Source organism: Musca autumnalis, unplaced genomic scaffold, assembly GCF_047663935.1.
Source record: "Musca autumnalis isolate F117 unplaced genomic scaffold, ASM4766393v1 scaffold_1, whole genome shotgun sequence".
NCBI lineage: Eukaryota > Metazoa > Arthropoda > Insecta > Diptera > Muscidae > Musca > Musca autumnalis.
In genome coordinates this window covers 3,874,653-3,926,734 of record NW_027411644.1, presented here as the reverse complement: position 1 = coordinate 3,926,734, position 52,082 = coordinate 3,874,653, and the positions used below count along the sequence as shown (strand labels likewise).

Sequence of the window (52,082 nt, the reverse complement as noted above, 5' to 3'; positions counted from 1 at the left end):
CACTTGTCGCTGATTGTGGGTCGAATGGTATGAGTAACAGGCGTTTTGTTTTGTGCCACGGAGACGAAAACTTCCCGCATATAAAAAGCCCAAATACTGAAATTTTAAATGTTCAATACATTGCTAAAGATTTGAAAACATTTTTATAATTCGTAGTTGGAGTCTTGCTTCCTTAAAATGATATGAAATACATGAAACGTTTAATATAAATAGATTAGTTCCCACGAACTCATACACTCATATCAATGAGTGTATCTCTATTCCATTTTAGCCGTTTCCGTATAGAGCGCCTGTGGTCAAGGATTGAGCCACATACCTCCTGTGCGAGGTAAATATGCTTATCCCTGTGCCACAGCAGCTTAATTACACTATTGTTATCATGTAACGGTCAATAAAATGTAAAAGGATGTTTGGACGAAATGTGTTTCAGACAACTTGGAGTTGATTTAGCAATGTCCGTCCGTCTGTCTGTCTGGCTGGTGCGCACAATAACTCTCCAATGGATCAACCGATTCGGTACAAAATTTGGCTTTCGTAATATTTTGCCCAAATTTAGTTTAAGTTCGAAGATGGGTTATATCGGTCCACTCCTTCCGGTACCTCCTCCACAAAAGTTCGAAAATGTTCGGAAAATTTGTGCGCACGATAACTCTTGAAGGGAGTAACCAATTTGGACCATACTTTGTACATCGTGAAATTTCTACCAGACTTAAATGAGGTTCCAATATTGGCTCAATCGGTCCACTCCTTCGGGTACCTCCCACACAAAATTTCGGAAAAGTTCAGTTTAGGACCTGCTCTCGAATCGCTTTGATTTTTGTTGTAACCACTTGTATTCACTGTCCGCCATACGACGGCACAAGTTTCATCAGGGGCAAGTCCATACTTCCTGAGCAAATAGCCTGAAAGGTGAAAAAAACCCCTATGACACCGAACGGATCTGTCAATTCGGTCCAAAATTTGGCCTTCGTAATAATTTGTCCAAACATAGTTTAAGTTCGAAGATAAACCATATCGGTCCACTCCTTCAGGTACCTCCCTCAAAAAAGTTCAAAAATGTTCGGAAAAATTGTGCGCACGATAACTCTTGAAGGGAGTGACCGATGTAATCTATACTCTGCACATCCTATTATATCTACCAGACATAGATCAGGTTCAAATATGGACTATATTTGTCTATTCCCTCTGGTACCTCCCACACAAAATTTCGGATAAGTTCACTTTAAGACCTGCCCTCGAATCACTTTGATTTTTGTTGAAGCGATTTGCATTCGCTACCTCCATTACTACGCTAAAAGTTATTTCAGGGGCAAGTCCATATTTCTTGGGAAAGCAACCCGAAAGGTGTAAAAAACCCTATGCTACGATAACTTTCAAACTGTTCAACCGATTTGATCCAACATTTGGTCTTCGTCATATTTTATCCAAACTTAGTTTCATGGGGCAATACCGGACCACAACATCCGGTACTTCTCCCCCAATAAAATGTCACTAAAATGCTAGAACGATATCACTTGAATTGGTCAATCAATTTGGTCCAAACTTTGGTTCTCCTAATAATAATTGTCCCACAAACATCCCATAAGGGACAAGGGAGACTTCTCTCATATCAATGAGTGCACCCCGATTCATATTAGCTCAATGATATGAGACCTAGAGACACCACTTTTGTAGAGAAGTTTTACATGGCTGTAATACTCAGGAAATGTCGCCAACATTACTGAGGGGTATTTTGCCATCGTTGAAAAGTGTTTTGATGTTGCCTGGCCGGGGCATCGAACCGACGACCTTATGTGTGCAGGTCACTGGTGTGCGCACTGTGCACCACTGTGGCACCCTAATATTTTATCAAAATTTAGTTTAACTTCTAAAATGACCCATAACGGTCCTCCCTAAGGGTACCTTCCAACAAAAGTTCAACATTTGTACCTAAGTGCAGGTAATTCCTAATCCACATTTTGTCAGCAAGTTCAAATGTTCAAAAAGGACCACACAATTCTGAAAAGACTCTAAATACATTCGATCTGCCCGTAGATGAAAGTTTCACTTCACATTGGCTGAGGGTATACGAGTATCTCTGTCGGCAAAGCCGACTGACACTTTTTTTACTTGTTTTTCGTTGTTTTTGTGTTTTCAGAACTGCAATTAACCAAACCAATGTGTGCTTTGAAAAAATTTCGTTATTTTAAAATAAAACGATGTTAAAAACGAAGTTGCTTATAAGCAACGTTGTGACCGAATGGGTTTGGGGGGTTTCAGAATATTGGGCATATGAAATTGCCAACAAGGATATGGATTAGGATAAAATCTCAATAGTTCTACGAGGGAGGAACCTAAAGGAATGGACCGACATAGTCCATTTTGGAAGTGTGTCTTATTTTGGGAGTCATTTCTCTCGATAGGACCATTATATCAGGAAACATGGACATGCCCACGAAAAACATCATATCGCTGTAAACAGGCCCCCTAGGTTTACCTTCGGGAAAATTTCCATAGGATCCTCCAACAGACCCTTAACCGAACTTAAACAAACATTTTGAACATTTTTGTGGGTCAAACTTTTGTGGGGGAGGTACCGGAAGGAGTGGACCCATAAACACCATCTTCGAATTTTATATAATATTCGAAGAAATATTACGATATGCAAACTGAGGACCAACGCTGTATTCAAACTTCACATGCTGGCCATGGTATTTTTTACAGCTTTCGCGTCTCAAGAAGTATGGACTTGCAACTGAAAAACGTGTACCATCGTAATAGAGGCCTTTAGTGCAATCTTATGGTTCAAACCTGCACTTTTACGAAATTTTGTGTTGGAGGTATCTGAAGAAGTTGACATACAGTTATGTGAAAAATAATAAGGACAATGACGTTCAGTACCTTTGATCGCTCCTAAAATGTGTAAAATGGAAGAATTGGCGGTGGAAATTTATTTTTGAAAATGTACATGTATTGCAATAAGAAAATCCGTTACGATTTTGGTTTCTTTCTGTTTCGTTTTTATACAAAACAAATATTTTTCGTAAAATACGCGATTTCTGTTGTGAAAAATAATAAGGACAGTTTTTCGTTTTATGAAAATAAATTGATATTATTTTTTGTGATACCTTCCTGTAAGTACAAGTTTAAAATGAATTAATTTCTATTCATTAAATGTTAAGTCTACCGATATAATCGATGTGTATTTATGATATCTTGATTTCGATAGTGCGACTGCAATTATTTTAGCTCTGGTATAAAAGCCAGAGTGGCGAATAACTTGAGTATAACCCTAAAATAAATGTTGATCCATGAAAAACTTATAGGGGTATCACACAGTCATTACATTTGCATTATGAGATATCTTCAAAAGTTTTAATTACGTTTCTATAAAACAAATAAATGTAGCTATGTAAGTGAATGGTAGTGTACGGCCATATAAAGTTGCTTTCATTGTATGCCTTGCTTATATCCGCGAATTTGACGTGTGAAGTGTTTGAATAAAAAGCTTTTGGTTGCTGCATGAAATACATAAAACAACTTTGAAAAGTCGATAACAAATAATCATAGCTTTGGGACATTAAAAAGCTACAGCATTGCAACGTCAACCCAATGTTTTGTAAACAAACAATTGGAATGTCATACATACATTAACAAGTTCGCGGACGCAAAAAAACTCAGAGAGGTGCAAAAAATGACACCCAATTTTTTTCGAAATTAGTTTTTTTTGCATTTATTAATTAATTATTAATATTATTATAATTTTTTATTTATTATATTATGGATATTGATGAAATTGGTCGTATTATGTACATTAATCACAAAAACATACGATTGTATACAAGTAAATGACTAAAAACTGGGGCCTAATTATGTGATTCGATTCGATCGAGAATTTACTCGTGAATAAGTTTTCGACACGAGAAAAAAACGGCATGATAAGACTCGATCGAAATCACTGATCGAATGTTTCGAGAGTAACCGGTAATCGAACTACGTGTTCTTTGGGGAAAGTTATGAAGGTAGACGTCAAAAAATGTGTTTATTTCAAATCAAAAACTAAAAAACAAAATTATGAATGAAAAAATGTAAATATTTGTGGAATTTTTTGAACAATACATTGAATAATAATTTCGGAATGAAATTGTGCTAAGAAAATATGAAAATTAGTAATGTTTGCAAAATTGTTTTGTCATTCTTGTTACAGATTGCTAATACATCTACCTTAATAATTCTCTCTCAAAATAAATGAGAGAATTTGGTGGGTGTTTTGCATTAGCCTCTCTGAGAGAGTATTTCCTTTGGTAAACAACGGGGGATGAATTATTTAAAATGCACTTTATTAAAAGTTGTTCACCTTTAAAATAAAGCCTATTAATATTAAACAATTTTTTGTTTTGCAGAAATGCTTATTTTTTCAACTTATATTTTAACGACTGCAAACACTAATTTTTTGTTAATGATAGCATGCATATGTATTTATTTTAATTATAATTTTATCACAATTTCTTAAAACGACTGAAAAGGACTTTTCCCAATTTCTCTTATTTTGTGTAAAAAATGCTCACAATTATTTACTAATATCATTTTTCCTCTATAAACCGTCAATAAACAACAATTTTTTACATTTTAAACACAAATACAATAAGAAATCTTTCATTTTGTTTGTTTACGATAGGCCATTTGGCTACGAGAAATTACTCGCAAATTTATGCTCAATTTCTCGATAATTTTACTCGATAACGAATGTTGTCATCCCAACTTTGAGTACTCGGGTCGAAACAACTCGATGTCGAATCACGTAATTAGGCCCCTGACTTTGCATATGAATGCTATAGCATTCACGTCATCCTACGTCACCATGAAAATGAATGCTATAGCATTCACGTCCGCGAACGTGTTAATTTTGTACATCTCCTCATTGTATGTGTGTATATAACATATTTCAGTGTTTCAATTTAAAAAAATTAAAATAAAAAAGAAATAATTAAAAAAAAAACTAAGTTACAGCGCTTTATTTATAAATGCACCAAAAACAAGAAAATAATTCTGTTGTCTGTCTGCCTGGCTACCCAAAAGTTTTTAACAAGTTTTGCAAATTGTTACAGAATGTTATCTATTAACCATGGCACAATCATAGAGTCCAGCTGATGTATTGCGAGTTGTCAAAAAAGTAGTTGTAATTGAATAACACAAAATTAAAGAACAAATCTTTAAATGAAAAACTGTGAAATTTTGATGGATTTTTGTAATAAAGCGTTTATAAATTAATAACTGCCTAATTAAAATTTGTTGACAAATTGTGTGAATCGCTTTATTTTTGGAAAACATTTTAAAAATTTCACAATACTTAACTGGTTTTTGTTGTAGTTGTTGGCTGATGCATCTACCTTGGTAAATATGCCTTATTATTAGACATCGGATTTTGAATATTTGCATATTTTTTATTAATAAAGATACGAAAATTCTGATTGGACCAAAATTCGTTTTGAAGAAAACTGAATGCAATGACAGGCTCATAGTTTTTATTTTTTTTGCATATTTTGCATATGCACGAAATATGCAAAATATGCAACTAATTTTTTTGACGAAAATCGTCAAATTAAATTTGGAAAGTCATCAAAAAGTGTTCTAAATTATGTTTATTGTCGTTAAACGTCGATTTCTTAGCAGATTATTATGTTATAAATTATAATTCCGCCACAGCAATAAATCTGGACTAAAAGACTTAGAAAATTTCCTATAATCCAGCACAACAACAACATAAGTTGCTTTCTAATACAAATTTGTTCAAAAACTCAATCAGAAATGTCAAAATGAACGTATCCAAATATGTTGATAGTTTCTGCTCCGCCAAAATTGTCTGACAGAATAACAAATGAGCTAGAAATTAAGACTAAGAAAATATTGAATATAACATAAAATCTTTCATATTTTACTAAAAACATATAACATATAAAAATATATACAGGGCAATCGTGAATATTTCCCTCTGAATTTTCCGCACGGAAGATAATTTTAGAAAGTAAAATTCTTTTAAAATCAATATTTGTTTAAGTTGAATGCTACTAGATTCGCTTCATGATGACATATTCTAGACGAATCGACAAAAATATTCCCTTTTTGGGCATAAATGTGGAAATAACAAGTGGGAAAAGCGTTAAGTTCGGTCGGGCCGAACTTTTTATACCCTCCACCATAAATTTCAGCCATTTCGGTGAATTAATGTGGCCACAACCTTCAAAATACCGAAAATCGGAAGTTACCGTTCTATGGGGGCTATATGATGGCATGGACCTATACCTACAAATTTCTGGGGGAAAGTTTTATACCCCCAACGAACACTAAATACCAAATTTCAGCCATCTAGGTGTGATAATGAGGCCAAAACCTTCAAAATACCGAAAATCTGGAGATATCGTCCTATGGGGGCTATATCAAAACGTGGACCTATATAAACATTTTATGGTAGACATGTTTCTTATCCTTTGGAAACACAAAATACAAATTTGCAACCGATTCTGTTGTCAAATGGGGCTAATACACTCAAAATATATTAAAATGACGCGTACTTTATGTGGAGCGTTATATGGGGGCTATGCCAAAACGTGGACCTATATAAACCAACTTTGGTATCAATTTTTTTTGGCCTCTGGAGACACAAAATACCAAATTACAACCAATTCGGTGGTAAAATGGGCCAAATATCTTAAAAATTCCTTAAAACGACGACGCGTCACGCGTCATTTTGTATGGGGGCTATACGAAAGCGTGGACCTACATAGCCCGCTTTCAATACCAAAAGTCCTACGTACAAATAATAGATTTTCCCAAAATTTCATCCACCTACGTCAATCCGTTTGGACGCTAGAGTGATTTCCACAGACGGACAGACGGACAGACAGACAGACAGACAGACGGACGGACATGGCTATATCAATGTAGAATTGAACGCTGATCAAGAATATATATAGTTTGTGGGGTCTACAATGATTATTTCGAGTAGTTACAAACGTAGTGACAAACTTAATATACCCCCATCCTATGGTGGAGGGTATAAAAATTGTGAAATTGGGGAAGGGAAACAAATTCCCCACGGAATTTTTATTCATGATTACACTGATAACTATATTTTAATACCCCAAGGGTATTATGTCTTAGTGAATGATTCCTTTTGATGATCTGCATAGATTTGCACTTATCCGTCTGGCCAGGTCTTTTTGAAAACAAAGTACAGGTCACATTTATAGACCAATTCGCATAAAATTGGAGAATTTTTAGCCCTAGGGCGATCCCTGTTTATTTTTGTAAGAATCGATATAGATTTGGATATTACCCCCATATATACAGTATAATCTCGATAATCCCTACACCTCAGGTTTCGGCGGTGTCCGAATTATCAATTTATCCGGATTAACGAATAGTAAAGAAAATAAATTATTTTCTATGATTAAATCACTCGTGGTAGTTATATAATAATACTTTTTTAAATTCTAATTGCTAATACCGAAATTTTAAATGAAATAAAAAAGTAAAAGGTGCTCTACGTGTTAAAAATAGTGAGATTTTTCTTTACGACCATCCGGACACTTTTAATGGCATTGCCCGTATTTGTTCCTTTCTTTACTTTTTACCAATTTACCATGCAACAAGACTCACTTTTCTCAAATTACAGAAAAAGCTAATCAGATTGTGAAAGCAGAGCTAGAAATATGACGTTTTTAAAGTTTACATCAGGATGTAAGCAAAACAAGGGACAGGTGCGAAATTTCATTTTATTGGAAAATTAAGATTCCATGAAATCTTTGCCTTTGAGGTGTATAGTGTCTTTGGCAACTTTAATGGCAGTATTGCGGCGAATATTTTTCTTAATATATTTATTTATATCCTAGACAACAAGACTAATGTGTTATAAAAGGTGTTATATCCTTGTACTCGCTAATTTTTTCTAAATGTTGCTGAAACAGTTTTTACAGCAACTCCTTTATACAACTGTCCAAATTCGAAACATTTGTAATAATTAGTACGAATTATCGAGTGTACGGTCAGGTATAAGTTAATTAATTGTTTATACAAAAAGGTTCCGACTTTTCGGCTGCGTTATCAAAATTGTTTTCCTGTAGCAGGAATGAAAGAACTATATTTTTTTTAGCATTCCAAATGCTTTTCTAGCAGAAATATGAGTGTGGTTTTGCCATGTTAAAGATAATTCCAAGGTTTTGACTTATTTTACCACTACCACGCTATTGAGTGGTTTTTCTGAGTGACGTCATTTTGCACTAATCATTGGCGTTCTTCATTTTGCTTATTATTCATCGTGGATGGGTATAACAATAATGAATTACTTTTCGCCGAGGAGTGAACATTTCCCAATTCTGCATTAAGCGGTTGTATGCATACAATATACAAATAAAATTATGTATTTTTAGTGCATTAAACTAATACCATGTCATCAATATTAAAGCGGCAGTTAGAACTTTTTTCCAAAGAATCTTTTTGACCACAAATATTGGACTAAACACTATAAAATATATTCAAACCTAATATGTGGATATTCAAAACGTGTACTTCTAATTATAGTTATATTCCAGAACCTGGAATCGTAAATGGTACTCTAGTACTTTTTCCCATTTTGCGCTAAAAAACGAAACATTTTTCCAAAAACTAGGGAAAAAAATCCGCTTTTATCTAAATAAAAATTGTGATGATTAATTCTAGCTCCTTTGTTTTTCTGCTAGACAGTTTTGGCCGAGTAGAAACTATCACCATATTTGGACACGTTGATTTTGACATTTCTGATTGAGTTTTTGAAATTTTTCCATTACCTACATTTATATAGGAAGCAACTTATGTTGTAATAGGAATGCTGGGTTATTTGACATTTTCTTACCTTGTGAAAACTGATTTAATTCTTATTAGTCCAGATTTATTGCTGCGGCGGAATATCTGGAGAGTCTCAATAACATAATAATCTGCAAAAAACTATGTTAAACGGCAAAAAACTTAATTTAGAACGCTTTTTTGATGATTTTCCAAATTTAATTGACAATTTTCGTCAATAAAACACTTGCATATTTAGCATATTTTGCATAATTTTTGCATATTTTTCGCATATATTTTGCATATTTTTTGCATGTTTTTGATATGACCCCAAATATCAAAAAATTTACCCTCAAAACGCCTAGATCCAAAATTTGAGTCCAATCGGATAAGAAATAAAAAACATGCTAAAATCCGATGTCTACTTATTATTAACTCAATTTGTGGCCTGTTCCCCTACTTTATAAAGTGGTAAAAGCCGTAAAAGTTGTAAAAGTCGTAAACGATTTTCATATAAATTGTGGGTACGGGAACGCAAAATGTGTAAAAGTGGTAAAAATTGTAAAAACTTTTTAGTTCTGGAACAGAGCTTTGTTTACAGTTCTTCGGTGAGAACTTGCAAGTTCTTTGTGGAGAAATTTCTTCTATTTTTATTTTATTGTTGACCTTTGGACTGTTTAAACTGTTGCTTTTTGTTTGGCTTTAGGTCAGAATGAATAAAAAACAGTGGGTTTGTTTTTTATTTAATTTTTATTGTACCAATATTTCGACTTTCTTTGAAAGTCATCATCAGGGATTTTCACTTTATAAAAGAAAAAACAAATAACAAAATTTGTATAAATATATAAACACCAAAACATAAATTATTAAACGATAATTACATTTACTTTTATCTTTCTGCACAACAAGCTGTCCTACACATCTTCTTTCTGACTTGAGTATTTTCCAACTAAAGTTTTTTATTGTATTTTTCTATTGTATTTCTGTAAATTTGTGCACAGTGTTCTGTGTCCATCTTGTAATTTATTCTCTTCTCTACTGGCACGTTGATGATATGGAGCATTTCAAGCATGTATCTGCGTTTATAATTTTGTTCTTGTGTTAAAATTTGTACATCCTTGAAATTTGGAGTATGCCCCGTAGTTGCACAATGTGCTGCAAGAGCAGTTTTCTGTTCCAAAGGTTTGTGTTTCGCTTTTTGGTCAGACTTATGACCACTCATCCTAGTTTTTAGCTTCGTCTTAGTTGTGCCAACATATACCTTGGGGCATAGGTTGGTCGAGTCACCATTACATTTGATTTTGTATACAACGTTTGATCTGTCTTCGATTGGAACTTTCGTTTTTGTGCGGCTAAAGAAATTGTTGTTGGTATTGTTGCTTTTTGTGGCCAGTCGGTATTGTTGATGATTGTAAAGATTTGAATGAGAAAATCATTCGGAGAATCCTGGAACGTATGTACATCTTTTATAAACTTTTTCGACTTTTTGGTCCGAGTTATTAACTTTTGGGGTGGTTGCATGTTTGATCATCTCGTTAATTGTTCTGTTGGGAAAATCATTCATTTTCAGTATTTCCCTGATTTTCTTCTTGTTTCTTGTATGAAATTGCTTATCACTGATATTTAAGACCCTTTTGATGAAATTTGTCGCGGTGTTTATTTTAATACTTCGTGGATGTTTCGAGTAATAATTTATTAGTCTACCCGACGCTGTTGGTTTTTGATACCAATCCAGAAAAAGTACGTTCCCCTGTCTATATATAATGGAGTCTAGGTAAGGTAAGCAGTTATTAATTTCACGCTCCATCGTGAACTGTATTTGTTTATTGAATCCATTCAAACACTTTAGTGTTTTGTCTACGTGGTCTTTGCTTACTATACAGAAAATGTCGTCGACATATTTTGTTAGTAACCTTGGTTTTACCATCAATTCATCCATGGTTACGTCCAACAGTTTTTCCATAACGATGTCCGAAATGATGGGAGATATTGGTGAACCCATCGGCATTCCTTTTTGTTGTTCAAATATCTTTCCTTCATAGAGAAAGTATCTTGAATCCTTAATACATAAGGTGAGCATGTCTATAAAAAGGTTTTGGGGTATTTTGGTATGCGCTTCAACCACTACACACGGTGTCACAGGGTTTTTGTGCACCTTTCAGGTTATTTTCTCAGGAAGTATGGAACTTGAACCGTCGTATAGGGGCAGCAAGTACATGTTGTTACAACAAAAACTAAAGCGATTCGAGAGCTGTTCCTAAACTGAACTTATCCGAAATGTTGTGTGGAAGGTACCCGAAGGAGTGGAGCGATTGAGTCCATATTGAGTCCATAAGTCTGGTAGAAATTTCACGATGTGCAAAGTATGGACCAAATCGGTTACTCCCTTCAAGAGTTAGGGGGGAGGTACCGGAAGGAGTGGACCGATATAGCCCATCTTCGAACTACAACTAAGTTTGGGTAAAATATTACGAAAGCCAACATTTAAACCGAATCGGTTTATCCGTTCGAGAGTTATCGTGCGCTCCAGCCAGCCAGACAGACAGACGGACGGACATTGCTCAATCGACTGCAAATTGTCTGTAACACATTCGTCCAAACATACTTGGGGTCTCAAACCATTATTTCGATGAGGCACATTTTGCCCGTATGAAAGTGTATATACCCTCGTTAGCATAAATGCTGAGGGAATAAAAAGTGTGTTTTATTTATAAATGCACTTAAAACTAGAAAATAATTTTTCATTATGGAATCTCTCAAATAAAACGCTTGTCGTTTAATATTGTCACAATTTTTAATGCAAGCGTTTTATTTGAGAGAATCCATCATGAGAAATAATTATCTAGTTTTAAGAGCATTTATAAATAAAACACTGTAACTTAATTTTTTAATTATTTTTTTATTTTTAACTATTCAGTAATTAAATTGTTTGGCCACTGAGAACCTCATAACAAAATTATAGCCATTTTAGACCGAAAATGTAAATAAACATTTTAAAATGCCTGAAATCGTGTGGTACCGTTTTATAAGGGCTATACCAAAACCTGGACTTATGTCCATAATTTTTGGTAGGGAAGTTTCTGTGCCATTGGGAACTCCAAACGGCAAGTTTCAGCCAATTCGGTTTGAAAATGAAGATAAAATCCTTAATCCTTAGCGCTATATGAAGGCTATACCAAAACCTTGATCTATGTCCAACATTTTTTATGACGAAGTTTCTGTACCATTGGGAACCCCAAATGCCAAATTATAGCGAATTCGGCCTAAAATACTTAAAATACTTTAAATCGGTTGGTACCGCTATATGGGGGCTATAAGAAAAAATGGACCCCACATTGGTTTTGGTTTCATATTCATGTATTGTCATCCAAAGCTGAAAAGTGTGCAAAGTTTTAGTTTCGATTGGTCAAGTGCAACTGTGTTAAAAATTAGTTACTCGATTTGAACTAAACAGACACCAAAGCAAATTACTTAATGTGGCATATTTTTCTAAATGACGGAGAAATAATGCTACAGTGTTACCATGGAATAACATGGAATCCAAAAAACTTAGTGAAGTCGCCAAATTGGCTGAAAATATTTAAAATCGGATGTCCATTACAAAATCATTATAAACTGGCAATATCTTACATATGCATTTCGAAGCAATTTTTGTACTTTTTTGTCATATTTTGGTTTGTTTAAGGGAAGGACATTCCCTTAAAACAATTTTAGTTAAATATGGAACCTTCATTACATTTTTAAAACATTTATTTGACACCTTGCATTACATGTTAATTATTCTTGTTGGCTATTACTGTTGAACTACTTCGGTTAATTATTTATTTATACACTCAATCTGGTCTTAAACAAGTCGACCAATTATTCTTTGCAAAAAAACCCGACATTTTTATCACAACAATGTGTCATTTTTCACTAATTAATACATGAAAAGTTTTCGTTTTCATAGTGTGAAAACAATTACTTAACAAACTGTATATAACTGAAAACAAGGTTTAGAGCCATACGACATAACCACAATAACATAACCTTTAATTGATGTTTAATTACATTTGTTTTTTTTTTATTTAATGTGCACGTTATTAAATAATAATAAATTACAGAATTACAGTTCTATTCCGTAGCCTAATACCAAATTTGTTTACCCCTTAGTACTTTTCGCACACTTAAAGTATAATTCCAGCATCATATTATTACTATACCCAATTACATTATGTACCATTTACAGCCTGTTTCGGTATGTCGAAAAGAAAATGTGTGCGAATGAAAAACGTCCAAACTCGAGTGTGTTTTTCAAATTTGTTTTTTGTTTTGAAGCAAAAGCAAAGGTAAAAATATTTCGAAAACTAAAGTTTGGGCGTGTTTCATTCGCACACATTTTTGTTTCGACATACAGAAACAGTCTGTTAGTAATTTTCGTAGTATTATATCTTTACGTTTACAGCTGTTCCCCTAAACCAATTATAGCACTATTTAGTACTTTCCGTATTCATAAGTACGAATTTTCTAAAGTTACTCCTTACCTCCAATCTAATTTCCTATAACTCCTCCTTAAAAATTCCAGCTCTACCTCTTTACAAAATAAAAACTTGTACCAAAGTGTGTACCATGGTATGTATTTCCACAACCACATACATACATATCCCAACCCTATATACCAACAGCCAGTATCAAATTTAGTGCTATTTTGTACTTTTCTACACATCAACTGTGATTATCATACCAACATTCAGAATTCTAGTTCCATATTTTAGTATAGTTCTAAAACCAAATTTAGTACCATTTAGAACACATAATTACGAATTTCCAAAAACCCAGTCTTATCTGACACCTTCGGCCCAAGAGTGGCCCTCACCCAAAATTTCAAGATTCTAGCTTCAGCCTTTTAGCCTGAGCGTTGATCTTCAATCAATCAGTCAGTCATCATTACTCAACTCTTTTATAAGTATAGATTAATTTTACAATCATATTATTACTGGACAGCGGAATCCTATGCAAATGCATATATGGAATCTCGTTTTATCACAAAATAAAACGAATTAGGCCCAGAAATGTTTGCTTATTTTGCATATCGTCCATATTTTGACATAATTTTACATATTTGCATAAAATGAGCATATGCAAAAATATATACAAGGATTTGTGGTCTAAAAATCCTACCGAAGTGGCTAAATGTGGTATTAAGACTTGGTTAAGGGTTTGAAACTTTACACCTGAAATTTCATATAGCCCCCATAGAACGGTACCTCCCGATTTCCGATATTTTGAAGGTTGTGGCCTCACCATCACACTTAAATGGCTGACATTTTGTATAAAGTCTTCCTTGGGGTATAAAACATTCCACCTGAAATTTCTGGATATGGGTCCACGTCTTCATATAGCCCCCGGTATCTCCGGATTTCTGGTATTTTGAAGGTTATGGCCTCAATATCCCTCCAAAATGGCTGACATTTTGTATTAAGTCTTCCTTGGGGGTAAACAACTTTCCACCTAAAATTTGTCGGTTTAGGTTCAGGCCTTCATATAGCCCCCATAGAACGGTACCTCCCCATTTTATGTATTTTGAAGGTTGAGGCTGTGGTTATACTTTTCTCTATTTTATTGACTTGTCTCAAAAGAATTTTAAACAGAACCAGTAAGGAAAGGATCAAAGTCGGGCGGAGCCGACTATATGATACCCTACACCACTGTGATTATGAAAAATATATATGGGAGCTATAAGAAGTCTTAATTTATTTCGATATAATTTGGCACATTTATTTTTAGGACGAATTCAGTCGCACATTCCAAATTTCATCAGAATTTGACAGATATAAGGTGTTTGGTGCAGCAAATACGTGTAATCGGCCGAAAATATATATGGGAGCTATATCCAAATCTGAACCGGGTTTGATATAATTTGGCACACTTTTTCTAGACCGAATTCAGTCTCACATTCCAAATTTCATCGAAATTGGACAGATATAGGGTGTTTCGTGCTGCAAATACGTGAAATCGGCCGAAAATATATATGGAAGCTATATCCAAATCTGAACCGATTTCGATATAATTTAGCACATATATTTTTAGGCCGAATTCAGTCACACATTCAAAATTTCATCAAAATCGGATGTATATTGCGCTTTTGGTGCAGCAAATACGTCAAATCGGCCGAAAATATATATGGGAGCTGTTTCCAAATCTGAACCGATTTTCACCAAAAGCAATAGCATTCTTCCTATGACTAAACAAATTTTAGTCCCCAATTTTCAGCTGAATCGGACAAAAAATGCAACCTGTACGTTGCGAACAAAAATACATGGACAGACGGACGGATGGACATGCATAAATCGACTCAGAAAGTGATTATATGTATATCCCCAAAAGGAACTATGGGTCTATTTCGTTTCCTATTGTATGTTACATACAAATGCGCAAAGGATAATACCTCTTACCACAGTGTGGTGTAGGGTATAAAAATTTTACAAAAAAACATTTTTGTACCCATTATTGAAATATTTGTTGCGTAAGAAAATATGTAAAATGCATAAATTTTGCATATGCTAAAAATTAATGCATTTTGCATAATTTTGCATATGTCATATGTTTCGATTTCAATTTAATCAGAAGCCAAAAATAGGCCCAGTCCCAAAATTTGACATGAATCGGACCAAAAATAGGGGTCTCATAAAATTCCGCTGTCTAATTATTAAAAGTATATAATTTCATATCATATATAATTTTATTTCATTTTATATGAATTCAACTAAAAGTGGTTTGTGCCTGACCTTTTTCAATCTTTTAATGAAATAAAAATTATTTTAGTCATTAATGGCAAAAGTTCATTTATGGAATCATGCAAATGAGATCATTTTTTGAGAAAAAAGTTCAAAAAGTCGTAAAACTGTAGGTAGAATTGGTACTTCATAAGAGCCAATGTCACAGCATCTTCTAATATATTTATTTATATATTAAATAATACAAAAAAGTTAAATAATACAAATTATCAGGATTTATTTTATTTTTAAACAAATAAATTTATCTTTGATTAGAGGAAATATGTATCTTCCCCAAACAAAGTCATATACGATTTGTTTAGATATGTGCAATAACAAAATTCAATTTTTTTTTAAATTTTACACTGTAAATGTCATCGAAATAAGTTTTGTTTTTGATAGATGAAAAGTTGATCGATCTAAATCACCTGGTTTTTAATGTAGCAACTTAACTTATTTAACAACAATTTGACATTTTTAATAGATGTGTTGATAGCCTCCCCCTTTAATACTTAATAACATTATTTCCATATATAAAATTAGCGAAAGACACATATAGATCTTCCATCTTCTACATAGTATGAATTTTGAGGTACCCCCGACCCTATGTAATTAAAATCTAAAATGTTGTTGGATACGATGGGTTAACAAAGAAAATTGGGATATACAACATAAGTATGTAAAGTAGGATATTTTAGTGGTAGCACTTTCGTTTAAGATTAAATTTGTAAACGAAAGAGTTCGAAGCCAATCGGCACATAAAAGTGGTAATCGCCTGGTGAGATAGGTCATCCAATCAATATTCAAATCACTTCAAGCTAAATTTTCTTTTTCATAAAAATGAATACTCTTGCGAAATTGGATTCAATTTCGATTGAACAATACACCGATTTGTTATAACTTTTTCTGTGTCGCAGACGACAAACCCTTTTTTATCACAGATGGTTGATGATTAGTTTTAAACGTTTACATAAAAACACACACACACATCGAGGCAAGTAGGTGGCAACATCACGGATGAACATCTCTCATCATTGCCAATGCAATTGCTCCAATAATACCACAAACACCCATTATACTCATCGGCAACAGAGGGTCTATGTGTTCCTGCACAATGAAAAGGCGAAACCACAAACACAAGTCAACTGAATGAAATTCTGAATTTGATTTGAATTTATCTTACCAAAAGCCACATATATGGTACCAGTATCAGTGCGACACCAGCAGCCAAATTACCCATGCCAACACCAAAGTTACGCACAACTGTTGGATACTGCATGGCCGTGTAGGTGGGAATAATGGCATTGTTTGCCCCAATAATACATTTAGCTGTTGGAAAAATTCAATAGAGAAACGTTTTAATATTAAATGTTACATTTTTTGTGTATGGGAAAAAAGATGAAACACTTACCAATCATAGCCAATGCTATCACATAAATAAGATTCTCATCTCCTTTGGGTATAATATTGACAGCCAAACAACAGAGGCCCGGTATCAGCATGTAGGTTATTAAATTCAAGCGAATACCCAATTTGAGTACCACAAATACGCTGAGACATATTGAAACAGCTTCCACAGCGCCAGCAATTGCCTATTTAAAAAGGATATAAAAGATAGGGAGGGAACATACGAATGAATGAATGTTTGTGTTGGATGCCAAAATATATCAATTCATAATTCACAGAAAGCCCATGTATGTATCTGTATGTACCTGTATATGCCTGATCTGATATACAAGTTCGTTCAAGCGAAATAACTTTGACATGAAGAGCGAAATAAGAAAACTTTTGGAGTACATACACATAATGCTATTATTGAACTGAGAGTATTTATGTACTCATTAAGTGCTTTCTTATTCAGAAGGAGTTTTTCAGAATTAAAAATAATTTGGCAATCAACACCATAAAAGACAAATGGGCAATAATCCAAGAAATTACACGTATACCTTTAAACTTATTTATTGATATTTTAACCACGTGCATTAAAGACTCTCGATACTTCTTGTATAAAGACAAGATGTATGAGCAACAGAAGGGAATGCCTATGGGGTCACCAATCTCACCAGTGATTGCCGACATAGTCATGGAAAACTTACTTGACGAAGCAACAAAAAATTTGACTATAAAACCCAGACTATTGACAAAATATGTTGATGACATATTTTGCATCATAAAAAAGGACGAAATTAACAACACGCTTAAAGCACTGAACGCTTACAACAATCAACTGCGATTCACAATGGAAAGTGAAACGAATAATCTTCTATCGTATCTTGATTCCAAGGTAATTAGAAAAGATAACAAAATTCTAATAGATTGGTATCAGAAGCCCACTGCTTCCGGGCGATTAATTAACTACCACTCAAAACATCCTCGAAGGATAAAAATAAACACAGCGACGAACTTTATACGAAGAGTTTTCAAGATAAGCGATAGCGAATTCCATTCCAAGAACGAAAATGACGTCAGAAGAATCCTGAAGATGAACGATTTCCCCAATAAAACCATAACAGAACTCATAAAACATGTAAAGTCCGAGAAAGTTAAAAATAATGAGCCAAGGGCAGAAAAAGTATACAAAAGATCAACATACGTACCCGGTTTCTCAGAACGGTTATCCAAATCAAATCTATACAACAAAGATGAATTTCAATTAGCCTTGAAGAGCAACAACACTAATAAAAAATTTTTTAGTCGAACAAAATCCAAAATACCACTTGAAGACAAATCTAACGTTGTTTACAAAATAAGCTGCAATGGTGACAAGTCCAACATATGCCAAAAGGTATATGTTGGCACTACAAAAACTAAACTTAAAACTAGGATAAGTGGTCATAAATCGGATCAAAAAGCAAGAAACAAGCCCATTGAACAAAAAACAGCCCTAGCAGCTCACTGTTCCTTAACAGGACATACCCCCAATTTTGAAAAAGTCGATATTTTAACACAGGAGAACAACTATAAACGAAGATATATGTTAGAAATGTTACATATAATTAATATCCCTGCAGAAAAGCGCATGAACTATAAAACTGACACAGAACACTGTGCACAAATATACAGAAACCTTATTAAAAAGCACGGAAAAATTTAGTTGAAAACCTAACTCAAACGAGAACAGAACATCAAATGTGGTGATAAAAAAGAAAAACAACAAATAAATGTAATAAATTTTTAAAATTTGTTTAAGTTTTTGCTAATATAATAATGTAAAAATTCTTGTCATTGTTTCTTTTTTAAGTCAACTCCCTGATGATGATCATAGAATATGATCGAAATATCGGAACAATAAAAATCAAATAAAAAACAATTCTTTGTTTTTATTTTCATCTGACCTCGAGCCAAAACAATTCTTATGAAAAAAAGGAATTAAAAATATATTTAAATATCAATAAGTAAAACATGTGGAAATGCCAAAAGGAATCGAGAAGTCATTTGATATCCCAATGCTGAGAAGATTAAGAATTTTTTAATGAAAATGCTAAATTTTCTTGCTATTCCTTTTTCCACGAACATGTCAGCAGTTCAAATGTAAAGAAACATGGACTAAGAAAACAACCATTTTCAAATTATCCCACTCGTATATCTGCGTTAATGGTAGTGTGGTGATAATAAAGTGATCATTAAATTAAAACAAGTAAAAAAGTGTCAGTCGGCTTTGCCGACAGAGGTATACCCTCAGCCAATGTGAATTGAAACTTTCATCTACGGACAGATAGAATGTATTTAGCGTCTCTTCCGAATTTTGTGGCCCTTTTTCAACATCTGAACTTGCCGACAAAAATGTGGATTAGGAATTAACACTAATATTGAACTTTTGTGGGGGAGGTACCCGTAGGGAGGACCGATATGGGCCATTTAGAAGTTAAACTAAATTTTGACAAAATATTAGGAGATCCAAAGTTTGGACCAAATTGGTTGCACCATTCAAGTGATATCGTCCTAAGATTTTAGTGACATTTTTTAAATATTAGGGAGAAGTACCGGAAGTTGGGGACCGGTATTGCCCCATGAAACTAAGTTTGGATAAAATATGACGAAGACCAAATGTTGAACAAACCGGTAGAACAGTTTGAGAGCCACATATGGTGACATAGGGCTTTTTACACCTTTCGGGATGTTTTCCCATGAAATGTGGACCTGCTCCTGAAAAAACTTTTACCGTCGTAATGGAGGTAGCGAATGCAAATCGCATCAACAAAAATCAAAGTGATTCGAGAGCAGGTATTAAAGTGAACTTATCCGAAATTTTGTGTGGGAGGTAACCAAAGGAGTGCACAAATATAGTCCATATTCGAACCTGATCTATATCTGGTAGATATATTAGGATGTGCAGAGTATGGATTACATCAGTCACTCCCTTCAAGAGTTATCGTGTGTATATTTTTTCCGAAGATTTTTGAATTTTTGTGAGGGAGGTACCTGAAGGAGTGGACCGACATGGTTTATCTTCGAACTTAAACTATGTTTGGACAAAATATTACTAAGGCCAAATTTTGGACCCAATCGCAGATCCGTTCTAGAGTTATCTTGCGCTCCAACCACCTCACACGGTGTCATAGGGGTTTTGTGTAACATTCAGGCTATTTTCTCAGGAAGTATGGACTTGCGCCTGATGAAACTTGTACCGTCGTATGAAAGGCAGTGAATACAAGTCCTAAACTGAACTTATCTGAAATTTTGTGTGGAGGTACCCGAAGGAGTGTACCGATTGAGTCCATATTGGAACCTCATCTAAGTCTGGTAGACATTTCACGATTTGCAAGGTATGGACCAAATCGACAACCAGAAATTTTTCAAAAATGTTTGCTTCCGATTGATTGGCTGATTTGTTGATTTTTATATTTCTTCCAGATTTTTGCGTTTTTATGTGAAACACATCTAGCTTTATCATTAAAAAAGTATTGGAACAGACATAATAATGACCCATAGTCGTTTTCAAGAAATTTTACAAAAATGCCAACGGGTTTTTATGCCCTACACCACACTGTGGTAAGGAGTATTATGTCTTTGTGCATTTGTATGTAACATACAAAAGGAAACGAAATAGACCCATAGTTCCTTTTGGGGATATACATATAATCACTTTCTGAGTCGATTTATGCATGTCCGTCCGTCTGTCCATGTATTTCTGTTCGCAACGTACAGGTCGCATTTTTTGTCCGATTCAGCTGAAAATTGCGGACTAAAATTTTTTTAGCCATAGGAAGGACGCTATTGCTTTTGGTGAAAATCGGTTCAGATTTGCATATAGCTCCCATATATATTTTCGCCCGATTTCACGTATTTGCTGCACCAAACACGCTATATCCGTCCAATTTTGATGAAATTTTGAATGTGTGACTGAATTCGGTCTAAAAATATATGTGCTAAATTATATCGAAATCGGTTCAGATTAGGATATAGCTTCCATATATAATTTCGGCCGATTTCACGTATTTGTTGCACCAAACACGCTATATACGTCCGATTTTGATGAAATTTTGAATGTTTCACTGAATTCGGTCTAGAAATAAGTGTCCCAAATTATATCGAAATTGGTTCAGATTTGGATATAACTCCCATATATATTTTCGGCCGATTTCACGTATTTTCTGTACCAAACACGCTATATAAGTCCGATTTCAATGATATTTGGAATGTGTGACTGAATTCGGTTTAGAAATAAATGTGCCAAATTATATCGAAATCAGTTCAGATTTGGATATAGCTCCCATATATATTTTCGGCCAATTTCGCGTATTTGCTGCACCAAACACGCTATATAAGTCAGATTTCAATGATATTTGGAATGTGTGACTGAATTCGGTCTGGAAATAAATGTGCCAAATTATATCGAAATCGGTTAAGATCTGGATATAGCTCCGATTTATATTTTACATATTCACAGTGGTGTAGGGTATCATACAGTCGGCCCTGCCCGACTTTGATCCTTTCCTTACTGGTTTAGATCTAATTAAGGTGCTCATTAAGCGAAAGTCATCTTCTAATTCTTCTATTCCTGTTTTAATTATTTAAAAGAGAAATGTGTTTTCCAATAGTAGATCCTAAAAGAGGTATAAAATGTTTTCTTTTTAAAAAATGGTTTTACAACTCCGAATTCCTTAAGGGGTGACCCCCACATGTAAAGCCCAAAAAAGGCAATTTTTTGGTAATTTTTTAGCAGAAAGAACACATCTTAATTCAGTGTCTGAATGTTTTTCGATGAAAAATATTACGTGGTTTTGTGGCAAATTGCCTTCCACGAAACCCCCTTTTTTGTAAAAGCGTTTTGTGGTGCCAGCTCTAGCTCAAAAACTAGATCACCGATCGTCATATATTTTTGTAGGCTTATTTAGAACATAAAGGCCTAGTCCTTCATCGATCGATTTAAAAACATAGAACATAAAGGATTAGTCCTTCATCGATCGATTTAAAAAATAATAATATTAGATTTTACTGAAATGGTGGACCAAAAAAGCCAAAATTTAAATTTTTGGCTTAAAAAACTGACGTATTCTGGTAAAAACGGGCAAAATTTTTTTTAAATGAAATGGATAGATGAATTACTCGATTTTGATGTCCTTGAAAATCCCCACAAAATTTTATGACAATCGGATCATTAGTTTTCGAGCTAGAGTTGGCACCGCTTTCAAAATGTCATTTCGAGAAAAACGCGTTTTTAGTTTCCATGTTACACACAAAACACAATAAATTGTTACCTACCAGCGCTCATATCTCAGACAATGTTATGTTCGATCGACTTGAACATTTTACCACATAAAATAAGCCAATAAAAATTTAGGATTTTCTGAAATGTACAAGTAGGGGTCACCCCTTAAACAATCAGCATTCATTGTAAAGAAGAGAAACCCCATTTCATTTATCAAAACCTTTGTTAAAACACCTACATACATACATATGTACATCACTTACTAAAATTCAACATTCACACGAATATTTCCCTACCACTTACATATGTATATTTCAATATATGTATGTATGGCTCTGTGTGTGGTATTGAAAATGTCAATAGGTTTCATCTTCTTTGCATTAATGAAAATAAACACAACCACATTCAATTCACAAAACTTATCAGGGATACCCAGATAAGTTCTATAAATGCCAATAACGAATCATCCTCCCCGGAAGGTAAAGTGACCGATGAGGGTTAGGGGTTAGCTTTTACACTTACCGTATTCACATAAATGTTGCCACCAAGGTTACTGAGATGCAAAGTCAGGCCGAAATAAATGATTATCAAAGTCAACCAGACAACCAATGTCAAACAGGTGGTACGCAAATATGTTCGACTGAAAACAACAACCAAAGGACTTGCATTGGCATCCAGCTCCGGCGCTTTCGTATTTGCATTATTCATAGATTGACAATCATTGCCATCAGCTGCGCCATTGACAGATGTTACATGTTGGCCAGTATTCGAGGATGGCGGCACTGCGGCCTCCAAAGATTTTTTGTAGTTTACCGGCAAGATAGTGCCATTTAATCGAGCCGCCCTCTCAACAATAACATACAGCTCCTCTAAGCGACCCCTGGCCAACAACCATCTAGGCGATTCGGGGACACAGTACCTGTACGAGGTGAGAAGAGGGTAAATTTAATTAGACCACCATAGACAATGCAATGTTTCGGAAAATGCCACCATCAAATGTTACCTACCAAATGCATAATATGGCGAACCATGGTAACGAAATAACCAGCTGCAGTGTGCGCCAATCTCGTATAAAGTAGGATATACCTGCTGTTATAACATAAGTTACCGCAACCGGCAAAATGTTCAAAATACCAATCACAGTGCGCCACTTGCCGGAGACCAATTCTACCACCAACACGAAACTAACAACGGCAACAGTCATCGAGGCGAATCCAATTATCACACGTAAAGCCATGTACATGGCCAAGGATGATGAGAAGGCCAATATAGTACCTGATGTGTGTGTGTGATTGTGATTAAAGTGTGTTGCAATAAGTTTTATTAAATTACAAATGTTTCTGAAAAACTTACCAAATGTTGTCTGCAATAAAGCAAAGCCCATTAGAGTATGTTTCCGTCCAAATTTGTCAGAAATCCAACCACTTGAGACACTGCCCACCGCAGCTCCAGCTAAGAAACACATTTCGACCACACTAAGCAACTGACGTTTCGAACAAACCAAACCGAATTCTTGCACTAATGTCATTGAACTGTTACCATCGAATTCGAACTGTGTGCACTGGGTGTAATTTGGTGGACTTTCAGATGTTGCCATATAATTGAATACAGATTGTATGGAATCCATAGAATTGAAATCGATATTCCAAATGGAACAGGAGTCAGAAGTTTGTGTTAAATTTTTCCATTCACTTGCATTCATATCCATCATATTTTGTGGTCGAGCACACCAGAAATCTTTGTCGGCTGTCTGAAATAAATATAGGAAAAAAATATGAAATGAAATTGGAAAAAATTAGAAACGGCTCGAGTCATCTACGATAAAAATAAATTGTTGTTGTTCAAATACATATTTGAGATTATGGTTTTCGTTTGCCAATTAGATTTCAATACCATTATTAGAATTATTTCTTAAATTATATAAAAAAAACTGGACATCACAACATAGAAATTTGTATAATTCTAAAAATAATTACTAAAAATATAAAAATATTAAAGCAAAAAATTCTTAATCAATATCCGTACTTTTTTAAATAATCGCAACTGAATTTTTTTATTATTATTATTTTTTTCTTAAATATAACTCATGTTAATAAATTAACCCAATAGTCCACATTCTGTTCTCCATAAAATATTATAAGTCTTAACGAAAAGCGCATAAGCAATTGTTCATAATACTTATTACAGCAATGAAGCACACTTTCGGGGGTGTCAGCTCTCACAATTAGAATGGAACATTTTCAACTTTTACCCACTAATAAATAAAAAAGGAAATAATAATTGTTTTAATAAAATATTAAAACAAAGACTCTGGGATTTGGGGATCTGGAAAAATAGTAGTCGTCATCCCAAATCAAAAACAGAAACTCTCTACAATATACGAGGGAAATTTAAAACTAACGACATAATGGAAACATTAAAGAACTCATCGTTGAAAGATTCATTTAATTATATCGGCCTAGCAAATATTTAGAAGGAAAGATAAACGAACATTGTATCTGTGTCGGAACTATTTGGAACTAGATTAGTCCAACTCTAATTAACAGAGCCAATAACTAACTGCATTAGGGAAGTTCGGTAAACATAAGTTCCAGCTCAATGTAGATCAAATATGTTTGTAGCTAAAAACCGCAATCGATATTGTTTAAATAACAGCAGCTATGGGAAGTTTTAAAATTGAAATTGTCAATAATATCCAAATGACAGCAAACATGTCCGCCAACTAACAACGCTGACACCAATGACATGAGAGCATGGAACAGGTGACATACATATTTGTATGTTTAAACAATTGTATCAGATGTAAATTTACATAACGATCGAAAACGTGACCAAATAGATCAACTCCTTGGTATTGAGAGACAAGAATGTTTGTCGACTTTACTTTGAATTTCCACAAGTCAAATACCAAAGGTTTGTTTGTTGCATGTGGCAGGAAAATGCCATTAAACAATGATGTCGATATTAAACTACAGACATCATTGAAATCTTTAATTACCTTCACAGCTTTTGAGGTATTCAATTGACACCTGAATAATTATTTGTTGTATGAATTCGATTTACCACAGACAGGCAAAAAGTCTTGGCCAAATATGGACACTCTTGCTAACAATTCATATTTATTTTTGTTTGCATAGCTATGTATAGGTATTTGCACACATGAACTTGATCGTATTTTACAGAGCTTAATCACGAATAATGGATTGAATATTATTCGATTAATACCAGAAATGTTACAACTAGTATGACCTATTAGTAAGTTCAGATTCAGAAAATGTTTTTACTATTCCATATCAATCAATATCAATTAAAGCCTAAAGTGAAGTATTATCTATTCCTTGAAATCTTTTGTTTTGTGTTACGCATTTTATCACTGTAATTTTCACTCATTGTATTCGTACCTTCAATATTTAATGTCATAAATTGTTGGGACATTCAACTCGGGTGCATAAAATTTCGTTATGTAAACACACGTTTCCATGTGGTTTTTATCAATAATTTATTGACAGTTATTCTGCAAAACCTCTCACATGGATTGTTGCTTTTGCGTGAGCAGTAACAATGAATGAAACAACACATTTACCTATATTCTCTTCTTAATTTCACCAATATCCAAATTCATAACAATAATAATTACATACACACATGTGTATGCAGAATATTAACCACGAACTAATCGTCGTACAAAACAAACAAGAATAAAAAACAAAATAGAAAATATCTGTATAGAATTTTAAATGATCTCGATTAGTAGGTTAAGACACGTTCATTCGAAAATATGTTTGGATATTACTAGCAAACCTACGTATGCAAACCTACATATATGTACATTAAGGCTATAACCGCGGCAATATCACTAAAAGTCAATGCTGATGGAAGCTACGTACTATTCTGTCCATATTCGTCAAATCTGATGGAATCCCTATACGTTAAAATGCAGAGGCATCCTAAAACATTTCTTTAAAAACGGTTAAAGCAGTGGATATTCCAAAACGTTGACACCTTTTAAAAAGCTTTTGCAATCTGATTTTCCACCAAGCCAGACACAAAATGGCATCCCACCTTGAAGAACTGGTCGATGTGATTTGTATACCGGAGATGCAAGTCCATTTCCTCCACATCCAGTGAAGTTGACAAAAATTATCTCCATGTCCAAAAACCTTGGTCCAGACGACAAATCCATGGCAATGTTAAATAAATTGGGAACTGTAGTTTTGAGCTACTTGCATAAGCCTTACAACTATATATTTCCCAAATTGGTAATTCGGACACATGGAAGGTGGCTCGAATAATTTCCATTCTAAAGCTAGGCAAATCCGCTACCAAATGAGAATATTATCGTCCACCCGAACGAAACTCATTTTTTGAGTTACCGACAAGAATCGGTAAAATAAAAAAGTTTATAATTTCGGTAATTAACGATATTATTTGGTAAGTTAGCGATCAATAAAAAGTAGTCGTAAAATTCTACCAATAGCAACAGTGTTGTCAACTTTTATTTCAACTTTTCATTCATAATTTTGGGTTTTAAAGTTACCAATTTTTGTTGGTAACTCAAAAAGTGAGTTAGAGAATCGCACTACTGGGCAAAGATAAGTAGACATTGATAGCAACATATAAGGCCATTGGTTGATCTACCTTCAATTATGTTGCCCGGTCTTGAATTTCTATCTGAGCGACATACAATGGAGAATCCTGCAAAAGTCCCCAAATAATGTTCTCCGAATTGCTACGGGTTGCGTGCAGAAGACAAATATGGATCATCTGCACGAGGAGCTCAGTAATGCGATTCTTTAACTAGGTAACGACAGAATTACCGACAAACCAGTTTAAGTTCGAAGATGGGCAATATGGGCCCACTCCCTCGGTTACCTTCCCCACAAAAGTTCAAATTTGTTCGCAAAAATTATGCACACGATAACTCTGGAAGGGACTAACCGATTTGGTCCATATTTTGCACATCGTAATATTTCTACCAGGCATAGATAAAGTTCGAATATGGATCAAATCGGTTCACTTCTTCGGGCAGTTTAAGACCTCCTCTCGAACCTTTTTTGATTTTTGTTGTAACAACTTGTATTCGCTCCCCCATTATGACGGTGTAAGTTTTTTCAGAGGCCATACTTCCATACTTCCTGAGAAAATAGCCTGAACGTTGCAAAAACCCCCAATGACACCGTGTGTAGTGGTTGGAGCAAAACATAACTCTAGAACGAATCTGTGGATTCGGTCCAAAATTTGGCTTTCGAAATATTTTGTCCAAACTTACTTTATGTTCGAAGATAAGCCATATCGGTCCATACCTTTAGATACCTCCCCCACAAAAGTTCGAAAATGTTCGGAAAAATTGTGCGCACGATAACTCTTGAAGCGTGTAACCGCTTTGCACATCGTGAAATTTCCCTCAGACATAGGTGAGGTTTCAATATGGACTCAATTTGGGAAAAGTTCAGTTGAGGACCTGCTCTCGTATCGCTTTGATTTTTGTTGTAACAACTTGTATTCACTGCCCTCATTACAACGGAACAAATTTTATCAGGGACAAGTCCATACTTCCTGAGAAAATAATCCGAAAGTTTTAAAAAACCATTATGGCAGCATGTGTAGTGGTTGGAGCGCTCAGTCCAAAATTTGTACTTCGAATCCCTTTGGTTTTTGTTGTAACAACTTGTATTTGCTATCCCCATTACGATGGTACATGTTTTTCAGGGGCAAGTGCTTACTTCTTAAGATAATGGCCCAAAAGCTCCAAAAAAGCCTGACGGCACCAACTAAACTCGGTAGCACCTAAAATTACCCTCGAAGGGAGAAACCGATTTGGTCCAAACTTTGTACATCGTATTATATAGACGTCAGAAGTATTGTATGTTACTTCTTTTCTTTAGGTCCGAGGCTGAGGGTATATTTCTGTCGGCCAAGCCGACTGATACTTTTTTACTTGTTTTAGTTAAAATCGAAATTTTGGCTTTTACAGTTCACAACTTTTTTTTTTAAATTTATGTTTTTTAATTTCACATCGCTTAAGTACAAGATTTTTAGGTTCTTAATGATCGCACAAAAACATATGCTGATCGGTTTATTAGTTTTCGAGCTGCAGTGGGCACCGGAAACTGCTTTAGTAAAACAGTGTTTCGTACGCGGCCATATGTCAGAATGTCAAGGTGCGATCTGACAGATGAAGACATCTTCTAAAAAATTTTGGTGATTTCTTGTAAAAAATGTAATTTTTCGTTCTCAATAAGTGCCCATAACCCCTTAATCAAGTATTTCTGCTTCAATATTTCTAAAAGACTGGATGGAAGAACTAGTTAACCCATTAGTGCATAGCGTCCGTTTAAACGGACGTTTTTATTTCTTACGCCAATTTTTATTTCGTTGATGTATTGCATAAAATTGTTTGGGATGATTGACAACATATCACAATTTATAATTATGAAGTGATTCCCTCCAAACTTTAAGTTTATAGTGCTTGTTTATTGCAAAAAATGAGATAAATATTTTAAAAATCGAACCAATTAGTTGGCAGTTTAGTAAAAGTGAATTAAATTTTATAAAAGTCATTACATTTTTGTTTTGCGCACGTTTTTATTTCGTATCCTCTCCAAGTAAAAGATTTCTGCCTTTGTTTGATATTTAATTTGTATTAATAGAGAAAAAATGAATAATTTTTAAAGCGTCCGATAAAACGGACGTTATGCAGCCAGGTTACTCAATCTATGATTTAACTTTTATATTGACCGTATCAACATTATTATACGATCTTGCATAGAATGGTAATATAAACGCTACCAATATTTTTGTCGTTCCTCGCATTGAGGGGAATGAAAATATCGCAGATTCCGATGCCAGTGAATATGAACATGAAACCACTTCTCTACTGGACACAGATATAGAAGTAGAATATAAAGATGATATGTTGTAAATAAATGACAGTGAACCGGCTTCAAAACGTTTCCGGAATAATAAAGTGGATACTCAAAGTCGAAGAGAAAAAATTTGGCGTATAGTAGATCCATATTGCCGAATTGAAAGGGGATGGATATAGGTCCCACCCAGTAAGCGCAGTCATAAAAGGAATCAACAAAATTCTTTGAACTATTTTTACGAAAGACTTTCTCGGGCATATCATTGTAAAATCTAAAGTATCTGCTCTTCAGAAATATTATGAGTTAAAAGTGTACGAAATTAACGCCTTTAATTGGTGTCAGGATATCCTAAATATCAAAGAAGTCGGTTTATATGATGGACCTGTTAGTGGCTACTTACAGGAAACGAATGTGACAACCAGAGTACGTAAAAATACTTTAAATAACATTTCCAATCGTTTCGTTTCGTATTTTCCATAGGAACAATAACCCTCGTTGGCCGAGCTCGCTGTTTAGTTTTGTTTTGTTTATATTCGTGAGTGCGAACAAAACGAAAAGCGAAAAGTACTCAACCCCACAAGAGCAGATAGAAAACGGAATAGTACTAAACACATGTGAATAAATCAAAAACGTTTGGTGGTTGATAAAATTCACTGTGGTATGCTGATTGGTGGTTGATAAAATTCACTGTGGTATGCTGATGCTATCTTATAGGGTTGTTAAGCAATCACATGTGTGTGTGTCTGAGTGTGTCATTGACAATACGCACGGCAAACGTTTCCCAAAAATACTTCTTGTTTCGGTGGTGAATGAAACAACTCTGCAAAGCATAACCGAAGTTACATTTCCGCAATCGTACGGTTTCCATCTTTTTACATTGAAAAGTTTGTGTTTTTGTTTTGGTTGTGAGAATGAAACGATTCAGAGAAGCTGAAAAGTTTGTGGCTTTGTGTGATTGGTACGGGAATCGTTTTGTTTGTTTCCGTTCATTGGTGACAACACAAATGGTGGTGCAATTTCGCAAATTTTCTGGACATTTCTATGGTAAATGCATGGATATTAATGAAATATTATCTAAATTGTACTATCTTACTAACTTGCCTCCGATATATAGCCAGCTAATGTTTGGAAAGAAATGGATTGCCTTCCTCCGGAAGTCCATTGCTTTCAATATATGTTATCTCGATAATGCTCGTTACGACGTAAAATATCACATGATTAACTGCAATCCTATCCAGGGATAATGTGCTTATTGTAGTCAAAAGAGTAAATTCATTTGTCTCAAATGCAACAAAAAACGTAAAACCAAGAGCAGTAATAAAATATATCGGATGCTATGCAATGGTAAGTGTTCAAATTGCATAGCGTCCGATATAACGGACGGTCTGTAAAACCTAAGATAATTTATAAATAATGAAAGTTGTTGTTGAAATAGTTTATTTCTCTCACTCTTATTCTAAAACAAACAAAAAGTATGAATAAAAGTCGGCAGGGAACTTCATGCATTAATGGGTTAAGCTAGGTCGTCTGGCACACGTTAGTCACAACGCTGCACAGTGTTGCCGCGTGGACAAAAATCAAAAATTGTGATGTTAACTTTTACATATGTTTATGTTTGTTTCTTATAGTAAACACATCCGATACAAGGAATCTGAAAGAATTTTGTCGATATGTGCATCCATAATGAAGTTATAGTTCTTTAAATATGAAAAATATTTCCCAAGTAATCTAAGGCAATAATCATATCGTCTGCTCCGTCGGAAAAGGTCGTAAGTCCCTCTCAATAAATTTTTCAGGAGGAAGAAAGAACATTCCAGCGCTTTCTGTATTAAAGATTTTATTATGGTGGTAAAGGCAGTATTTTTCGTTTATTTATTCCGCTTCAATATCTGTACTTTGTTTGATAAAATTCCGTCGCGTTTGGGAGATAATTAGATGTCTTTGGACTTACGACCTTTTCCTTGTACAGTTTTGTATTTTTGTAGGGACTTACGACCTTTTCCTACAATTTACGGACGTTTTTAAAATAAAATATTTATACTTTACAAAACAATGTGGAAAGGGTATTATAAGTTTGTTTTGTTCAATATTCGTGTAACATCGCGAAGTATTCGTCGTAGACCCCCTTGCCATTTTTTCATATCTTGACGAGATAAAGCGATCTGGCTATGTGTGTCCGTCCATCCACTAACAATTGTAATAAAACTCCAGACCTCAATGTTGGACCGATCATCACGAAATTTTGTGGAGAGGTCGGGTTCCGACCAGAAGTGACCCCATTAGATGTTAGTTATGATCGAAGGGTGTGAAATGGACCAAACCCACAATTTTTACCCGACTTTGTAGCTGTCCTGTAGATCGCAGTAATATTCCGATCGGCGCGAAATTTTAAGATTGAATTGAGTTTAAGACAAAGAATAAGCTTGCAATTTAACATGGTGATGAGATAATTATTAGCGGGTTTAATGGACCAAAACTTTTGTGTGAAATCTAATATATTAAAGACAATGTGTGTATGTTTGTATGTTCCGCATAGACTCAAAAACGGCTAAACCGATGTTTTTTGAAAATTTCGGAGAATATACAAGGAACAACCGAGGTGAAAATACGCTTTATATTTTTTGAATTTCGGAAGGGGGTGGGGGCAGGCCCTATTTCTTAAAAAACGCTTTTTTGCGAAAGTTATGAAAGTATCGGTCAGAAAATTAATTTGCGAGGCAACGGTTGTTGAATCTCCGACCCTAAGTACTTATTCCATGTAATTTTCAGATTATGCACAGGCATGTCCATTGGTGGAAGTAGGCTATATATTTTGTTGAATTTCGGAGGAGCGGGTTACACCTGTGCCCTATTTTTTAAATGCGCTATATATAAAACTTACGAACGATTCCGTTTCCCCAATCCTGGGTACATATTTTAGCAATAAGACCCGACCAGAGTGAAATTCTAGGTCGGTATAACCGTCTTTTGAAATTAAGATACAGCTCGCAATTTTTAAGATAGATCCTCGTGATTCGGTATAGAAGTTTCTATTACTTCTAGGATGTTTGGTATAGACGCCTTCATATAGCCCCCATAAAACGGTACCTCCCGATTTCCGGTATTTTGAAGGTGTGGCCTCCGAAATGGCTGAAATTTGGTATTTCTTCTTTGTTTCGGGTATAAAACTTTCTCTCATTAATTTGTCTATATATGTCCACACCTTCATATAGCCCCATAGAACGGTGAGTCCCAAATTTCGGTATTTTGAAGGTTAGCCAAATTGTTTTACCGAAATTGCTGAAATTTGGTATTTAGTCTACTTCATAAACGAAAGGAAATTAGTTGAAGTAAAATTCAATACAACTCATGGTGAGGGTATAACAAGTTCGGCCTGGCCGAATTTAACGACGTTCTTACTTGTTATTAATAGTCACTTGCATATTCCAACTAATTTGCGATGCAAAAAATATAAGTGACATAAGAAAAGGTAACATAAACTGTTTGAAGGCCAGCAACGTGGACCGGTTGGGCTAGTATTTAATATAAAACATGACACGTTGTACTTACGACCTTGTATTTTTGCCTTACGACCTTTTCGTTCAGTTAAATTTCATGATTAATTCCGTTAATGTACGTGGTTTCATAGCTACATTGTAATCCCAAATAGTGTCATTTTTTGTCTTCCCAAGTATTTCTGCCCCAACTCACTGCATCTTTTGTTTTTGTCTGCAAACCATGTATAATCTTCAGCATGTAATGTCTCCCTGAGTTTAGGAAGTTTATCATCAGAGCTTTCAGAATCACCGTGAAAACCATAGGGAACTAGACCATGACACCACCGTCTAATTCCATTCCAAATTCATACTGCTCTTTGTTAGCAAAAACCATGATGTCTTCTTAGTTTAATAACATTTCAATCAATTATTATTTCAGAATCATTTAATAATATAAGCATTGCATTTACCCGTCCGTTAGAAGGGATTACTTTATTAAATTCAGAATACAAACTAATCTCGTTATGTGGATAAATGTCCCTAGAGAAACCACAAATTACCAGTTGATAAAGTTAAGTAAGATATACGACAGTAAAAACAATAAAAATTTTGATTTTTTTTTTTACAAATTTCTCAATATATGAGGTATTTGAACACATACAGCATCCAAATTTGTATCAACGAAAGGCCAAAAGTCCATCTTTCATAATCAGTTCGCTTATAGGGGAAAATAGATTCCAAATGTAAATTTTCGTTGCAATATAGAATTTATCACATTTTTGTTCAAAAGTTTGGTCCACAGGCTCCGCCAAATATCATCCGATTATCATCCAAAGGTGTGGGCTAGTTCTTTACATTGTATCCCAACCATGGATGACGTTAAATATTATATCTGAACTACATTAGCTGTAGTATTCTTTTAAAGTATACATTTTCCTGTGGACTTACGACCTTTTCGTACTCAAATTTGTACGTTTTGTGGACTTACGACCTTTCCGACAAGGGCAAAACGTATAGAAAAACGCGACATACTACCATTTTCTTTGTATCATACGACGTGTTTTGACTTGTACTATCATCCTGTAACAAAAACGCGATTTCCAAAAAAAGTGGACTTACGACCTTTTCCGACGGAGCAGACGATATGAAAATTAAACGACATTTAAAATAAAATTTTCTGAAAAATTTGTTGATAATACTAAAAGTTTTGGATAGGGATTTGATGAGTGGGCTATAAATATAACGTTTTAGTACAAAAAGTTGACATTAAGTGCACATGGTCAATGTACCGTTATCAAAAAATCAAAATTTAAATTTGATAAAAATATCAAAATTCTTAATATTTAGTAGAGCAGATCTTTGATTGCCACCTATTGCCACCTTGGCTCCTGTTTTCCGTTAATTGGACATCTTTTCCAAATCAAAATGTGTAAAAACATTCTGGCCATCCCTGCAACCTTCTGAGATATGTCGGTTCAGATTTTATATAGCCCCCATATATATCTTTTCCCGATTTTGCTACAACTCGCTCAATTTTGATCGAATAGCCTTCAAATTTAGTATGTGTTATTTTCTTATGTCCCTGAGCAGCTACACCGATTTTTACAACAATCGGTTCAGATTTAGATATAGCCCCTATATATATCTTTGCCCGATTTTGCTATAACTCGGTCAATTTTAATCGAATAGCCTTCAAATTTAATATGTGATGTTTTCTTAGGCTCCTGAGTAGTTTCACCGATTTTAGCAAACATTGGTTCAGATTTGGATATAGCCCCCATATATATCTTTCCCCGATTTTGCTATAATTCGCTCAATTTTTGATGAATAGCCTTCAAATTTAACATGGGATTCCTCAGGCCCCAGTTCAGTTTTACCGTTGACCTGGGTTGATGAATGTTTGCACAAGTACTTACGAGGGCACAGGCCTAAGAATCCCATGTTAAATTTGAAGGTTATTTTTTCAAAAATTGACCAATTTATAGCAAAATCGGTGAAAGATATATATGGAGGCTATATCCAAAACTGTACCGATTTTTGCGAAATCAAATCAAAATCGGTAAAACTGAACAGGGGCCTGGGTCCCATGTTAAATTTGAAGACTATTCATCAAAAAATTGAGCGATTCACAGCAAAATCGGTGAAAGATATATATAGGAGCTATATCCAAACCTGAACCGATTTGTACGAAAATCAGTGAAACTACTCAGGAGCCTAAGAAAATCTCACATATTAAATTTGAAGGCTATTCGCTTAAAATTGACCGAGTTACAGCAAAATCGGGGAAAGATATATATGGGGGCTATATCCAAATCTGAACCGATATGAACCAAAGTTGATATTTTTCATTCCTGTGCCCTCATAAGTACTTGTGCAAAAAATCATCAACCTAGGTCAACGCCTTCTATTTTTGTCCACACTTGTATGGAAGCGGCAACACTGTGCGCTGTGCTATGAGCTTACCAAAAAACTCTTAATGCTTAAGAATCATAAGTTCACTTTGTATCGACACCTATTAATAGACTTGGAAATGTTTGGCTATATTTTATATCATTATCGTTATCTGTTTAAACCCAATGTTCCGAAAAAAGGATGAAGAAGACACCCGTTTTTCGAATATCACTTGGTGAAGGTATATACATTTTATAACTGTTGACCATATTTTTGTCATTTAAACTATATTATTTTCTGACGCAAACAACATTGCGTGACAAATTCGGTTATTTGTATTAAATATTGATTTTCTATACATTTCATAAGGGAAAATTGCTATAATTTCATTGTGAAATAAAACAAAAGATCACGAATCATTTATTGTTGGTCAAATTATCTGAAATGATTGGAAGTAGGTGGCGTGGTTTATTTATAATAGTAACTGTAAATTGCCTGTGATACGGAAGAGATTCGTTCAATTTGCATTTGTTTGTCTTAAAAAAAGAACTTGCAATCATTCGTTGTCATTAAACTTAAAACAGATATGAAATTAAATGCTCCTGATGATTGATTTCATTGGTGCAACCAACAATGTCAAGTAGTCGCTTGTAAATACTTGATAAGAACTGAAAAAAATGTAATGAAGCACCAGTCTACTTAAGAACAACAACAAAAACAACAAAAAAACGAACAATTGCAAACAGAACAAACAGTTAGCAAATGAGTCTTGTTGCTGTTGTATGTTATACATGCAGTGGCTTTACCAGGCTGTTTCTAAAATTGTGGATAATAATTTTTCCTTGATGGCAAATTATTGTTCGGCATATTTGCCCTTCTCCCAGTTGTTGCAATAGTGGGTGAGGGCTACCAAAGCTACAAAACAAAAAGCTGTTATGTTAACGCTTGCAAAAGTTGTAACTAACCAACTAGCAAGTGCAATGAAGCCAAACCAAAATACACAACAATAATTCATTGCAAAACGTCTCACATTATATCCATGAAAATAATCACAATAACAACACTCAGCACTACGTTGGTGGGTGCAAGCAAACATTTGGAACACGGCAACTAATTAAAGCGGCAAATTCAAAAAAAGAAGTCTAACATTACCAATCAATCGATCTATGAAATGTAAGTTAGTGTGTGTGTTCACATTAACAATTGATGGTTACATTAGCCACCAATCATTGTCCGTCCATTCATTCATGCATGTATGTTGATGTTGTTGTTGTGGGGCATTCTATTGTTTCTTCTACTTACTTGAAAGACAAACGTGAAAATATGAAATGTGGAAACACCTTGAAAGATGGACAATGTGCAACACCATATAGCTTGCCACAAACCACCATGTCTCAAAACCACCGCTAAACGTTTGGACTGTAGACTTTCGATTTCATCTGGGCTGAGTTGGCTAAAATCTATCTTCTCAGCTTCCAAAAATAATTGTTCCTCTGCACTTTGAACCATGGTATTGCACAGCGTTCTTTTTCGGGGACCTATACAAGACTTGTTGTATTTTCGTTGGTTGATTGGTTAACTGGTTGGTTGATTGTAACTTTACCACTTTTAAGGTCGTTTAACTACTGACAACTCTCTGAAAGCAAACCGTTTTAGAGACCCCCAGTTGTGCCGCCAAGAATAGAAATAATCTAAAGATTTATGCATAAACTGGTTGGTGTGTGTATGTACCAATACAATAGGTCATATGCATAGGCGAGTGTTTGATAAAAACAACACTATTATGTACTTGATTTAAATATATCAGAAAATTTAATCCAATAAAATTGTAAGCAATATGTTATTCCCATTCTCCAATATCTCTGGTCGTATCTTATTTCAACTCAATAAATTTGGTATGTTCGCTTGATAGCTCTTGATATGACCTAATGTCTCCCAGCATCCATAGATAAAACGTTTGTAGTATCTTCGGTGCAATGATTAACGCTTGCCTTACATAGACGAACAGCTGTAAAAGTGAATTAAATGCATTTGAAAATAATACATAAATTAAGTATTTCAAATGCAATTGATACACCCAACTAGCATTCGCAGAATTATTATTGGTCATCCCGGTTTAACACTGCAAATATGACAGGTATTTATGAACACTGTTAAAGCAATTACACCGGGCAAAACGAATAACAATTAAAATTGTTCTTTCAAATTATGTGAATGAGAATTTTAAATCAGGAATTGCATAATCAATGTGATTGGTTAATGTCGCTGAAAGCTTATAAGGAAACCATTTTTAGCGAAACGATGTTATTGCATCTTAGCATTTTAAAGAATTTAGTAGCATACTAATGGATAACGAAATCGAGGTCTCCAGGTAAAATCTGGCAACAGTTGTTAACCAAGAGCTAGGTTAAAACGATAAGATTGAAATGCTTTACGTTGGTCCTTTTTATCGATTATATTCTAAATTTTAAAATATTTTGCATTGTGGGTCTTGAATGAATAGGAAACAATTTCCAGTTTTCATCATGTTAGACGATACGAAATAACCCTAGACTGTACCTTTTTTTATACATAAAAAGAAATACTAACAAAAGAAAAGTTAGGTCTAGTTAGTTTAGTGTGTCAATGCTACATATTTGCAGAGCGTCCACCCACTGACATTGAACTCTTTATTTCGAATTTCTTTCATAAACATAAATACAATTATTGGCGTTTAGAGCAAGGCAATGTTGTTTATGGGAAACAACGATGCGGTAAGCTCTGCTACCATCAAATAATGTGTCAAAAATATCTACAAGCGACACTTGTGTTCAAGCATTGTTACCACAAACAAACAAACAATTGATTGGCGGTATGTAATATTACCTCATATTTTCCAGAGTGTAATCTCTTAACTGCTACCATGCCAGTACCAGTACCAGTGACAACCGGTTTGCGAGTTCGAGTAGTTTTTGGTTTGGAAGTGTGTTTGTTGTATTAGAAAGTTGACAAACATTGAAGTGCGAAAAGTCATTGACTAAACTGAATGAAACGGAAGTTAATGAAGTTATCCACCAAAGAGAATAGTTGGAGGGGTGAGAATTGGGTAATAAAACTTCCTTAAAACTATCACATGGTTATATGCAAACATTGCACATAAGCGAAGGCGAATTTCTAGTTTATTTTTTTACGTTGACATTGAAAAAAATGCATAATTGGTTCCACAATGTGTAATTGCTTGTCCAACATACGCACCGCAATATGAATTCATTCGTGTATGTTTGTATGTTAAGTAAAGGTTGCCGAACCAAAACGTTCACTCTCTTTAGCAAAGCAATTCGTCGCCTGCAAATCACCAATAGTCTGTCTTACCACACCAGATATTCACAACGCTCTGCGACCGTTCCACAGTGGGACAAAATAGAGATTTGGCATGAAAAAAAAAATAAAGTCGATGTTTTATTGTATGTTTAACCATAATTATAATAACAATAGCTTCAGATAGACAATTTTACTACATTAAATGATATATGTACCTAAATTATATACCAAAATTTTTATTTTCTTCTATGGGAGGTAGAACGGTTCCTCCCAATTTTCGTTATTTTGAACATTTTAACCAAATGGCTAAAATTTGGTATTTAGTCTCCATTGAGGTTATATATAGCCCCCATAGAACAGAACCTTCCGATTTTGGTGATTTTGAAAGTTTTAGCCACATTATGCAACTGACAGAGAATTGTCGGTAGAAGTCCACATTTTTGATATAACCACAATAGAAGGGTACCGTCCGATTTTCTAAATTTTAAAAATTGAGCCACATCATCCAACCAAAATGGTTAAAATCTGATTTGAATATACATAATTTATGGTGTAAGAGTTCAAATCACCCCATCCTGCTCATTTTAGTAAAAAAAACTTGTATTTAGCAGTTTGTTTGGAGACGGTTTACTACTTTCATTTTCCTACTTGCCGAAATCGTCATTTTAACTGAAACAAATCCGAAACATCTAAATTAAAATAACTTATCGGTTATAAAATTATTTCATTTAATGATATTTAATTAAATAAAATATGTAGTTTTATAATAATACATCACAAATTGAAAAGATTCCACTATAACATATTCACAGAATGCACACCTCTATATTAATTTTACAACGAAAAAATATATTAAAATATTCATTTTAATTGTACCGTTATTCCGATCCGACTAATTAATTCGAATTTTGTTATATGTCGTACAGTCAAAACCATACCTTAATACTGTACCAATGTTTTAAACTTTCTTTCAAGTCCATTTTTAATTTTCTAATACGCTAGATCGGTATTTTGCCCCAACGTGCGCGCATAATGGTTCAAAAATCTATTTGCTTGTTAATTTCTGTATGGGGTTCGATAGTGATAATATTGAAACTAAGGAAACCAAAAAATTAAGTCAAAATATTGGAAGGTGTTGGCGTGGTGTGCTCCTAAAGAAGACAATTTTCCCCATTTTGGAAAAAACGTAATTTTTACAAATGTCTGGATCATGGTAGAACAAGAAAAGGTAACAGCAATACCCAGCTGACTGAACTGGGCTGTAATGTTAGTGTTAAATTCTAAACGACATTTTATATATTTATTTTTATGTTCGATGTATATTAGGGATATATATTTTTTGAAGAACAAATTTTTCATCAGAAAAAAAAACTATTTCCCATAAAGGCTCTTCATATAAATGACATGTAACCTCCTCCAGGTCCGAACGAGGTGCCGCACACTAAAACACCGCTTTTAGAGGCGGTACAACATTTGTTAATATGGTGTGGTATTTTGATAAGTTTAAAAAAAGCTTTTATAAACATGTATTTTTTGATTTCAAAAACAAGAGATTGAAACAGCTTCTCCTTTTCAATGGATTTCCAGCGACCTCAAACATATTTGCAAGAATGATACTTTCTGTGAGAAACAATGCATTTAGTGGAATGATATGACAACATTCAAATTGAAAATCTAAAGAGTTTTCATTCATGTTTTCCAAAATATTCAATCAAATGTGGAAAAATACTAGTTTTTTAATTTCATTAATTTATAGACATTTCCTTATTTTGTTTACATTTATATTTGACACTAACGTTACAAACAAAAACAAATTCCTATGTGGTTGTTGTTGAGTTGTATTTGTTGTAGTACTTACTTTACCTGGTTTGTTCTACCATATGTCTGGATAAAGAAATAGTGTCTGGATAAAGACGTAGTGAGCTATTTTATTTTTCCTGCTTTCGAATTTTAGTGAAATTCCAATTTTAGTGGAGTAGAACTTTTAGGGAACAGCACGGAACAAGGTTTGGTGATAGCAGAAAGATGCCCGAGAGTATCCTCTTTTAGCCCATATATACATTTGTACCCGTCCCGTTCCGCTCGTTTAACACTTTTTTACATTTATTGGAATTACATGCGTTTCCCATATTAATTATAGCTCATGGTACAATCATTACAAGGTAGGCCATATCAAACAACTGGTTACAATTTTTTCTATTGGTTTGCAAATCATTATACACAATTTGCATATTGTCACCAAAAATGCCCGAAGGCGAAACCCATACGCAAATCGAAATTCGTTTTTTGTTGGGATCTGATACATAAAGTTAAAATACATGCTCTGGCAAAATTTCTAGCTTCTACGTTCAAAAACAACGATCCTATTCAAGAAATGACATTTCGGAAAATTGTATAATATTGCAGATTTTGTTGTAATGACGGATCCCAAAACCAAGCGTTTCCGCTGTTTTGGTTTAATTTATTACTCCCATTCGTATAGGATTGATAATAACCCGAATACTCGCCCTCATAAGAATTATATTCCATAAAACAGTTTTTCATTTAATAACGTTTTTTGCTTCTCCTGTAAAGTTTTGATTTTGTGGGTTACGTCTTCGGGCATTTATGGTGACTATATGTATGTGTATTGTTTTAAAAAAAATATGACAAAATATTTTAAATACATGTATTAAATTTCAGTCGGAATGAAAAATGTTATTACAACATTTATTGAAATGAAATTCATCAACATTGTGATGAAACAAACTTTTGAACATATACAGAAGCTGACACTGTAAAGAAAACTTGGCCTCTCATTCATGTTATGCGTTTTTAGTTTATGATCCAACAAATAAAATAAACGGTACAACCTGTTGCGTAATAGTAATTCTGCCAGAATAAGCAAATACACTCAGGCCTTGTTTTTCACAAATTTTTCGAACCTGCCCTCCCTTCTAGATTATTGTACCACAAATAGACGTTTTTTAAATATATATGTTTTTATATGAGTGTTATGAAGTCCCAAGGAGTATTTTTTTTAATTTTTCATCAAATTTTAAATTTATTGAATTACAGCCACCCAAACTTTACAGCGTGTTTCTGTATGTCGAAAATGGGTGCAAATTAAGTACTACAAACTCGTGTGTGTGTTTTCAAATTTGTTTTTGTTTTGATGCAAAGGCAAAGGTAATAATAGGCATGTTCGACAACTTTGCAAGTAAATAGTATTTGCAAGTTCTTGCAAGTACTTCCGACTACTTCTCATTTCTCTTTCACTGAACAAGTTTGTTATCGAACAGCATTTTGTAAATGCTTGTACAAATTTGTACAAACTTTTGGGTTATCGAACAGACCTAATATTTCGAAAACTAAAGTTTGGGTGTGTTTCATTCACACACATTTTCGTTTCGACATACAGAAACAGGCTGTTGGTTTTGGAAATATTGGTGCTATGCTTTTGCAAAAAAAAAAAAAAAAATTGAAAAAAGCACTCGATTTTGGAAGTTTTTCTTAAGAATTCATTTTTTTACCGACATACATAAACAGACTGTTAAAATTTTTTGTTGTTAATTATAAATATAAAACACAGAAGAACACTCATATTTTGATGAAAAGTAGTAAAATAACTAAAAAGTTTAACCTTGACCTTGAATTCCTCTGCAACTACTAGACCCAATGATCGTTGATCGTTTTTGGTGTATCGGAAAGCTGAATGTGTTATCTGTCGAACAACAATTAATGAAATTATCTCTATCCGTTCAAAAGTTACAGAATTTTGACCAGTAATAAAAGATTCTGAACCACTGTGCGGCGGTTGGTTAGTGAATGACAGCAGCATTATTTTTTGTGCGATCATTGTTGATTATTTTGTCACACTACTTACACCTCATTGTTGTTATTGCAATTGCCAAATTGTTTGCAAATTAACTTCATTTATAATTAATGACATAGAGAGCTGCTGCTGGCGACAGGTTACTATGAGTTTTATATTGATTGACTGCAAGTGGAGTACACGCCATCTAAAGGCAATGAACAGATTTCCATTACACCCAAAGCCACTTGTGACGAAAGCTGACGTTTAATTTTCGATGAAGAATTATTGGCTATAAGATTTCAAACTGTTAAGTTGAGCGATAATGAAGTAACGTGATTTGTAATTGTGTAGGGGTGTGTCAACACCCCTTTGTGTATGTACAGTAAGTGTAATTGAGTAGTTAAGTGAATGTAAACAATATATATGTATGTAGTTGTGCTATCCCAGCAAACCAATCGTACCGACATAGTAACGAAATCGAAACAAAATTTGGACGATACATCCGAAATCTGATCCGAAATCGTAACGATATCTTAACGAACGTTGTATGAAGTGGTTGACATAATTTCGGAACGAAATGTCGGAGCGACATCGGATCGATTTCGGTCCGATTTCGTAACGAAATCTGAAGAAAATCCTTGGGAAATTCGGAAAGGAAATTTCTTTCCGACATTCGTTCCGAAATCGGAACGAAATCTGTACAAAATCTGAAAAATCGTTTAGAAATCGTAACGAAATCTGAACGACTTTGCTTCCGAAATTGTTCAGACATTTCGGACATCAGACATTTGGTTTGCTGGGATCATAGATGCATACAGTAGAACTTCTCTATAAGGTACCACTTGAGGACCGATTAATTACCACGTCATAGATAAAATTCGTTACAGAGAGATTATTTTTTGTGAGAATTTCTACTTGTACTCTAAAAACAACTTCGTTGTATTGTTCGTTATAGAGATGTTCCACTTTTTTAAGAATCAGTTGTGAGGCATAGTTTAGCAATTATATTACTTCTAAGGCAGTTAAATACACTTTGGTAGAATCGCAAAATTTGTATCATCGAAATAATGACTAAACCGTGTATATGTTAACAAAAAATACGTTTTTGCCAATTCGGAGTCAATTTAGCCATGTCCGTCTGGATGACTGGTGTGCATGATAACCTTCGATTTGAGAAACAGATACTTTCAAAACGTTGTACTGCCTAATATTTCTTCTCTGTCCTATACTTTCCCCACAATTCCACCACAGGATTTAACATTTTTCGCTTAAGAGCAGTTAAGGAAATTTTGAATATCTACTCCATAGGGGAAGATCAGAGAAAACTGCTAGCTTAGTTAAAATCAATATATAAACTAGTTAACCTATACTTTATTTCCAATATTACTGGTAATGATGGTCTCGCATAAAATACACATGCAGACACTTATTTTTTATTCTTATTGTATTCGAAGCAACTGTCAATTTTGTGAAACCTGTTGCCGTTTGATATATTACCGGAACTTATCGTGTATTAGAATCATGCGGGAACTGCTAATGTGAATAAGTAATAATGTGAAGCTAGAGTGCATCTGTTCGATGGATGAATAATTGTCTGTCGGCATCTTTGGCTGTGTTCGTCGTTATGATTTGCATGTGGTTAGTTTGTGAACGCACGTTTGGTCTGTTGTGAGATTAATTTGCCGGGTGCGTGCCATTGATAGCTGTCATTTGTTTAGTAACAGCAACAATGCTTTATAAGCTTTAAATGCTGGTATTACTTAACCGCTGTATTATCATTATCAGAGTAAATTATGTCGTTTCTCAAATGTGTGACAAGGGATTCTTTTATATAATGGATGAAAAGATGAGAAGTTTTTGCTGGTCAAAATGGTTATTTAAGAAGATTGGTTTTTATGACATTTGCAGTTGGTGTTGATGCCGGTAATAGTGTTAGTGTTATAAAGGGTTACATGTATGTGAGGGCGGAATTAATTTGACTTTAGTGGGAGTAGAAGGACTTTACCAAAAAACATTCGTAAAAACAACTTTAGTATTTTAGTAGGGTACACCCATTTACATTAATAATTACTAATAATTTTTTGGAAATCATGCTAATATGGAGTTGCTCTATATGGCTGACTTCCGTATCGTCATTTGTTTTGTGTTGTTTAAACTTCGTCAAAATATTTCAGTTGCACACTCATGCATTGCTCCTCGAAAATGCAACTAAATGCATCAGAAATAAAAATCATACATGTTTGATTTTTACCTGCGTTAAAAAATTCGTTATTTTGACGTTTGAAACGCGTAGCTTCGCAGTTTTTAAGTAAAACGGCGTTAAGAAACATAATACTTTACACATTTGCAGTCATTTGACAAGCAACTGACGATACGGATGTCAGCTTATCTGACAGACTCGCCATTTCTTCAATATTGGAAAAGCTGGGAATGTCGTGGGATGTATCTAAGAAAATAATTACTCCTATTAATTACTTTCTATTACTTAAAAAAAAAAAAAAAAAAACATAAAATTTCACTATACAACAAATATACATATATCATACAATTTTTATATTAAAGCGTGGACGAACGAACTATAATTCGAAATCCATATTATTCAAGCTTTAGAAAACTCTTGTGTAACACAAAACAATAAACCTTCATGTGATCATTACAAATAATTCGGCTGATAAGCACTAAAATCACACACAAAAAGCCGACAGACACAGTAGTAACAGACATAAAAAGAGATAGATAACGTCTCATGTTATCGTTTCTAAATCACATTTGAGAGGCCATTCCCCGTTCTTGCAATAAAAGTTTCACTTGTTCACTTCAAACTCACTATTCCCAATTTAATGTTCTTGACACGCACTTTATTGGCGGCAAAAGTCGTTTAGATAAATAATCTACATTTTGAATAGCTTTGATAATGTTCATAAAATTGGGTAATTGTAAAATTCTAAGAATAATTAACATGTTTTTTGATTTGTTGTGTGGGAATTATCTATTCAATTTTCTTTCGAAATGTTATTTATGCATTTGAAAACTGAAGGAAATTAAATTTCTTTGAATGGTTTTGTGTTCTTAATGCAAATAAGACCTTATTTAGATTTTTTCCTTACAGCTCGAGGGTGATAAAATTGAAACATCCAATTAATAATATTTACTCTATGTTAGGAGTATGTATGTATGAAAGATAGAAACTTTTGTCAATTTGTGATGTGCCTTGTGATCTCCAGATTCATAGTGATTGTATATGCAGAGGACATAGAAAAAATATTGTCTTTATAAGCATGAGGAAATCTGTCCATAATAGAACTCGGGAAATACGGGAAAAAATAGCAAACAAACATTTATTAAAACAACAGAAGATTGGTGGTAATTCAAACCATTTTGAATTCAAATCGTCTGAATGAAACAGGCCATAAATTTCTTGGAATGGTTTTGTGTTTTTAATGCAAATAAGCCCGTTTTTAAATTTATTGGTTTCAGCTTGAGGATGATAAAATATCTATAAAATTCACACGATATGCGGAAACAAACAGAAAAAATATACAACAAAAATCACATGCTACTCGCATATGCCGAAGACATTGACCTCATAGGAACAAGTAGAACTGTTTACACGAAGTGAACTATTTTATTTTTCCTCGGGAACTTAATTTTAGTGAAATTCCAAATTTAGTGGGCTAGAACTTTTAGAGAACAGCATGGAACAAAGATCCCAAGAATTATGCTTGAGCGTGTCTTTAAATTTAATTTATTGAAATTTATTTATTTATTTTAAAATTCATACATGATTCAAAGCCTCAATGGCCAAATAAACGTATCTCAAGACAAAAACCTGAGTTATAAAATAATAAATTCAATTTAATTTACTTAAATACATAAATATATAACAATTAATTATTAATTAAATGCATATATATTTCTTTGGCTCCCCAGCCATAAAAACAGTTAAAGAAAAACAATAACAAAAAAAGTCCATAGAGTAGTAACTCAACATGTGCTGATTTTTATTACAAGATATATACAGTTAGGCAACAAATGTATTGCAAAAACCAAAATTGTAGAAAATTTCATATTTTTTAAATATATTAAATAGCATTATATGAGTTTTATGAAAACCCAAGGAGTACTCTTTTTAATTTTTAAACAAATTTTAATTTTTTTTTTGGAAAAAAATTATTTTTTTTTTTTTAAATTTTTTACAAAATTAGTTTTTCAATTTTTTGTATTTTTTTGGTTTGGTTTTAAGTTAAAAAGATCACTACACAAGAAACAAAGTAACTACTTGGATCATCATTTGTAAAGAGCTAGTCATGCCAAACTCCTAGAAAATAAGCTGTAAGTCTTTGAGTTTTGTAGAAATCTACATGAAAATTTGACACAAGATAAAGTAGAAGTCGTGGAAAAGTAGAAATTGCTAACTAAAATATGCATGTTTTGCGTTATGCCACTCTTTGAGTAAATGAACGATATGAAAAACTCGGAAACACTCATATTTTGAAAAAAAAGACAAATATGAAAAAACCCAAAATTTTAATTTTGAATTCATCCGCAACTTGAAGATCGAATTTGATCGTTCTTAATTTACCGAAAAGCTGATTGTGTTACCTGCCGAACAAAGAAAAAATTATAAAAATATATCTATACGTTTAAAAGTTACAGAGTTTTGGCCAGTAAAAAACAATTCTGAACCACTGTGCAGCATACTAGTGTATCCCCCAAACTGGGAAGATATTGCAAGATAGGGGAAGATGGAAATCTGTCGTTAGAGCCAACTAAGTAAGTAAGTAAGGGAAATTCATCTTTGCGAGTTTGCTTCTCAAGGTTCTCAGTCCAAACTTTTTTTGGAGGTGTCTTTATATGGGGACTTAGTCAGGAAATAAAAAAAAATGACCTGAGAACTCAAAACCCGAGGACGATGCCAAATTATAGCATAATCAATTGGAAAATGGGACCAAGATCCTTGAAATAGCTATATGTAGGAGGGCTATAAGAAAACGTAGACCTATGTTAATGATTTTCCTTTCTCCAAGAACTTAAAATAACAACAGTTGGCGAAATTTCGTAGAAAATATGGTAAAAATACTCGAAATTAATATATATCTTAAATGGGGGCTATACAAACAGTGGACCGATATTATCCATTTTTTGCACCAATGACTCTGTATGTAATCCAATGATCTTAATAAAATTTCAAAGATTTATCTTTAATCTTGCGAAGTATAGCGGTATATATTGGAGATCCATTGTCTTTGGTTAAGGTTATATAAGGGACTCACAACCAAGACCCTTTTGGGGTTTTGATCTACTAATCGAATACTATCACTCCATCTTGGAATTTCTCATCAAAACTAAACCCCTTTTGGGGTTTTGATCTACTCCAACTTGGAATTTCTCATCCCCCAGACCATCAACCGAAATTTGTGGCACATTGTCACAACCAAATCAAACTCATACTTAATATGGGTATGAATAAAATTGTACAACTAGGTTAATACAGCTGCGGATTACATTAATTCCAGTAGTGGAGAGTTGAAAGTTGAAACACGAAAAAATAAAAACTCAGGCAAAAGGGTTTTGCGGCAGTTTTTGTCTTTTTATGGAAAAAAGTTCGTTGCTTAAAGTTAAGAGGATGGTTAGAAAGTAAGTTTCATAAGGCATAACAACGTACACAGAAAAAACAAAAGTATGATTTTTTTACTAATAACGTTCATAATTTTTTTGTCCATAATTTGAACGCACCTCTTTTAAAGTGAACTCTTCAGTTGCAGTACAAATGGGGGTGTTTGCTTTTAGCGGACTGTAGCTTGTTAAGCGGTTGGACAGTGGCAACTTCCTCAAGTGCAATAAATAGTTCATCGGCAAATAAACAAACAAAAACAAAACTAAACTATTAAGCTTTTTTAAAATTCATGAGGTTATTTGTTAAATAATTATCTTAAAGACTAATTGTTGAAGTCACTTCAACAGTTACCTTTCTGCTTATATCAGCAAAAATAATCTTATTGAAAGCCAAATCAACGATCAGAATATCGCTCATATAATGTTTCCCTATGACTTATGTTTTAGACCTGGTGGGGACCCGAAGTTCACCTGTTAATACTACGGTTTCAAATAATATTTTAAAGTAAATTATCCTTTAAAGATATACTACAACTCGAAGATAATTTAGAAAAAACAAGTAAAAAAGTATCCGTCGGCTTGGCCGACAGAGATATACCCTCAGCCTGTGTATATCGAAACATTTTTTTTCCCAAAAACGTATGTATTTAGAGGTTTCAAAAATTTTGGGCGTATGAACTGACAAAAATGTTGATAATTTGGTGCAATAGGTGGTTTTTACACCCTTCGGGTTGTTTGCTTAAGAAGTGTGGATTTGCCCCTGAAAAACTTTTACCATCGTAATTGAGGCAGCGAATGAAGTTACTTCAACAAAAATCAAAGTGATTCGATAGCAGGTCTTAAAGTGAACTTATCCGAAATTTTGTTTGGGAGGTACTGGATGAAGTGGACAAATATAGTCCATCATCTAAGTCTGGTAGGAATTTCACGATATGCAAATATGGACCAAATCCGTTACTCCATTCAAGAGTTATGGGGGAAGTACCGGAAGGAGTGGACCGATATAACCCATCTTCGAACTTAAACTAAGTTTGGACCAAATATTACGAAAGTCAAATTTTGGACCGAATCGGTTGATCCGTTCGAGAGTTATCGTGTGCTCCAGCCAGCCAGACAGACAGACGGACATTGCTCAATCGACTCCAAATTGTCTGAAACACATTTCGTCCAAACCTACTTGGGGTCTAAAACCATTTTTTCGATGAGGCACATTTTGCCCGTATGAAAGTGTATATACCCTCGTTAGCATAAATGCTGAGGGTATAATAATTCCTTTCTAATTACTTTTGTATGGACTTAAGCCAAAATATTACAAATAACAACAAAAACATTTTGAAGCTCCTGAGTCAAAATGTTAATTTTTTCAATCCATTTTAAACTACCGGTTCGTCAACTATAACATTGTTGATTAAAAATTAAAACACAGGAAAAACTACCCATGATCTTCGTGTTTTCAAATTCGAAATTTGAACGTTTTTCATCCGTTTTCGTTTCTTGTCGAATAGTAGTAGCCGAATTTATGTGAGAGCACTTATGATACTTCATTCCTTTGATGCTCAATCATTGGAAAAGTAAACAAACATTAAACATTTTTCGTTGAAATACGGTGTTAAGAATTAATAAGTTTTCATTAACATAACCTCTCTCCAACACTTTGAGAATTGCCTCCAGTAAGCACTAATGTAAACAAGAAGAAAATATCACATTTTTTAGCATATGTCTGGGTTGGAACTGGTGCGGAACTATTAACTTCAAAATTGAATAAAATTCTGATACTTTGAAGTTAAACTTCATAAAAACTTTTTTTTTTTTTGGATTGCTTGAGTGGAGTATTCCCCCATTGGCTCAACTTCATTTATTACCCTCTATTACAGAGAGTAATGTTTTTCAAAACGAACTGACAGTGTTGCAAAATTTTACTGATCGCTACCAATATCATGATTTCATCCCGACGAAGGGAATTATCAATTGGCTTCTCAGTTTTTGAAATGATGCCTTTTTAGTGAAAAACCGAACTCTTTAAGTGTCAAGTATTCCCAAATGAATGAGAATCACACTCACTTTTCGGCTTTTCCAAAGAAACACCAAAATCAAAATATTCTGCAACATGTCAGCATGTATCAACTAAGAATTCGGCGAATTCTCTGAGTTGAAAATAAACAAAGGCCGATTGTTGTTAACCTCTATTAATACGATATTATTGCAAATTTGCAGATAAGTAGTATTTTTGAAGCCTTTTTCCATCAAAGTCAACCTAGTATCTATTTTTCTAGAATCATTTCTCAATACATACATATTTGGGTTTAATTTTTATGATATCATATGAAAAGTTTGAGAATACATTTTCGTGTTGTTCTTACATTTTTTTCCGAAATCCGAATTGAAGTTATAGAAATGTCTTATGGATTAGACTTATGTATAAACAAAGCCCAATGATAAACATTGAAACACTTCTGAATTTTTTTTCTTCAACAATTTCGGAATCTCAATTGATATAGCTCATAGAAGTTTTGCAGATATTTATTGAAATTCCAAAAAAATGTTTTTACTATAATATTTTGCCAAGTTCCCGTTTTAGTGAGTTTCGCGCTGTTTTTATGCATTTTGGTACTTGAACTATGCCTGACGTCGTATTTTAATAAACACTTGACCTCTACGAAATCTAAAGCAAATTTTATGTGGCACTTGAAATCTAAGCAAGCAATGCCCGTCTTCAATAACAAACAAACCGCAAACACTTCATGTTTGTTTTTTTTTTCGAAAAAGGTTTTGATGTCTCGATAGATAGCAATATGTAACATGTTCATTTGTCTAGTTGTGTGATTCTAGGCAGTTAAACCTACTGGGTCTCTGTATGTGTGGACATTTTTGTGATGAATGTCAATTGTCTGTTATGTATGTAACAGAGTTTCTCATTATTATTTGGCAAAGTTTTTTCCAAATTACTTCGATATGACGGACATATATTTGCCTTTCAGTGTTCAAGATAGGAAGCAAATGATTAGCTGATCATTTGGCCGACCATTAGTATTCCAAATACACATTTATTTGTTTTTGGTTAAGGAAAATAAAAAAACAACAAAATATTTACAACTTTTTTAACTGGCGGCGGCATATCTCAAAACACATTTCGCTCGGCTATTTTCCATTTAAACGTAATAAGGTTTAAATAGCAAGGAATCTGACTACACACACACAAATACATCTCTTAATTTACAAATGTTGTTGAGATATTGACTTGTTCACTTCACGATTTGTTTATTCAAATGTTTCAGATTTTTTTCTCATTGTTGGTTTTTTTTTGCTCACCTGAAATACAAAAGCAAACATTTGAAAAGTGGGAGTTATTTGAAACAAACTCAAGATAAATGTCCAAATGAAATTCCATTTGCCATAGTGACCAATGTAATTGGATATAATGTCACTATCGGGATCGTCACTCGGTTGTCTTGGCATATCCATAGACATTTGTAGCTTGTGAATGGGATCGCTGCCACCATTGTTGTTGTTGCTGGGTGTATCTTTTTTCAAATCAGCCGAATGTCGTCGAAAATCAAAGGATATTACACTGATCTCGGGAGTGCGTGCATTTTTCATATCCCGATAACCGCCATATAAATTCGACTCAATACTGCCGCGCTTCGAACGATTATCAAGGTCAAAGCTAAGTGACCCCCGTCTTAAGACACCACTCATATTATTTTTAGCGGGTTTTTTGTTTATTCCGAATAAAAACAAATATTTGTTTAGTTTTTTTTTCAATTTTATTTTAATCCGCAATTTGAATTGTCTGTTGTCTTGCCTTCGATAAGGCTGCTAACGATCTACTTTCGATAACGGTTAGTTTGTTGTTTATAAATGCCATACCATAAGTTTGGGGCGTCCATGTTGCCAAATAATGGCGATTTCTTGAAAATCATGTTGACAACACTGCCTTTAACGATCACGATTCTGTTGCAAAATGATTCAACACATAAAGCTGTCCACACAACCATATCGATTTAAACGTGAAATTAAGCTCTAAAAAGCTTTTCTTGCTGTTAGATTTGAATAAAAAGTTATTATCAGAGCAATTAAATGAGCAACACAAAATGCCTCACCTCAGTGCATTTAATGGCAATAGAATGGTTTTGGCTAACAACGATCTTTATTGCAATTAGCGGGTTTTTTTATATAAAATGATAAAAAAACAATAAATTTCAATTGTTTTTATATGAAAAGGGAGAAAGAAGACGATAGCTGAAGGACAGATTCAGGAGACAATGACGCCAAAAGTGTCCGGAGAACGTTTCACGAGAAGCTATTATTATAGTCTTTGGTGACGCTCATGCATATCGCTCATTTACTCAAAGTGTGTCAAATCTCAAAAAATCCAGTTTGAAGAAAAATGCATTTTAATTTGCCGTTTGAAACTTGAGTTCCCAACTTAAA

The 52,082-nt window shown here is 34.0% G+C and overlaps 1 protein-coding gene across 2 annotated transcripts; it reads right to left on the bottom strand.

Annotated features, from left to right (window-relative positions):
- Positions 1-15,767: 15,767 nt before the first annotated feature.
- Positions 15,768-51,498, bottom strand: LOC141389584 (organic cation transporter protein). 2 transcript variants are annotated; one of them, XM_073961310.1, is made up of 7 exons: positions 50,961-51,498; positions 23,560-23,956; positions 23,214-23,481; positions 22,729-23,125; positions 16,966-17,146; positions 16,738-16,883; positions 15,768-16,661 (listed from the first exon to the last, which is right to left on the bottom strand). In XM_073961310.1, the coding sequence occupies exons 1-7, from the start codon at positions 51,345-51,347 to the stop codon at positions 16,566-16,568; spliced, it is 1,872 nt and encodes a 623-aa protein (XP_073817411.1). In that variant the 5' UTR covers positions 51,348-51,498; the 3' UTR covers positions 15,768-16,565. The 2 variants fall into 2 exon arrangements, with proteins under 2 accessions (XP_073817411.1, XP_073817418.1); XM_073961317.1 differs by lacking the exon at positions 50,961-51,498 and adding an exon at positions 36,242-36,569.
- Between the last annotated feature and the right edge of the window lie 584 nt (positions 51,499-52,082).

What these genes read in the sequence shown, in the direction of transcription:
- LOC141389584 (XM_073961310.1), bottom strand. Translation starts at nt 51,347, where the DNA reads ATGAGTGGTGTCTTAAGACGGGGGTCACTTAGCTTTGACCTTGATAAT. An exon ending in TGTTTGCTTTTGTATTTCAG is followed by an intron (nt 23,957 to 50,960) that starts GTGAGCAAAAAA and finishes TATTTATTTCAG; the next exon opens with ACAGCCGACAAAGATTTCTG. An exon ending in GATAGCATTGGCTATGATTG is followed by an intron (nt 16,884 to 16,965) that starts GTAAGTGTTTCA and finishes TTTTTCCAACAG; the next exon opens with CTAAATGTATTATTGGGGCA.